Raw genomic sequence first — 72,089 nt, forward strand, 5'->3', positions numbered from 1 at the left:
GATCAAATGATCAATACCTTTCACAAAAATATATATTTCTTAAACAAATTAAACCTTTTCTTGACTTAAAGGAAAAGAGGTATATATAGCTTCTAGAATATTGCTTATTTGGCTTTCATAGTTTCATGACTTGACGAAGACCCACACTCCTTTGTTTACGTGACAGTTTCCTTTTTCTAAACCCCAAACTTATTACGCACTATCGACTTTAATTCTAAAATAAATTAATGTCTACGTAGCCTTAATTTACTCCTCTCTATTTTCCACTCACATTTTTGCTATTATTTTATTATTCGATAGTAACAAAAACCATCTATGTAATGACAAATGTTACACAATGAGCATGTCGTCTTAGGGTCGGTCGAAAAAGCGATTTAGATTATTTTCACGTTAATATGTATAAAAACTAAATAAGATTCAGTTTATTTGCTCCTATAATAAAGAGGAAAACGCCTTAAGGTGATATGTATGTACTACTTTTTATATTCTCCATACACAGATTTGGAGTATCTATTTTTTGTAAACCTAATAATTAAGTTATTGGATAAGATTAGAAGAATGGGGTTCTAGTACTAGTCATTACTAGCATTACAAACACTTTGGGATTAATTTATTGTTTTTTTTTTAATTGACAACTACAAAATAAAATTTGCCCTACAATTCAAAGGTGTCGAACTTGTTAGACATGGATAATTGATTGTGTCAACCGATCCATCTAATATTTAGTAGACATATAAAAAAAATCACTGAAATTTTATTTTGACTAATTAAACTTTAATGTTTACTCTTGTATATTTTACCTCAAGCCATTTTGAGGTAGGGCAAAGTTGTTACATCTAGGAGAACAACCCTTAGAGATCATCATTAGTTAACGAGAAAAATAATAAAACGTCGATCAACATGCCATTAAATAATAAACATCGGTACGTATATATTTATCTATAATACTAATTTCATTAATGATATTATTTAATTTATTTCTCCACGTAAACCACTCGACCATATAGTGCATATTTGTTGCTAGTTTTTCTTGTTTTATGTTTGGATTAACTATTGTAATATTCGATAGTTTCGAGAACCTTTAGATAATATCTTCACATCAACTATGATTATAAAAACAAAATTATGATAATAAAAACATATCAATATGTCATATGACGCAAAAAAGTCAAAAGAGCTCATAATATAATAATAACCAAAGTAATATGGGGTGTTTGTGTACATGTGTCATTTCTATTTTAAAAAACAATAGTATTTTAAATTCCTTTGCTGATTGCTCTCTCTATATATATGACACAAGGTTGTCCAAATAACCCTTGATAATTAAGTCACCATGAAAGATGATCAAATGAAGTTCATTTTCACTAATTTTCCCACAACCATCGTCTTGATTATCACCAATAAATTCAATATTTTTTTCACCATCGTCGTCATCATCACCCTGCTACGAATTCTCAAAACGATCCACCATCATCATCAGTTCCCCATTTACACCGCGAAAAAAACAAGCATGGCCAAAGCCATATATTGTGCGGTGTGTCTTTGCGATGTAGATAGAGGCCAACGATACCGAAAACTGCCACAATGCCACCACTGTTTTCATGTAAATTGTATTGACACGTGGCTTCAGTCGAGATCTACATGTCCTTTATGTAGAAATCAGATTCCTTTTCATCTTCTTCCAAGGAAACAAGAGAAAGAGCCAAGTTTTTTGTATTTGTTTTTTTACTTCTCTATGAAAGCTATTCGAACTAGTATTCAATCCAATTTTAATAAGATGCTACTTTTTGAGGGTGTTGATATATAACAAACGTCTGTATATTTTATTTTCTTTTTTCTATTTAATTGGTACAACTTGCATTTGAACATGGAGATGATTTGCATGTTATTTCATTATTTTTCTAAATTTTTTCAGGAATTCGACCATACTTCTAAACAGTTAATTAAGCCCAAATAATCATGTCATAAATAGAATTCTGAACTTCACTTCAAAAACAAAAATCTTTACCCAATAAACTGACCTCGCATTCACAACTAATCTAATTTTGTTTGTTGTTGTAAGATGAATATGAAACATTTACATCTAAATTCAATAATTTTTAACATTTTGACAAAAATCTTTACGCACTAAGGTGTTTGGATAAATTTTGAAATGATTATTTGATTATTACATTAAAAAAAAATATTTGTATGAAAAACTGATTATTTGATAAACTCAGTTTTGAAGAACATGTATATGTATATTTTTCAAAACGAACGCATAAACTATTTTAAAAACGTAAAAAATTGTTTTGTATCCGTATATCCTTGGGGAAAAGTACCTTCTGTTGCAGTTTTTACCTGTATGCTTCCATTACCTTTTAATCCACTTTGCAAACAGAATTATCATCCTTTATCCGTTCATTGTTATTCTTATTTGTTAATAAAGATAATTCGAAATATCCCTACATTATATAAATCTCACTTCAAAATTTGTTAGTTATTGTCTATGTGGCATGCTTAAAAATGCAAGAAAGCCCAAAAATCATTACAATATTGCTTTTTGGAAGATCTACGGATTATTTATTTTTATAAGAAGTTCAAATTTTCGAAAACGGATTAGTTATGCTTTCAAGAAGTTCAAATTTTCAAAAATTTGAATATGTAACCGTTCGTGTATTGCATTTGGCGGTTACTTCCTTGTATATCTATGTCTATATAAGGCCACTTCCATTCAGTTTTAAGGCATTTCAAAACGTAAACACATAACAGATCAATTTTAGCATGGCTTCACTAAACCATGTTTCAATTAGAAATTTGCGTCCAAATAATAAGCCATGTACGATAACGGTTAGAATTTGCGGCTATGGAAGCAACCTCTATATAGAGATGTTAATAACATAGGTAGTATTGAGATGATCCTGATGGACGAACATGTAAGTATTCATTGTTTGTAAATTTTTTTTTTTTGATTAGATTACTTTTTAACATAACTTTCTTTCGAATTTATAACTAGCTTTTTAACATTCTAATGTATAAACATTTTCATTTTGACAGTTTGATAAGGTGGTTGTTGTTGCAACAATCGGTTTTATTCCAACCGACCAGTTATGGTATTCAATGGAATGTGTGAACTGTTCTCAAGAAGTTAAGTTGACCGATCTCTACATGGATGCAGTCGACATTATTGATGCTTTAAGGGACAACAAAATGTGGATTTGTTGTTCATGTAACAAGGAAGGAGTTCTCATCAATCCTATGTATATATTTATATTTCATATTAACTCTATAATCATTAAGTTGTGTGGTAAAATTGTATCTCTGTTTTTTTTTTGGTAGGTTTAATGTGCAAGTTAGGATTGTAGATGCCACTGGTGCTATTGGAGTTAAAATGAATAATCAACAAATTTCAAATCTTATACAAAGAACAGCCTATCAAATTTGTGATGAAAATTATGAGGTATATTTGATTTATTTTAGTGCTAAATAAGACTTTTCTATGCATTTTAAGTCATTAATTTTTTTTAAAATGGTCATTAGTTGTAATAGGAGTACATTTACTTCGCTACATGCATGCTTGAACGGGTGTTAAAGAAATTATTTAAGGTTATAACGCATCTACATGGGTCTATATATCAAAGTGGGGGAAAATTCATAATACCCATCACATCCAGGTAACCAACATAATCCTTCTTATATGTGCCTACTATGGGCAATCCATTTTATAATTTCTCTTCGGCGTGCAATGTACACGTTTTAAGCCCTCGTGTATCATTAATAAATCTCAATGTATATCTAGCATTCTTCTTCTTTAAATTAATCAACTCATAAGAATATTTTTATTATGTCCAACTCAGTTATATTTATTCATTAAAGTTTAAGAAAAATTATTTAGGGTTGTCCGTGCATCGCACGTGGTCTAAACACTAGTTTATATATATAATTAGGGCCCTCTGGCTTATCTTAAAGAAAAGAAGTGTGACCTTCTAGAATGATGAACACTTGTCTATTACGACTTTGAGAAGACCCACACTCTATCTTTATACTTCAAAAATGGTTTCCTTTTTTCTAACCAAACACTTACTCACTATTGACTTTAAAACACAAAGGTCTACGTAGCCCAAACTTATTCTCTCATGTTTCATAATTAATCATGTCAATTAAAAATGACGAATTACCAACTTGAAAAGATTTTGAATATTGTCGAGAATACCATATAGCTAGTGGGGATATAATAATGAGAAGTGATATCCTTAGTATCCAATTATCCATACAGAATATTTCATTTAGTATTTTCATTATGTACGGTATAATACAATATACACATTTATTGTGAATAGTTAACAGTGTGAGAATATCCTCAATATTTTCTCACAAACGTTCAAGCCTTTCAAGAATGGACATTTTCTACATCATACGTACCCATATTACTCTCTACGTAGCCCAAACACATTGTTTTTAGTACGGCAAGCTTTATTATAAATATAAGGAAAATGATTAATCAACCAAACTCATATGCCTAAAAATCAACCTAAAATCTTAAGAATTTGACTTGTGGATTTCACTAATTCTCTTTCCTAATCTTGCCCCCTGATTTTTTCACATGTCATCATCTTATGATTAGGCATATCTTTAGACACACCAATTAGGTTGATTTATCATTATCCTAAATATAAAGAATCAACTGACAAGGTGCTAAAGATCCAAAGTACAAAACAACACAATCTAGAATACAAAAAATACATATTTAGATCCTTGTTTAATTGTCCTATTTTGACTGGTTAAATCTTTTTCTTCCGACTTTGACTGTAAATATCTTTGTTTGTGTTATATATTAGTTGATAAAAGTTATATCAATAAAAAATACATTTAAAACTCAATTAATTCATATATATAATATCAAGTGTTATATAATACAAACAAAAATATTTACGGTTAAAGTTAAAAGAAAAAGACTCAAAAAGTTAACACTTAATATGTATTACTTTTTCCACAAACATGCTCCACTTAAAGCCATTTCTTCCACAAAAAAATAAAAGATTAAAAATGCCCATGAAAGATTGGTTGCTCCATGAGTCCATGCCAACAGTAGTTAACATAATTGTATCTCTATTTCAGGATTTTTTTTGTATCGATCTCAACGAGATGGAAGTATTGGGCTTCAGATGTCTTTAATACTTTTTGTCAATAGACTTCCTAATTCTATATTCTTTTGTCTACTTTTAGCCCAAGTTGAGATTATATTGGATCATGCACAGTTATCTTGGATGGCCCAAGCCTCAATAGGTCACAGTGTCACATACTCTCACAATTTTCTCTCCCCTTTATTCATTTGGACCGGAGATAAGAAGCTACATATATAGTTCAAATTTTTTTACCTACTAACCGAAGTTGTTAATTTTCATAAGTTAAATAAAAGAGAGAAGTTGGCTTATGTGTTACTTTTTATGGTATCCCAAGTAAAGTACACAATAATAGTTGAATAAAATAGATGTCGAATAAGAAAATGTTGATTACAGATGGGTTAAATCCATATAAATTTAATCTTTATATTCAAAATTATTGATTAAGGAACCTATTTAGGTTTTAACTATTAAAAGGATTTGGTTTTTAGAAAATTTTTGATGAAAATAATATTGTTGGTTTTCATCGTTAATTATCCGTAATATTCCATATAGACATGTCACACACCTTATATGTATATAAGCATGCAATGTCATTAATGTCACTAATGTCACCTACCTTTTATCCCCTTTCACAGTCATTTCTCACTTTACATGTTCGAGCAAAAAACAAATTCAAATACTAACAATGACTCTATCAAGTAGTAATTTGTTCATTTCAAAGCAATAGACAAGAATTTTCATAATTTTACCCTTTCACACTAACTGATTAACAAGTTGTTTTTCACTCTTAAAATTATACTCGTATTTGTATCAAATTCAAATACTAACAATGACTCTATCAAGTATCAATGCAGTAATTTGTTGGTTTTTTAAAGCTACAGACAAAAATTTTCATGATTTCAAATACTATAGTAACACTAACTGTCTAAAAACAAAATGAAAATAAAAACCGTAATAAGTTTGCCTCCCAATTAATATTACGAAAATCTAGGTTCTTAAAGTTCATGCCAATAGTCTCTTCGTGAGCTCTCGTCAATGAGGACTTAATGGCAGCGAATTCGTCGAGGCCTTCGTCGTCATCAGCCATCGACTGGGCGAAGAGAATGGACGAGGAAAGAGAGGGGTCAGGTAAGGTTGTAAGTTGTTTTTCGGAGAGAAAAAATTTGATAAAAAGGTGAGGAAGATGTGTTATTGGTAGTGGTTGTAAAAGACGTATTTTTAAAAAGAAACAAACTCATGTGTGAGTGAGAAAGAGATGAGGAAAAGCTCCATATTAAAAGAGACCTAACTTAAAATATCGTACTACTTCAAAACTTAATATTTAGTGTAAAAAGCAGAGAGAAAAAAATGTATGCACATAACCATCTCCTAAAATTTTATATTTTAATTCAAAGACTTGAAAATCGATGAGTTGAGACTTGAGAGAATATCATTGATTTGCTTCTACAGTGAAACCTCTATAAATTAATAGTGTTGGGACTGAGATATTTTATTAATTGAGCGAGTTATTAATTTATCAAGTGTTGATTTCCACTAATCTTTTAAGTTGAGTCTGGACAAATTATTAATTTTATCGAGATTTTAATTTATAGAGTATTAATTCATAGAGGTTTGACTGTATATCAAACACATGTACTTTTTCCAACTGCATTAATAACTAGACCATGGATTTCCTATTATCACCTTTGTTTCTAAAAAGTTTTTTAATTTTTGTACCACTACTGTATACCCCTTTAATTTACCTTGCAAGTTGGGGATCGGTTAGTCCCCATGTCTCAGCTATTATGTGGAAACTTAATTTTTTTATTCAAAATTCCTGATAAAGGGAACTTATATAGTTGTTGTTTATTATAATGATTTCATTTTCAAAAAATTTTCAAATAAGGTAATATTGTTAATTTTTAATGTCATACTTCTGTTAAATGTCACGTCGTTTGCCACGTCATATAAGCAATATCTGAAAATTAGAATAGAAGCTATAAGATTCCTTTTCATTGTCTCCTTATTCTCGATCACTTCAAGATTGTGGCTAATAAAGAACTAGCGACGACTGAAAGATAAACGAAAACACAAAATCTTAAACAATTTCATCCCATTCCCATATCTCAATTCATCTGCGGTAGTAATTAATTCATGCCACTGTGTCATCTTGTGAGTTTTTAATTGCCATCCAATTTCTTAATTAGTTCATTGGTGGTATTTGAATCAAGCCGCTATTTGATATTCATGGGTGTGTTTAGCAAAACTAGTTGGAAGCTGTTAGCTGAAAGCTGAAAGCTTTTAAATATATTTAAATGTTTGACAGATTAGCTGGAGTTTTTAATAAAATATGTAAAATGACAAAAATAGACATAATTAAAAAATAATGTTTAATACCAAACATAATGTTATTATATACCAGTTATATTTCTTAGTTATATATAAAAAAAAACTGAATTTTATTTTCTTTATATATATAGTGTAAAAAAAATTAACTTGATTCCTACATATACACCCATATATATAAAAAAATATGGATAAAATGTGATATTTAAAAACCAGAGACACCTACGAATTGTGGTTTAATGCTCCCCACTAAACTATACACATGTGTGTGGTTAAGGTTTCTTTCTCCCATCTCGACTTCCTTGTAATTGATGTGAGTTTTTTTTTTTTTTGGTAATCATCGTAGTTCAAGTCCCAAAAAATATCTAGGCCGTGTATTGTCTTTTTTTCAAAAAAAGTTTTTTAGCCACATTCTATTCAATTCTTACTCTTAAATTATACGTGTGTCATATGTGAAACCAAATACTCTCGAAAAATCTATATTAATCCACCACTCAAGGTCAAAAATTTACCAATGAACCAATAACCCCATTATAATTGTAATTGTATTGTTTGTACTCTGGGGTAGCTAGCATTTTGCTAGATGTTTTTTTTTTAATATATAATGCCGGTTTAGAAATAAAAATATTGCGGACCAAAAATAAATAACAAGTAATGAATAATATCTTATCTCTCTATATTACCTACCACCAACCTATCTAATGAATAATATATTTTCATGTTATAAATTACTTGCGAATATTGGAATATGTAATTTACGTTATCTTAACTAGCTTTGTACCCGTGCGAAGCGGCGGGGCATAGGAAAAAAACACTGGTTATTTAGCGGTACCTGCGCGATTACCGGATCACCGTACCTATGGTTATGTGTGTTTTAGACGGTGGAGACGACGACTGTTTTGGGGGCGATGACTATGTGTGTTTTAGGGGGAGGCGGCTTGAGGGGATGTATGTGTGTGTTTTGTTCTAGGGGATGTATGAGTGTGTTTTTTGGTATAATATGTGAGCAACTTCAGAGGAAGGGAAGAGAGACAAATTGGACGTAAGGTTTTCTTAAGTGTATTTTCGATATTTCAGGATTAAAGTGTTTGGTGGTAGTGTAAATTAAAAGGGTAAAATAGGGAATTTAAAAGTAGAGTATTTAATTTGGAAGAGATAGTTTGTTTATATAAGGAGTATAGACTAGATTAAAATTTGAGTGTTTTTTCCCAAATGTATCTCAATTTAAACCCTTTTAATTATCAACAAAATATGTGAAAGACTAAACTCATTCAAATTCATACGGAATAATATCTCTCAAACTAATACTACCTACCACCATTCAATCTAACGAATAAGCATTTATCTCCTTATTCTATACTACCTACCACCATTCAATCTAACGGACAAAGTCGGACATCATCATGAAATTAAATCTTGTGGCCATCTTCTAGTGTAGGACTCAAATCTAACTTTTTCTTATAAATAAACATGCCTAAATATATTAGACAGTTTCATTATGGTTATATACTTAAGCTAAAAGCTTTATTTTCTATTTTGTCAACTGACACTTGATTAAGCTTTTTATTCTGTTACATATATTAATTTTCTAATTTTAAAAGATTATCAGATAAAATCTTAATTAGTACTCAAATTTATTATCATGCTTAACTCAACCATATTGTCTTTTATAGACAATGATCTCTAATCTTTATTTTCTATTTATCTCTTAATCTGTGTGTTACAATAATTTGTCGTCTCATTCTCACCTCTTGAACGACTATAATAATCTCTGAAGTCTGAACATTGTTGTCAAAAACAATTTCTTCCATTTTCGTAAGTATCAAACCAGTAATTAGAGTTAATCTCACAAATCGTCCTTGTGGTTTTACCAAAAAATCACGTTTCATCCTTTAAATTTCAAAATGACACTGGTAGTCCTTTATACGCGGATAATGCTCACGTTTCGTCCTTTATACGGTCATTTAAAGGACGAAACGTGACCATTATCTGTGCATAAAGGACTATCAGTGTCATTTTGAAATTTATAGGGTGAAACGTGATTTTTTTGATAAAACCACAAGGACGATTTGTGAAATTAACTCCAGTAATTATGTCATTTATGTAGATAATTGGAAAAAAGAAAAGGAGGTTGAATTAAACATCATCTCATGTATGCCACAGTTACTGTTATACATAATAATTTTAAGAAGTAAATTACGCTTGATTTACAGTAATTTTATGTCAATTTTAACAGATTAAATATAAGCCACTGTGATACTCTTATGAACTCCAAAATAATACGAGTACTAACATTAGTTAGATTTCTTATTGGTTTTTCATCTTCTTTCATATTGACTCACTTTTTCTACTTTCTAATTGACATACAACTACATCCGAAATTTAGTCAACTAATTGGTTACGATTCTTTGATATAATAGTCATAGTCAATCATGAAAATTTAACAGGAGTATCCGCGTAGTAACCTATATATATGGCCAAATTTTTAGCAAACAAAATGACCAACACGTTAACTCTAATCAAATGTTCCTTTTTTTATGGAAAAAAAAAAGGTACAAAAACAATACCTCTACTAGAAATTTATCAACCTGAATAAGGACAATCTCATCAGATTACTATGTTAAAAGTTAAGATGATGTTTCACATCCAAATTGTTGAAAATTCATTCACATAAAAATTTTTTAATATATTTTTCAAATAGATGAATGATTAATGTTTTTTGTTTTAATTGGATTAAAAATTATATATGAGTGATTTTCAATTCAACAATTGTTATAATTATATAATTAAAGCCAGTTATGTGGTTACATTCTATGCTTGTTATGTTATAAAAATAACATTCAAATGACATACCGACTTACTGATTTTCGAACTAAAATTTTTATCACACATTCCACCCTTCTCATGGTACAAAAATTATTTATTTGTTCAGTACTAGTACAATTTAGACTTTTTGAGTTTTTGATAATCATTACTTCATTTTGGAAATACCAAAATTACCCCCCTTTGTATGTAAAGATTACTAGATTAGAATCTTATATAAAAGCCAATGAGCAGATGCCCTTATCAAGGATAGATAATATAATCATGGTCACCATACATATCTTTTGCTGCTTTTTATATGCACATACATATTCCATGTACAACTAACTGTCCTTTCTCATTTCTATTCATCTGCAAATTTGCTTAAAGGATCTCAACCCTATTATTGCAATAATTTAGAACACTCAGTCTTCAGTTCACTTTGTATCTCCTTTTTCCCATATCATATGTATATTTCTTCATATATATAGTAAGTTTTCTTTTTATCATATATGTATATTTCTTCATATATATAGTAAGTTTTCTTTTTCCCATATCATATGTATATTTCCCATATCATTCTTTTTAATTACTGTATTTATTAGTATTATTATTTTTTATATAAGGTGTAAATTTTGCGGTATTTAAAAATCATATTGTACGTATTTCGTGCTTTCTGTTATTTGGTTACATACTTACTTACATCAATAATCCTATTTTCTAGTAATTTTAAAAACATACATACATGTGCAATTTTTATGATGATATACTACGTACACATGTACGTACTTTATTTAATAAAAAGACGTACTTTATAACGTATTTACGTATTTGGATTGGAGGTGGACCAGGTGGTTTGGTGCATGTATATAATGTACATTAATTGTGATGAATATATAATTGTACTTTTATTATTAAGTTTAAAAGTGAATTTTTAATACATACTATGTATATCAAGAAAAATCCTAAATGTGTAAGGTGCATACAATGGTTAAATAAATGTGTTTGAGGTCCCGAATATATATGGCCAAAGGAAAATGTGAATAATGTGCTGTAGACTACTCGTCTATAGAAGACCACATGATTTTTAACTAGTCGGTCTACAATATCAAGCCACAATTTGACCTGTAACCTTAAAATTAAATTAGTTAAATATGACCAAATATGAAATGTATCTTGGTGTACTTTTTACTCGTGTTTTAATTGTGTTTTGTTAGTTGTCTCTTTTGTATATAGAAACATAACTGATTAAATTATCATCCTAAATAATGTTAGATACATATTTGCTCCAAAACAACTATCATCCAATAACCTAACTACTAAACGCATATTGAAAGCAAAATCCGGCCGAATAGGATTTCTGAAAAATAAAAGCCCTCTAATATACTTATAAATTTAGGAGAATAATAATGACAGCGTCATTAACAACTTATTACATGCTTAAAAACTTGTACATTATATATTAAAAACCGCCCCTTGATTTCCTTAACAGCAAGGTACAAATTTTAATGCATCCAATTATATTTTAGTGTCGGTTGTCACTAACATATCACATAAATTTAAAGGAACTTGTTCATTCGCAGGATGGATAACGGGATCGAGGCAAAGCTTATTCGACATGAAGAAGAGGAAGGTGACCTAAAACAAAGGATATGGGATGAATCCAAAAAGATATGGAGGGTTGCATTGCCCGGTGTGATATCAAGGTTTTGTGCATTCGGAACTCTTGTTGTCACCCAGTCGTTTATGGGACACATCAGTGACGTCGATCTAGCTGGCTACGCACTCGTTCAGACACTTAGCGTCCGATTCATCAATGGAATACTTGTAAGTTCAATTCACTAGACTATATATTTTTTTTGGCACGGTAGCATATTTTTTGTTTCTTATGTCACATCTTACTTCTTATATACATATTATATTTAACCAGTATGTACACTTTGGGATTAATTATAACCTGTGTGGATGTAACCAACTAGAACCAAATGTCTATACTATTAAAACATGTCAACCATGTATAACCCAAATGTAAAATGTGTTCTTAAGATGGATTTGTGTGACAATGGCCATTTAACTATCTGTTAAATTTAGTTTTTGCTATGCATTTATTTGTTTATAATTTGAATGTAACAACAGTTAGGAATGTCAAGTGCAACCGAAACATTATGTGGACAATCATTTGGAGCAGGACAACATCATATGATGGGCATTTACTTGCAACGATCATGGATCGTTGACTTGACTACTTTGACGATTTTTCTCCCAGTCTTTGTTTTCGGAACCCAAATTTACAAACTCCTTGGTCAAGAAGAATCATTAGCAAGGAGTGGTGGATACATATCGTTATGGTTCATTCCATACATCTACAGCTGCGTTTTTAGCTTGACGATACAAATGTATCTACAGGCACAGTTAAAGAACATGATTATTGCATGGCTTTCGGTTTTCCAGTTTGCAATACATTTACCTTTGTCTCTGATTCTTGTGTATAAGCTGAACATGGGGGTTGATGGTGCGATGATTGCACTCTCGATGTCTGCGTGGTTTCTTGTGATTGGCGAGTTCATATTCATTTTTGGTGGACGGTGTCCTAACTCATGGAAAGGATTCACAGTTGCTGCTTTTAGGGATCTTGTTCCTCTTGTGAAGCTCTCATTATCCTCTGGTGTGATGGTTTGGTAGGTTTTCAATATACTTTTCTTAACTTGGCATTAATCCATAAACAATTTGGATAAAACTAATCGAACCAGGGTGAAATATAGCTTTTACTCAAAAAAAAAATAAAAAATTTAATAAAATTATATGAGTAGAACCTTATAAGGTGTCGCGAAACTGGTGGTACTTTTGGCAGGAAAAACTGATTCAGCACTAACTACTGTTTAGGTTCAATGGCGCTATCCTGAACCCCGTAAGGGGATCTCCTTGATGGTTCATTTGCTTCTTTGAGATCCGTATGTTGCCTTCTTTTACATTTTTGAGTTATTAAGGTAAAATTACCTTGGCCTAGTGGTCAAGGGACCAGATTTCCTTGCAATAGGTTTGAATCTCACTAGGTAACATTTTGTGTTGCCACGAAATTGGTTATGAAACGGACACAGGGATACTCTGGTTCGACTGCATACACCTTAGTCAATACATTCGTCGTCCCTAGGTAGAAAAACCTCATTTATTAACGTTTACTTATTAATGTCAAATTAAGTAGTTTCAAAATTTAGAATTGATAGCAGGACCCTTGCAATAAGCATTTCAGATATACAATTATTATAGTTACACTTCAGAAGTTTGATGTGATTGTTATTTATTAGTATATTGTGAGAAACTTGAGAAACCGAAAATTGACTTCAAAAGTCAAAATATGGTCTAACCATTGTCGTTATTTTTTAGTTTGGAGTTATGGTACTATGCCGTGCTAGTCTTACTTGCTGGATACATGGAAAACGCAGAGGTTGCAATATCCGCTTTCTCCATTTGGTATCAACTTGTGTTCATGCTTTCTCACTTGTAGAATTGTTTTATGAAGAAACTAATCAAACTCTCTTTTTGCGTCCTCTTTTACAGCCTCAACCTTGTTGCGTGGGAGTTCATGATAAGCATTGCTTTCTTAGGTGCTGCATGGTAATTAAGTCATCAAGAATTCCTTTAGAATTTTCTAAGAATTCCACGTTCGTATATTTTGAAAAAACGATTCAAGTTCCTTATCTCATAAAAACAAACTTTTGATACATGCTTTTCCATCTGCGTGAACCTAGAGGTCGTGACACTAGATAACTTCTATTGTTCACGGGTAAATGGATATATACAAACGGGTCAAGTGGATAGAAAGTTGCCCAAAGTGTATTCAATTCAAACCGTTAAATTTCTTCCTTATTTCAGTTTTGTAATAAACTTTGTGATAGCTATTCTTTATAAAGCCCATAAACAGACTACAATAATATTTGGAGATTTTCCAAGTCTGTCCAATTCACCCTTTTCATCCCATACTCTAAAGATTTTGCCAAAAACTTAATTTGACCCGTTGACTGACCCACTAAAAGATATATTACAGTTTCTTTGTGTCTGATATATACTTTTGTTTGTATATGTGACTGATATGCCATGAATTATAACTATAACATGTATAAAGTGTTCGGGTGGCGAATGAATTGGGGAGAGGAAACGCGAAAGCAGTAAAGTTTTCAATAAAAGTCTTGTTGGGGACTTCTTTGGCGATAGGTGTTTTCTTCTTTATACTTTGTTTGGCGTTGGGCAAAAAACTTGCATACATGTTTACAGACGACGATAGAGTTGCAGAGTCTGTATCCGATCTTTCCTTACTTCTCTCATTTTCGGTTCTGTTGAACAGCATTTATCCTGTACTCTCAGGTATCTCCTCCCATTTTGTATAGCCTCTGTCTATCCTGCTAAATTTACTACTCGTACTTTTTATTGTATAATTCTCTAAGTTAGCCACAACTTAATTTTTTATAACTTATATATATGGTTTTTAATGAAATTTTAGTCATCATAACAAAATTCTTGTGTCCTCAGGGGTGGCTGTTGGAGCCGGTATGCAGGCAGCAGTAGCGATTGTTAACCTTGTCTGTTATTATGTGATCGGTGTTCCATTGGGAGCTTTGCTCGGATATTTAACATCTCTTGAAGTTAAGGTATACTAAAATCACTATACTTCTAGCAACCAAACTAATCAAACTTTTTTGATGGTCGAGAGTTTGTATGTTAAATCCGTACAACGTGACAGGGTATATGGATCGGAATGATTGGAGGCGTTTTAACGCAAACAATTACGCTCGTATACATGACTTGGAGAACTGATTGGGATGCCCAGGTAAATTCTCATAAAATGAATTTGATCTCACATCTTACTTGTGATTTTCTTATGCTTTTTATACAAATAAATTTTGGAAATGATAAATCCTCGTAAACAATCTTCAGAGACTATTTATTAGCAGAATATATCATTTTTTTCTCTTTTATCTACTTGGTTAATTATTTAATTTGTGTGCCGTAGGTTACGAAGGCTTCAGAACGTCTTGCTCGATTTTACTTGAAGTCGGATGAGGATTCCGAGCAAATTACAAACGTGTCATGATCAAGAAACTTATTCATATAAATTCCATTATATTATTTTTCTATATTCCAATGATTTTGCAAATGTTTTTTTTTTGGCTATCTTTATTATTTTAATTTCTTGTACTGAACACAAGATAAATTTAGTTACTGGCTCATAAGTCATATCATGAAGAATTATATATTGTATGCTCACATTTCTTATAAGGAGTTTTCAACATCATTAAAACAAAAAAATTGAATTGTAACATTTAAAATAAATTAAACAAAAATACACTACCATGTATATAATTTAAATGCTTGCATTAATTTCATGTCATCAAATATAGCTAAGAATATGCGGAATAGCCCATTAAGAGGGATTCCCCTGCCATAAAGTGCTTGGGAACGCCCCCGGGAATGCCCCTCATCGGCCATCGAGGGCGTTCCGGGGTGTTCCAAATGTAACTTTGCCCCTTGCCCGTTCGATTTGAGAAGGCTTGCTCATTTACTATTTTTGTAGGCTTGTGTATATTGGAGAAGGGGCGTTCCCCCCTTTCACCACTCCTCACAGCCAAGGAGTAAGGACCCTCTCAAGTTGATCGTCAAGTTGGATGATCCTGATTCTTTAGGTTAAAAGTAAGGGATTTTTGAATCTTAATTTTGTATTCTAATCTAAATGTTAAAAATTCTCAAACTTACCTTGTCAAATTGGATCAGAGGATTTCAATCTATCAAATACAATAATTATCCAACTTAAATGTACATATATATATATGGTTCATTTCATACATCTACAACTTCGTTTGTAGCTTGACTATACAAATGTATTTATAGGCACACATGCATAAAGAACTAACATGCTTATAGCATGGCTTCGGCTTTTCAGTTTGCAATCCATATATGCTTTTGGTATATAAGTTGAACATAGGGGTTGTGATTGCGATGATTGCACTCTCGATGTCTGCGTGGTTTCTTGTGATTGGCGAGTTCATATATATTTTTGGTGGATGGTGTCCTAACTCATGGAAAGGATTCACTATTGCTGCTTTTATGGATCTTGTTATTCTCGTTCCTGCTTTTATGGGTTGCAATGAAATTTGTTATGATATGAAAATGGGATACTCTGGCCCTATTTACATCTTAGACTAAATACTTGCCATCCCCGGGTAGAAAAACCTTATCCGTTACCGGCCATTTACTTATCGAGGTCAAATTAAACAGTTTTCAAATCACACTGATTATAGTTAAATTTCAGAAGTTTGATGCGGTTATTACTCATAAAATGAGAAACCATTTTTTTGACTTTAAAAGTCAAAATATGGTCTAACCATTTTTTTGACTTCAAAAGTCAAAATATGGAATACTTTTTAGCTTGGAGTTATTATGGTACTATGCGGAGCTAGTCTTACTTGCTGGATATATACCTGGAAGACGCAGAGGTTGCAATATCCGCTTTCTCCGTTTGGTATCATCTTTTGTTCATGCTTTCTCACTTGTATAACTGTTTTATGAAGAAAGTAAATTGACTTTCTCTAAAAGTACGTTTGGTCAGAAAGTCAACCCTTGGTCAACACTTTGACTAATATTCTGTACGGAGTCCAAAATCAGGGATGAAAAGCGTTACTTCATGTAATGAAACCTGTAATTTTTTGACCGAACACATTGGAAGATATAATTTATCTTCAAATAAACTAAGAAAATAGGTTGTCATTAATAACTTATTACATGCTTAAAAACTTGTGTATTATATATTAAAAACCGTCCCCTATTTTCCTAACAGCAAGGTATAAATTTTAATGCACCCAATTAGTTTTTACTGATAACCCTAAGGGTTGTCACTAACAAATCCCAATAAACTAATCATGTAATATTCATGAAGAATTTTTTTTTTCTTGGCAGAAAATTAACCTATATTAATAATGCAAAGAAAAAGATCTAGATGTTGAAAATTTATGTAGAAAATTATTATTCATTATTTTCGGCTTGAATCTATATACTAAATACCTCTATGGCTTTATATTCAACATATAATGTTGTCCACAAATCTGTCTTTTTTGTGGAGCATTAAAAGTTAAAATCCTCATCTATTAAGCTTTCGTCTACACTTTACTTATAAGAGTTGTGTTCACTTCTAAATCTCTAATTTTATAACAAAACAAAATTACATCACTCTAGTAACCAACCATGAACCATCACCAAAACTGTGATACCACCAAATATCCAAGAAACCGTCATAATCTAAATTTCCGTTCATCTCCACTTCTCATAGGAAGAAACTCATCATAAGAGAAAACTCCCCACCTAACATTGAATACCATTTTTTTCTTGTCACATGTGAAACTTAAACACATGACGTCTTAATTATTGAAGATATCGGGTACCTCACTACTTGAGTAGGATCATTGGTATTGTTGTTTTGTCTTCTTTTTTATTATTACTCGTAACATATATCTTTAGATAGATAGACCAGCTCCTATTAGTTAGTTCTTAAAATTATCGACTACTCGGTATTGTCCATCATATCGTTTTGAATTTCCGTTTAAGCCCTGGATAATCGATATCTCAAGATATTAATACAACCTAAAATAGCTTCATCAATGTTAAGAAACTCTTTTGACAAGTTACTTTCATACTACTCGTATAATTCTTAGCAAGAGGACAAGTCATTGTATATCAATAACAATATAATAATAATAGAAAAAATACATACTTACCCCTCCAAGATATATAATTTTAGAAAGTTGATTTTGTTTTCAATTTTAACCTTAATTTATATTTTTTTTTTGTTTTTCATCACAAATTTATACTTTTTAACAAAAAATTCTAATATAATAAATAAAAAATAATAGCTAATATATATCCGATATTCAATAAAATAAATAGTTAATATATATTTAATAAAGTGTTTTGTGGTTATCCATAATATAATATTTAAAACTTTTTATGTTAGTAATTGAATATTATATATTTTGAATGGGCAATATATATGTATATATATATATATATATATATATATATATAGGGAAAAGGGAATATAAAGTTGTCCGACATATAAGCTTAGGTGTGGAACCCCTCATATAATAATATTTTATTATTTATTGTTTAATGAATAAATGTTTGCGCCCCATGATATTTTTGGTTTAAAAAATTAATATATGAGTGTCCGCCACCTAAGCTTAGTTACCTAACAGCCTTATATTCTCATCCCCCAATATGAGAAAGTTAATTAAGAACACTCTTAAAATAATTAAGAACGGTGAGAACACTTAAAAACATCATTTTGATGCATTAAAAGTCCATAAAACTAACATAGTACATAACTAATTATCATTATTTAAATGTTTAATAACACATTGATCCGTCAAAATCGAAAAAATCACGTTTTTTTTTGATGCATCATTTTGATGAATATGCATCCAAAATGGATGCACAAAACAAAAAACATGATTTTCTCAATTTTGACATACTAATGTGTTGTTAAACACTTAAATAATGATAATTAGTTATACACTATGTTAGTTTATAGACTATAAATGCATCAAAATGAAGTTTTTAAGTGTTTTTACCATGTTCTTATTTTAAGACTGTTATTATTTGATTGTCTCATATAAAATTATTAAATGTGATTTCTAAATAATATAATATGTTTTGTGATCAATAAAGATAAAGATATTAAGATTTTGAAAACTTCGATAAACATATATTTTGAAAAATCTCAAAGTTTTCATGCATAAATCAATTTTTTATTATTAAAAGTAGTAATTCAAACTTTTAATTATAATAAATTAATATATAATATAAATAATGTCTTAAACCCGTGTATTAAATACAAAACTAAAATCTAATATAATAATAAAAGAAGAATACCTACTTACCCCTCCAAGATATATGACATTGACATGATTGATAGTGAAAAGAGGACCCAAAATACCCATATCATAAAGAGATTTTAAAACCATGGCCATTATATATAATAGAGTTTTTAATTATAATATGATATACTAAATACTAGGATATCACTATTCCTCTTATTTCCGAACTGGACATACACAAGCTTTTCTCCTCACTTTGTGACTGCTTTCACAAGTCAAATACCTTCATATAGTAAGTTTTCTCTCTTCTCTTTCTCAAATAGTTAGTAATTACTAGTATAACTTATCTACCTAGCTTATTAATTTGTCGGATAGTAATTAAGGCACGTTTTGAGGATTCATAGACTTTTCTAAATATTGTTTTATAATAATCGAGATATTATACTTAATTACAAACAACTTCTAGATAATACTCGTACTCAGATATGTTAGTAACATCTATATACAAGTAATTAAAGGTTTATATGCGAAGTCACTAACCTAAGAAGTGTAGGAAAATTCTTGAGCCTTCAACTTGTTCTCGTGTATGTATAAACATCAAGTTATATATAGTTAATAACTTTATATGTTTTTAACTATACTTTTTGCTCTGATATGGTTTATCACACCTGAATAAATTTAAAAAACACTTAAGCTAATACATAATGTCAAATTTTATATATAAATAAAACTTTTTTTGAACAAGTAACCCATATGTATCGTAAAGTGACATCAGTTTAGAAGAAATTGCTCAGTGTCGTTTTTTGCGGGTTTTGAGTTTCAATACCTCGACGGTGTATGGGGAGGTCTCTACTTAGGTAGAGAGGCCGCTTTCATTTTATACCTATAAGGTAGAAAAGACCCCCAATCTTTGCATGAGATGATGATCAAACCCATAATCTTTGTTCCTAAAAGTGTTGATCACTTATCCAAATCATGTTGCTATCCCTTTTTGAACACTTTGTTATCAGTTTTTGAGCAGAACGTGGGTGGTGAACATGGATAAAAACAAAAGAACAGATATCGACTCTACGGAGTCTCACGCATAACAATGTATGGTATTAGTTTTAACATGTAAGTGGACATAAGATATGTGGCCCATAAATTAGTTATTTAATTGAGTTAATTTTAAATTAAATGGAGAATTCGTAATATATGTTAATCAGTAATATACGATTACAAACACGTTATTACAACAAGTAATAACTAATATTACACATTTTTTTTTAAAATAATTTTTCTAGGATCAGTATAGAGAAACTACCTAGATATATCGAAATTGGTAGGGGACGATACCGTCCTTCTTTCCTCCCAAGATATTTTTGAAGCTTTTATCATTCTTATGTTTATTACTCGATCTCCCGAACGTCACATATTAATTAATTGTTCAATTTTAACTTGTGAAATTTTTCTCTTTTAATTTTGATCATAAAAGTTTTTATTTTTATTATATAAACATCCTTAAATATATGGACGAATTAAGTTTAAAATATATGTTTTATTAATATAACTTTTATCAACTACTATATAATATAAAAAAAAAATTATATAACTAGAGAAACACTTAAGATCTATGTACGCCTTGGTACCGCATAATCAAAATCCTTTTAAAATCCTTTTAACAGTTCTTTTGTGATTGATAATACATGCACTATAATTTATCAAAAAGCCATGATTTTCTGATGGCTAGCGTACATTATACATTCTAGTTTGTTATGACTTATAGGGATGAGCATGTATACCGAAATACCGAAACCGAACCGATATTTTCTGATAGTTTCTGTACCGATCTCATCCCTAATAACATACTAAGACCCTTGAGGTTTTGACGTACAGTATCTAAGCTAAGTTATTTGTGATTGCGTATTTACAACATAGGAAAAGGCGGGTGTACCAGTTATAGCTTTAATTAGTGGGGCAACTAGAATTTAATATTAAAGAGAGTCGGTTATTTAATGGAAAATGAGTAGATTGAGTAGATCACGTTGATTTAACCTTTAAAATGAGAATATAAATAAAAAGTTAAAAAGTTGTGTTAGATGGAAAAGATTAAGCAGCATACTATTGACCTACTAGCTCGTCCTTCAATTTCTCACCTTCCTTCTTAGAAAGACTAGTAACAACCATGGTCGGGTGGTAACACAGGCGGTAAATTAGACAAATGCCTCATTAAAAATTTTTCTTGGTATTGTACGTCTAACCATCGTCTTTCGCCTTGTTATTTCTAGCTTGATCCCTCTGTACCAACCAAATAACTCCTATCACTAAAATGATTCTAGTTTCTTGATTCACAGGATGGATGACGAGATCAAGACAAAGCTTATTCAACATGAAGAAGAGGAGGAAGGTGACTTAAAACAAAGGATATGGGATGAATCCAAAAAGATATGGAGGGTTGCATTGCCAAGTGTGATATCAAGGGTTTGTGCATTCGGAACTCTTGTTGTCACCCAGTCGTTTATGGGACATATCAGTGAAGTCGATCTAGCTGGCTATGCACTCGTTCAGACGCTTAGCGTCCGATTTGTTAATGGAATACTTGTAAGTGATCGAGCCCTATAGCTTTTTCAAATATCATTATTCATAAAAAAAAAAAAAAAAAAAGTTAATTGCTTGGAAAGTGCTCTAATTTTGACACTTTTGTTTTTTTGGCTTCTATTGTAAGGAAAGAAACCAACTAAAACATCTATTGTGGGGCTCCGTACAAATTGTCGGTTGAAAATATTTTTTAAATACATTTTCATTTTTTTAAACTTATTTATTAATTACATAGATATTACACATCATTTATTAATAGTTTCATTATTTCCACATAGATATTCCACCATCTATATAATAATGTATATTTATTTATATTTATATTCTACTTAACCTCTCAACATCTCTGTATCTCTGCTTCGGCTTTCATTCTTTGACCTTTTGCATATCAGATGTAACCAAATGCATACATCCATTCAAACTCTATGTCTTATCTTTTATTTATAATAAGGAAAATGATTGATTAATCTAACAAAACAACCTAATAATCAACTTAACTATATGATGATGACACTTGACATAATCAAAGGAAGAGATTGAGAGAGATAATGAGTGAATTACACATGTCATGTGATAAAAGCTTTAGGTTGATTATTAGGTTGATCTTTAGGTTGATATATATTACTCCTATAATAATGTATAATTCCCTCCACTGCCCCCATTTTTACAATCCAAATCAATAACAATGGTATCACCATGGATAGATTAATCTTTCAATAACATCAATATCACCATTTCCATTCTTAAAAAAAAAATCCTAAAATCAATAAAAGCCTAATAACACCACCACAATCCCAACCCGATTCATGTATGAAGAGAAAAAACAATTGATGCTGCTTATTGTTTTTACAAATCCCACAGCCGCCGACAACAATTAGCGCCGGAGATGATCGTATGGAAGATTCCAGCGAGCTTCATTTCCGACGACGATTTATACATATGTATATGTATGTGTGTATGAATAGGAATATGCATAGATCTATGTATGTGTGTGTATAGATCTATATGTATATGATTTGTTTCTCAATGACCATTGATTAGAGGTTGTTGGCTTGTCGCGGTTTGTCAAATTCGATGGCTAGCTAATTTCGTTGTTACAAATTTTTTGATAATTGGGTTACTTGTTATTATATATGTGTAGATAATTGGGTGATTTTATCAAAATCAGATTTTGTTGTTGCATACATAGTTGATGTTAACTGGGTTAGTTGTTAGTACGAGTATTATATATGTAGCAGATGATTTGTAAATAAAACAAAAAAGAAAATTGCAACCGGTTAAAAACATGTCCACATCAGCAATAGCAGGTAATAATCTCACAATAGATATTTTAATCGGTTTTCTTTTTCATAATAAATTTTTTTTTTGTTGGAGCCCTAGAAAAACAAAAATGTCAAATTAAAGCAGAAAAAACTCTCAAACTACAATTTTTTTAATGGAGTCTAAAAAGGTAGCATCAAGTGACCCAAACTATAGGTGGCATGTAATGACTTATTTTTCGTATTTGTCACACACAATTTGTCATGTGCCTCATCTATGTGCCTCTCCAAGTAACACCTTTTTTTTAGCAATGTGCTTAGACGATGGTATTTTTTGAACAACACCACTTAATAATACAATATCCATGATTGTGCTAGTTTTGTGTAAATTTAAGAAATCTTGTATGATTACTAAATAAAATAAAAAAATAGATTAAAAGCCCAATAATTAAATTGCATTAAAAGTGACCTTTTTTTTTAATTTGAATGAAACAACAGTTAGGGATGTCAAGTGCAACCGAAACACTTTGTGGACAAGCATTTGGAGCCGGACAACACCATATGATGGGCATATACTTGCAACGATCATGGATCGTTGACTTGGTTACTTTGACAATTTTGCTCCCAATCTTTGTTTTTGGAACCCAAATTTTCAAACTTGTTGGTCAAGAGAAATCAATAGCAAACAGTGGCGGTTATATATCATTATGGTTCATTCCTTTTGTCTACAACTATATTTTCAGCTTGACTATACAAATGTTTCTACAAGCACAGTTAAAGAACATGATTATTGCATGGCTTTCAGCTTCACAGTTCGTTATCCATATACTTTTGTCACTGCTTTTTGTCTATACACTAAACATGGGGGTTTCGGGTGCAATGATTGCGCTATCTATGTCATCTTGGTTTCTTGTGATTGGCGAATTTATTTACATTTTTGGAGGATGGTGTCCTAGTTCATGGAAAGGATTCACTATTACTGCTTTTAAGGATCTTGTTCCTATGGTGAAGCTCTCAGTTTCCTCTGGTGTGATGCTCTGGTAAGCGTTTAATATAGTTTGTAACATTCAATGTGTTACTAGAGTATAACATGTTAAACTGTTGCCCAATATGATGGAGCAAGATTATAATTTTACCATATTTGAGAAAATTTGGAAATAGGCAGCATATTATTACCACAAACCGACCATTTTTGTGAAATGTGAATTCTGATGCATTTTGCATAATCAGTCTTTTAGACTATCAGTTTAATACCAGTCTGTTATATTTATATACACCATTTGACATGTTTCGGTCAAACTGAATGCTTTTCAGTTGCAAAATCGACTTTGATTCAACCGCCAAAACATTTTCAAGCTGATTTCATTGAAGGGATTTAAAAGTTAGAATGCGGTCTAACACTCTAACCAATGTTATTTATGTGTAGCTTGGAATTATGGTACTATGCAGTTCTAGTCTTACTTGCTGGATACATGGCAGATGCAGAGGTTGCAATATCTGCTTTCTCGATTTGGTATCAACTCGTGTCCCAATATCTCCCTTTCCAGTTGTTTATATTTTTTGGTAAAGCAAGGTGACTCAAGGAGTTGAAACCCAAACGTTCACCGCTCTGCACCCGTATGGGATCCTTTCAAAGGTTAATCTTGGAAGAAACTAACATATAACTTTTGATATTTGTTTGCACTTTGCAGCCTGAACATTAATTCTTGGGAGTTTATGATAAGCCTCGGTTTCTTAGGAGGTGCCTGGTAAGTAATCTGTTATAAACTGAGATTGGAAACTCTCGGATGAACCTTTGAACTGTGCAGATCCATCTTCTCTAATATACTATTTTGTCCCTACTAAATGCCTTAGAATTTGGAAAATTTTGACTCTAGAGAACAAGTAATTGCGAAATTCTGTATATGTTATTGTGAACAAATTATGTCTCACTTAATCTTATTTTTTCAATTTTCATAGGGTCCTGCTATAAGAACAACCCAATTCGGCATAAATACCCAATATACGGCGAGTATGCTCTTGTAGAGTCTGTATCAATGTATAATTCCCGTATGTTCCCACCATACGAAAACTATATATTGATACTTCCCATATGGTACTTTGACTTTTCTGGTCAAAGCGAGTATACTTCCCGTATAAGAGCATACTCACGTATAGTGGGTGTTTATGCCGAATTGGTTGGTGTGTGTATAGACGTTTGACATATATTATAGGGTTTAGTATCTGGAAGTGTAAGAAACTTTTACACTTTTCCTATTGTATGAATATAACTTAGATTTGGTGCATTGTAGGAAGAAACTTTATAAAATTGTTCAAATAATGTAAAAGTGTATACGTTGCAAATTATATGAGCTAGCACGTGTAATTTTTTGATTGGTGCATGTCAAAATGTTACATTATTTGTACAATTTTACAAAGTTTGTTCCTACAATGCACCAACTGTAAGTTACATTCATACAATAAAAAAAATGTAAAAGTTCGTTACACTTCTAAATTCTAAACCCTATATTATAATCACATGTGTAGAACAATTTGTAGACATAAAATGTAAGATAAGATATCATTTTTGATAAAACTGTTCTTGGATTTGGTCAGCTAAATAACTTGCTCTTTTCAGTTTTTAGCTTCTTTTTTCTTCATATGTGACTGACAAGCTTTTTATTGCAACTTTGAAATGCATAAAGTGTTCGGGTGGCGAACGAATTAGGCAGAGGAAATGCAAAAGCGGTGAAGTTTGCGATAAAAGTCTTATTGTGGACTTCCATTGCCATAGGCGTGTTCTTCTTTGTTCTTTGTTTAGTGTTCAGGAAAAAACTTGTATACTTGTTTACGGATGATGATCGAGTTGCTGAAACAGTATCAGATCTTACTTTACTGCTCTCTTTTTCAGTGTTGTTGAATAGCATTTATCCCGTTCTCTCAGGTAACTCCCCATGTTTGTAAAGTTTGGTTGGTAGCCACGTACTAAGCACTTTCGGTATTGAAAAGTTTTCCTTGTAGTGTTAAGTTCACCATGCTTTTAGGTCTTACAAATATAGAGATACCTACATAAACTCCCTCTGCCTAAAATTAAGTTCACCATTATGCTTTAGGCTATGGACAGTGATCCGTACACCATCAGTTTTTAGCCGTACACAACTAAACATGCTTGAAGTTGTAGTATTGTACAACACCTTAATGTTTGGTGGTGTACAGCTAAAAATCCGGTGATGTACAGATCATCACCTGCTATGGGCAAGGCAATAGGTTTTCTTTATTTTTAAGATCAAAAAAATATACTCGTATAAAGATGGATATATATTTTTGAGACTGGCGTATTTTTTTTCCTTCCATTTATGGGTAGGGGTCATGAGTCTTTTTTTTTTCTAGCTCGTCCTGAACGCTTAATCCCTATGACGGGGTTGAAACCAATGCTTTCTTTAGACCTTAACACTACAACCTCTAGTCGGTTCGTTCTCATTTCAACCTTTGTACATTCCATTTTTTTTTTTATAAAATCTTTTGTCAGGGGTGGCGATTGGAGCTGGTATGCAGGGAACAGTAGCAGTCGTAAACCTTATTTGCTTTTACGTGATCGGTATTCCATTGGGAGCTTTGCTTGGCTACTTTACATCTCTGGAAGTAAAAGTATGAATTTATTATATAGCAACCAAAATCTAGTTGATTCATAGTCAAAGATTAATCATATCGTATGTATTACGGAATATTTTGGCAGGGTATATGGATTGGAATGATAGGGGGTGTTCTAACGCAAACAATTGCAGTTATGTATATGGTTTGGAGAACTGACTGGGATCATGAGGTAAGAAAAATAAAGACAGTTTTTATATCTGTATTAGAGTATTTTTCAGTATTGTGCCTTTTCTGCTTGATATAAATGGGGTTACTTCGCCTAATGTAGGTCAAAAAGGCTTCAGAACGTCTCGCTCAATTTTACTTGACGTCAAATGAAAATCCCAATCGGGGATTACTAACGAATCACGATTGACAAAGCAAGCAACCATCAGTCCTCTTTTTATTTATTTTTTTGGTTTAAATCTTTAAGTTTGAGTTATAGTTCATGAAATTTTATTGAATTTTAAGTTCAGTATACCTAAAATTGGCAATTATCAATTCGGATTAGGAAAATTTAAAACCGTTGTAATGTCATAAATCGAAGCATATATACATATTATGTAAACTAAATTTTGGTTCAAGGAGAAACTCATCTTAAATGAACATAGAGAAATCGAAAAAATTTGGGCTCTTTTAGGATAATGGGCCATGTACATTTTGCTTAACTTGCACAGGTTCGTATCCGGCCCTTCTTACTAAATATAGAACGTCACAGCGTACAGAATACAAAGTCACAAATTTTAATAATTCAAGAAAACATAGACCTTATTTATGAACAACACACGCATACGAACACATGCATCATGTAGCATATAAAAGTAATACGAATTTGCATAATATTTGTCTGTCCCATATCATTAAGTTTATATGTTTAACCGTGCTGTAAAAACAGATTAACCCAAGTACTCTCGATCAAGTAAAAAAAAATAGTAGTTTTTCTAGTTTAGTGATTTGGTGAGAGGAGTAAAGCCATGTTGAAGACTTGCTTGCCAAATTCTATCAATGTCGAACATCTCATTTCCACATTCATTCACATTCCATTTCTCTAAGCCATGCAATATCCCAGCTATTCTCCATGCACTCATCACCCTTCTTGGCAACCAATTCTGTAACACAAATCATCCAAATCACTATATATCCTGTAATCCATTCTAATAAGGGAGTGTTTGGAATTGCATTTTGAATAGATTATCTAATTATTACGTTTGTAAAACAAAACCAATCAGAAAAAGTGATTATTTATGTTTGCTTAGAGGAAACAAAGTTTTTGAAAAAGCAATTAAGGACATGCTCGTATATTTAAAAACGCAATGACAAACACCCCCTAAGTATTTAGATTTATGGCAGATTAACATAATTAACATGCACCACGACGGTCACCTAGCTTGCATGAATTAATTAACAGATTAATACATAATTTAAGTACCAATTACCTCACAAGAGTCAACATTTTCAAGATGTTTAGGAGTTAACATGGCAGGAGTGGTATTGTAAAAGCAATCCTTGTGTGCTTTGTTTGGTGGAAATTGAGAGTAAGGAATGATTAGTGTTCCTTTTGATGCCTTCAACTCTTCTTCTTTGCTTAATCCATCTCCCACCAACCAAACCTTCACAAATTGAACATATGAATATATGATATGCTTATTAATTTCTTAATTATTAACAATTAACTATAGATTAAAAATACTCAAATAAGTGGTTTGTATGTACCTTCTGTGAGTATGTTCTTGAAAGAATCAGCTTGTCTTGATTTTCGATTGATTCCAACTCTGATTTAACCTTTTGATAATCCCCTTGTCTAGCTATTGCAACCTACAACGAGTTTGATCAACATGTTAAGATCGACTTAAGATAGTTATTAGAAATATATGGTTTCATTAGCTATTAACAATGTTACCAAGAAAGTGTTGCCTTTGATACCATAAAGATATATTTACATTTAATATGAAACAAAACTAGTACTATTACTGTAATCAAAGTAAGTTTTATATAGTTTATTTTTAATTATAGAAGGAAAGAGAGATAAAAGACAGAAAAGAAGCTCATAATATCCATTTGAAATTAGTACCTGAATTCCCTTGTGGCATAGAGCTAGGGCAAGGGAGTAAGCAACCTTGTTAAAGTTGCCCCTTATAACAACTTCAGTTGTGCCTTTAGGAATGCTATTCAAAACCACTGCAACTGCTAAGCTACTCCCATCCACCACCTTCACTTTCAATTTTGGATTCCTTCTTATGAATAGCTCGCCGCTTCTGTTTAGCTCATCCGCCTACAATATAAATAAAATGATTTTGGCAAAATTTTCCAACAAGAAATCGTAATCTTGAATACAAACATATGTACAATGTTTGTAAATGAACCATTATATATGTCATGTAACTATAATAAGGAACTGAAAATATTACATTATGTTAAATTCGAATTTAGAAATAGAAAGTCTGAATCCCTACCTGATTGAGTAGACCAAGAGTTAAGACCTCGGCACCTTTCCTATCGGCTTCTAGTATTGCTTCCTCGATCAAGCCGTTGATGGCCTCTCTTTGCCATTCCATGAAATACTAGATCAACAAAATGCAGTAAAACAATCATATTGCAAAACACATAAATATAACACAAAACTATATTTCCCAATAGTTTTTTTCCTACCGGATCGAAAACCGTGGGAAATATTAAGTGCCCATGGGAAAAAATATTTCCCACATCTCTTTTAACGACAGCCACAATCCATGATAAATTTGTAGAAAAACAGTCATTTTCCTACGAATTTCCCACGGATTTGGCCATGAGAAATAGTTGATTTTCTAGTAGTGATAGAATGCAAAGCTAATAAGACTACATACTTGTATTTTGTATTTTGGTATGGCCCAAGTTTGAACAATGAGGTTGTTGAAAATGTTTCTTTCGACCACAAAAGTTTTGCCATAAATCCAAGTGATGATCATAGATGATATCGTCACGGGCCATAGCATCCGCAAGTACCATTTGGGAGCAGTGTAAGGTTTCGAAGCCAAGGAAGCAAAACCAAGCCTTTGATGGTAAATGGATTCGGGTGTTGTTAGATGTGTCAAATGTACCACATTTGGTGATTCTTCTTTTTGTTCAAGTGATCTTTCGTACAATGTGTCGGTAGATTTGTCAAGTGTGCCATAAACATAGTCGTAGAATGGCATGAAGAGTGAATAGTTTGTTCTGAATTGAGTATGGTGGAGAGAGTGATACCTATTCACATTAATTAGAAATTAACTTAATTAATTGAGTATTACCATATTATATACACACAAACTTATATTAAGATGATGAATTGATGATCATCATATAAATATGAAACACCTTTATTAGAGACTAGACATGCACATGTTCAGGCGCAGTTTATAGTATCACTTTAGTAATAAAGGCCCATTTATAAGGCCCATCATTAAGGCCCACTAACGTTAACACAAAGGACCAAACAAGAGCCAGACAATTGTTATGTTGCTCTGACTCTAGTATACGTATGTATAAATCAAATAAACAAAAATGATTTATAATTATACAATAAAATGATTTAAAAATACGAGACATGAGAAAGAGAATGTACACTTACGATGGAGTATACATGATGTACTTGAGAGGAGGGAAAATGGAGAAAGCTATTTTTGGGATTAACTCAAAATTGCAATGGCCCATATTGTTCATGACATCAATGTAGGTCACATAGCCAGCAAATGCAACTATTGACGCTGTCTTTGTTAAGGTTATGGTCAATAATGGTATCGCAAATAGTGTGAAGTAGGCTATGTGTTCTCCAAACGGATGAACGACAGCTGCAACAACAACAACAATAACTATAATTATATACACTTCATATTATATGTAGCAATTAATACTTTTCATATACATACATATACTCGTACATCATAAGTAGTAAGCATTTAAGATGCATAGAAGAAAATTTATCATGGACCACGGCAGTTGTAGATATGTATTTTGAACCATATTGGTCCCGATTTTTACAAGCAAATATCCGGTTGTCTTGCCATATAAAGTCGCATTTATATCTCTAGTACATTTTGATGTAATATTCTTGAAATTTTAGAAAAATTAGGAAAATGACCTTAATGTATATACAAGTAGGGATGGGGATAGAGATTTACATGTGATGGGCTCGGTGACAATCGACGAATGATGATGAGAATGATAGCGACTGTAGAGATAATGGTGGTGGAGCGCTCTATGGAGCCAATAGTAGAGAAATTCGACGACACCGGTATGTAGCAAAGTTACAATGATCACTCCATCTAGCCTCCAAAAAGGTATATGTCTAGCTTCGGCTAACGAATAAAGTCCCACATAGTACAATAGCCCGTTGAATATTATTTGATCATCCCTGTTAAAAATATGTATAATTTAGCTAATAAGTTGAATTCCTTATTCTTTGAGACTAATTAATGACATTAAAAGAATTGGAGAGAACGAACCAATCTCTTTCACGATCAACTTGTTCAAACTCGATAGTCTTGTTGACGATCCTGTTTTTGCCTTTAGCCGTTTTGTAACGAGATAGTGAAATCCATAATTGGTTGTTCAGCATTCGAAATAAGAGAAAGGGGAAAATTAACACTAGTCCATAATCTCGATCATTAGCATCTGCAGTCACAAAGTCGTATGTACTCTTGACGACCCATGGAGCCAGTACCACGTACTGCATCATATCGCAAACATTATTTATAAATTTAGTACAAAATCATTAATTCACATGGACCCGATATTCAAAATAAGTAGTAACGAACATAATGAGAAATAACGGAAGTATTAATTCACATGTTGTAGCGAGAGACGGTACCATGAAAAAATCACAGAGGCGGTAAAATTAAAAAATTCATGAAATATAAATATAAAAGGGGTCAAAATGTTAAAAATCTATAAGAAACGTTTTAAAATCGATGAAAATTTTGAAAATACATGACAAAATCTAAATTTTGAGTGGGGCATTTGCCCCCTTTGCCCCCCATGTAGTACCGCCCCTGGTTGTAGCTTTAGGATTATTTGTTGGAACCACGTTAGTGTGACCGTCACTGATAATCTATCAATATTCCTGATATGATAATTGACGATAACTAAAATCTGTATGTCTAAGTAAATATATGATGGGCGTATTTACTCTTAAAGACGTAGTATTAGGTTTCCCATTAGGTGATTGTAACTAAGAGGACTAATGGTAGACACATTAAACATCAAAGGGGTTGAATGTGTAATTACTTTCATTATAAATAGAGAGTAATTAACCCTAGGTTGAGGTTAATCCCTACACATATTTTATCCTAATTTTTGTGTATTATTCTCTTAGTAAGTCGTGCATAAGTTTCCAGCCGAATTACTCATCCCATTATTAATCAATCACCTTGTTTTGGGAACCTGAAATTAATAGCAATCATGCTTAATACTCTTACAGGTTCCACAGTACGATATGAGATGTTATACCACTTGAATCGAATCATGTTTATTCCAACATTATTATGTTATTTTTTTTACCCCGTTTGAGAACTTTTAAAAGGAACCATATACATGGGGGCTTAGGCATAGGATAAAGTGAATGACCGTACAAGGTCTAATTTTTCAAGCGGCCCAAATTTTAAATTTTATATATACATATATGTAAAAATTATATTTGATTTAACGTCTATACTTTTAACAATTTACTATTATCATCGTGATTAGGTAGTTAAGACGTTAGGTATAAACATATTTTGGGTTTTAGGTCCCAGGCAAAATTCATTGTTCTTAGCTTGGGGGTTTTTTGTTCAAGCTCGTTCTAGACCCAAAATTTCTTAGAGTCGGCCCTGACCATATAGGTCCAATGAGTACCCAACGATCTATGCACATATGTTTAGCCCATGCCTTATCTAAATCACGATATACAGGAGACATAATATCACTATCATTGGATTCTTGAAACCATCTCGTTTCCTTACAATCAACTAACTTTTATTTCAAATTAAATGCAAATATATAGTATCCTTGTTAAATAGTACGACTAATATGTTACTGTAGAACTTCGAAATCTGCCAAACAACGTCTGAATGTGTGAACTTTTTTGATTGTGATTGACGTATGTGATCAAATGATATTCTTGGTGAGGAAGGACTAAAACTTTATTTCATTAATTGTTGTAGAGGTACAACATAACTTTTGAACGCTTGTTTATTACTTTGTCCAAGTTGTATTATAGAGTATCAACTTTTTGATATATTAACCGGGTTAAGGCGTTGGTTGGCGTCGACATATATAATAGGAATATATATGATACATTATGTGTAGGGGTGTTTGGTATTGCGTTTACAAAACAAAATCTTTTTTTTATAAGTAGATTATGCGTTTTGAAAAAGCATGTTGGTACATACTTCTCCAAAACTGCATTTTCATAGCCAATAATCACTTTTTCATACAAACACTTTTTTAGATTATTTGCGTTTTACAAACATAATAATCAGATAATCATTTTATAACGCAATCCCAAACACCATGTTTGCTTTTTTAACTACTATTAAATATTAAATAACTAAATTAATAAAAGTATAAAATAAATTAATACTGATATTTTTTGTTTAACGGGTTTGTTTCTAGCCTTTTGAGGTGGAGGTCCAATATCCAATTCTTACCCCTTCCATTTTATTTTATTTTTAAATTTATATAACTTTTTACTACCTATAACACAATAAAACCTTAGTGGATCATGTATTGGGTCCAACTTTACTCATTAAAAAACTAAGATATATTTGAGGTTTTTATACATATATTTGGTAGTTTTTTGTTTTGTTTTAACCTTGCTGGTTTTTTTAGCATATATTTTGTAACTTTTAGTTTTTTATAACATCTTGTAACACTTTTAGTTTGCATCTATCTTTTTGAAATTTTGTTTACATTTTCCTTCGATATTTTTTTCTTAAAGAAACAAATTCAATGAAGCAACATCTGATACCATAGAGAAGTGGCCATAAACTAGAGAGGCTTGACCAATTTGAAAGATCATTTAGTGTCGTGTGATTTTAAGAGTAAACATGGACATGTTATTGTGATTGTAATATCGTCATTAAAAATAAAAATGTATATCTGAGGCAAAAGAAAACAGGTTCTCTTAGCAACACACGAATGAACCCGCTAGTTATTATTATTATTATTATTATTATTATTATTATTATTATTATTATTATTATTATTATTATTATTATTATTATTATTATTATTATTATTATTATTATTATTATTATTATTATCATCATCATCAAAATACGTTGCACACATTGCTATAAATTTATGATCTTAGTCTGTAAAATTACAGTCAATGTGAAAATTAAATTAGAGACTCTAGAGTCTAGGCACCTCAAGGACCAACGGAAAATACGGATGAAATTTACAATGAAGCCTTGAATTTGCAATCACCCACCATAAATTAATTACACCTTGAAAAAAAAATCTTGCTGGAGCATGCAAAATGTTCTCCGTCTAGCCAATTTTGAATAATAATAATGGTGCCGTATAATTCTTCATATAGATAGTTACAGTTTTTGAAGTTAATATATACTTTCTTGAAAAATTATAAAAATAAGTTCTATATTAGCGCATGCAAAGAAAAATACATATATGTACGTTGTTCTTCATTATTCTTGAAGCATCAAGTATGCATTAAGCTTTTCTTTATATTGTTCTAAACTTAAGTTCTTAATTAATTATTAGAAGATGAATAAATATTAACACAAATTACATTCAACAAAATCCGAAGAGTAATAAACTAGAAATTAAAACTATATGTGCAAACAGTGATTATTTGTTATGAAAACTACTAGCTTCAGAAATATTTGTTGACAAGTGATTGTTATAAATCATTATATACGTTATTTCAAACATTTATGTATATATTTAGCACAAGATGAAAACCAAACAAATAAAACATTAGTTCTATTATTAGATTAATTAATATATTTTGACAATAATTATGAAAATTTTTACCTTAAAGCTGCCAAGTGATTTCCATGGCCAATCAGTGAGAAATCCAGGAGTAGTAGCCATTGGTGGCTAGCTTTTCGGAATGAAAAAGAATAAGATCGAAGGGATTGAGAGATTAATTTAGGTATCTACAATATATCATTTCTGTTATGAGAAAATTATATATATATATATATATATATATTTATAGAGAAATATATATATCACTAGCTTCAAGATCAACTATATATACACGAAATATTGCATTAATTAACTGGTACAATAAGTTCAACTTATGCTGGCACATGTATAGTAGTTGGTTCAAGTTTTATTATTATCTATCTATACGACACTGCTTTTTCTTTTTCAAAAAGCCATAATAGGTGAACGACAATTAATGTATACATGTGAAGCTGCTTTCGTGCATGTACGTATAATTGGCTGTTATGTTTTTATAAAAATATACGTACATTGGAATGTCTTTAAAACCTTATTATACGGAGTAGCTTAGCTTGGTGTCCGCCAATTTTATACGTACGCTATATACGCTAACGTGTACCAATAAGCAGTGTCGGGGGATTTTGACTTGAACATTTTTATTTTATTTTTGAACTAGCTGCTTTTTGACTTGAACGTTAAATAAGATAACCGTACAAGAATGCATTTTCATAGGCTTCTTGTTTCCATAGGACCATATATAACCAACTTTTAACAAGTGTTCGCATGATCGTTGTCCAATAAAAATCTTTGAATTTAATCCACTTTTATTTTCTTCTAAAACACCAAAATATTAGGCATTATTTTTACCAAACTTATGCAATTTCCCACTAATGCCATAAGGAAAATCATAGAAACTATATATTATTAACACGTACGGTGTGGTGGAACATTTGACGTACGGTTTCGAAATGAGAAATTAAGTTTTCTCTCCAACAAACAAAAGCAGCGACACTATGTTCGATTTGATTGTCATTCTTTCTTTTCTCTGGTATAAGAACAGGAACCGGAAGAGCCACATCAAATGGGAATTAAGAATGGCTTCAAAGTCCTCGATCTTCTTTATTGTTCGTTTTGAGATATTAGTTGTAACTAATGTTATTTTAGTTGTTATTAGTTGCGAGCTTTGGATCGTGTCCTCGGGGCTTGTATGAGTCTAGGAAGTGTATATTTGTTTAAATCTAGCCTTCTACTTGCACTTATATGGTACTAGAATTGCTAGTGTCACTTAATTTCTACTATATTTATATATATACTTTCTGCCGTTTTAAAAAAAAAAAAAACTAGATTAGAAAAAAGAAAAATAATAACACTAATCTAGCTATAAACTGCTTATACTTACTTAATTTTCACACTAAGCCAACTTCCTAATTTTATATCTTATATTTTACCATATAATAGTTAATCTTACATATTAATTAATTAATTAGTTTTTTTTGTTCTCGGACGTTGCCCGGAGAGATATTACGTAACATCTACACATGTGGTAAAAATTATATAAAATGAAACTTTTGTGACAAAAGTTAAAACATGAAAAGTTATGTGGTAAAAAGTAATGAAAATGAAACTTTGGTGGCTGAAGTTGAAAATTTTAAAGTTATGTGGTAAAAAGTTACGAATATGAAACTTTGTTGACAAAAAGAAAAAATCCAAAAGTTATGTGATAAAAAATATAAAAAATGAAACTTTCGTGACAAAAATTACAAAATTGAAAGTTATGTAGCGAAAATTCAAACTTATATGGTAAAAAGTAAAGAAAATGAAACTTTGGTGACCGAACTTGAAATACTTAAAACTATGTGGTTAAAAGTTAAGAAAATGAAACTTCGTTGACAAAAGTTAAAAATCCAAAAGTTATGTGGTAAAAAGTAAAAAAAACAAATGAAACATTCGTGTCGAAAATTTGAAAAGAAAAAATATAAAAAATTGAAAGTTATGTGCAAAAATAAAATAAATCGAAGCTTTCGTGACAAAAATCAAAAAATCAAAAGTTATGTGGTAGAATTGTTGACAAAAGTTAGAAAAAAAGTTATATGGTAAAAAGTAAGAGAATGAAACTTTCGTGGCAAAAGTTAAAAAAAAAAGTATAAAAGTAAATAAAACAAAACTTTCGTGTGAAAAGTAGAAGAAACGAAAATGATGTGGCAAAAAGTAAAAAGACAAAAATTTTAGTAAATTTATGTGATAAAAAGTAAAGAGAATGAAACTTTTGTGGCAAAAGTTAAAAAATGAATGTTTAAAAAGTAAATAAAACCAAAAGTAAAATAAATTAAATATGTAGAACAACCACCACCACCATACAACACGATCACTATCCATCTTCGACCATCATCACACGACCACCTTTCTCCTCCATCTTCCTCTTTCCCACACCAACCGATCACCACCACCTCCAAGCAACACCACGACATCCACCACCTTTGAACACCATCACCGTGTTGCTACTTGAACCGCTATTTCTTAACCAACAGAGGTTTTATGAATTAAATAGATTCATGAAAACCGATCTATACATACCATAATCTCTTATTTTTCCTTGGGGACTGTGTATTGGACTCAAAAACAAAAATTTGCGGCCATAACTCAGTTGCAATTTGGCCATTCAAATATGGTTGAAAAATTTTGATGCTAACAAAAACCCAAGGCATGCACACACTGTGTCCAGTAAGACCGAAGCCTCAACAAGGAAAACAAAAAACCAATCTGCACATAATAAGGTTGGATAGTATATTTTTCATGCATCATAGCACGTCTCCACCAAACGATGAGCTGTAATTTGTTTGTTTGAGAGAAAGTTTTTTTGCGCCTAAATCTATTTTTGAAAGTTGTTGTGCGGTTATTTATGACAAGCTGGAAAGAGTCTCACAAGTTAGACATGTGAATTAAATAACTAACTTAAGTATGTGATGATTTCTTCATTTCGTTAAGTTTGGGCGGCAGTTCGTTTTCCGGCAAGTGTTGAATTTGATTTTTTTTTTTTTTTTGGTTAGGATTCGTGTAGAAAATAATTTTGAGAAGTTTGGTAGTGGTTTCGTGGTCTAATTCGAAGAAACGAGTGAGATATCGACATTTTAAGTTTTCCGGCGAATTTTTCGGCCACTATAACCATTTTCCAGCCGGAGAAGATGAAGATTATGACAACAGAAAATTAAACTTCATTTTTCATCCCTGAACATGGTACGTTTTGTACTTTCAGTCCCTCAAGTGTATAGGTGGAAAGACATTAATGCTCTCATGTGTTTTACACGTAAGGACATTAATGGCTGAAACTTAACACCGTTTGGCGAAGAACTTCAATTGCAAATTTTTGCCAAGTTTAAGGTCAAAATTGTACTTTTTTTCACTTAAGGGATCAAAAGTATAAAACGTGTCAACTTTATGGACGAAAAGTGTAATTTACTCTAAATCCTAAAATAACATGTCGTGAGGGGTGTATGTAGTTTCGTTAAAACATCTTGGAGTGAATATCATATATCCGCTCCTTAAATCCTAAAAACATATTTATACCCAACTAAATAATAAATTTAATAGACTAATTCTGTACATTTAAATCCCTATTCCACCCTCTCACAAATCATTTTAATAGAACCAATTTACACTAATTTCGACAATATAATCGATCGATACATTCAACAAAATTGTTCCAGCCCCTCCTCCCATTTATGATTTTGTTTTTAAGTGCAATTTATGGTTTTATATAATCAATGAATATTATAAATATAAATCTTTATATATATACTAAAAGACAACTGACCTAATAGCTTATTAACCAATCATAACTCTTAAACTTCATTAAATTGAAAATTGATGATGTCATTAATTAAAATAAAATACTAATAATATAACATTAATTAACTAATTACATAAATAAATCAACAAATTAGTCTTACGCCTATATCTATTTTTGAGTAGATATATACTAATAATAAAATAAGATAATATACTTTTGGCCTAACTAATTTAACGCCAACATATATATTTATGAAAATATATCTTTATCTATATGGCTACACCTATACGTAATTGTAACATAAAAATCTCATAATCGATATCTTTAATTACCTTTTCTTCTTCCATTCATCACATTAAATAATTTTGGTTTTAAGATAATCTTCAGATATCAATCTATTCCAAACAATAGTATGCACATGGGTAAGTTTAACAATACTTGCAACTTATCATCAAAATAGTTATGAGTCTACATATAATTGCTGTTGTTGACATACAAAAATTTACAAAAGTGCAGCCTTCATGCTCACTCTAACATCTATATTTAGTTTAGTTTTTTTTATGCTACAAAAAGTTACCAGGTTTGATTTATTTAGTTTGATAAAATAATAAGTAATAGTGTATATTCTAGGATTACGGGTCATTATATTCTTTATACTAGAGAGTTTGTAATTTTGTATATTTTTATTTTTGAATTATATATTTAATTGATTATCTTTGTCTTGAAAAATGTGTAAACATCCCGTTTATTATATTTGAATATTATAAAATCATAATAGACATACTTAACGATATTTTAATATTAAAAAATCAAATCAGGTCAGTATCATTTTATTTGTTTCATTGTCACATATACTATATTACGTTTTATTTTTCATAATTAGAAATAATATCAAAATTTACAAAAGTGCAGCCTTCATGCTTACCCTAACATCTATATTTAGTTTAGTTTTTTTTATGCTACAAAAAGTTACCAGGTTTGATTTATTTTGATAAAATAATAAGTAATATTGTATATTCTAGGATTACGGGTCATTATATCCTTTATACTAGAGAGTTTGTAATTTTGTATAATTTTATTTTTGAATTATATATTTAATTGATTATCTTTATTATGAAAAATGTGTAAATATCCCGTTTATTATATTTGAATATTACAAAATCATAATTGACATACTTAACGATATTTAAATATTAAAAAATCAAATCAGGTCAGTATCATTTTATTTGTTTCATTGTCACATATATTATATTACGTTTTATTTTTCATAATTAGAAATAATATCTTACTTTTAGAGAAACATATTCGAAATATTTTGTTATAGGTGTTTTCTATAAAGATGACATTACATGTTTTGTTTTTCTTATATGTGTCATGACAATGACTCAAAAAAAATTCTAAAAAAAAAATAATAGTACAAGTACTTTAAAAATCTTATTTAATTTACATTAAACTTTATTAACTTTTAGTTAATTAATTTGTAGCAACAAATATGTATGAATTAAGATTTACGCTTATGTTCATATATTGCATGATTTTATTTTTAATTACGTTCTTAACATATTTCAAGATTGTTTTTGGCTTTTTATATTTTGAATTAATAAGACTTTTGAACTTGCATATATACTTTTACCGTGATAGTAATAATTTAATCTTTATAACAAAATAAACCCGTGTATTTGATACGAGTCTAAAATCTAGTATTAATACTAATATCCATTAAAGAGTAAGTTTTTCTTTTTTGTAAAATTCTCAATATACATTTGTGTAAAGTCCACCTAACAAGATGTACACAAGATCAAGATATAAAAAGATATAAGGTTAGACAATAATAATCACAAGTTATATCAAGTAACCCGACTGGCAAGTAAATCGAAACTAGATATGACTAGTTAGAATTACGATCCAGATAATGGATAAGAGTAATAAGATATAATTGCTTGAAACTATATAAATTACTAAATATAATTGTGACATCTGTCACCAAAACTGGTAATTTATTATAGTCTCTAACTTACATTCCAAATTTCTTGACTAGTCAATATGCCTATATAGTATAACAAGCATAGAAATGTGGTGATCATTTCCAATATGGGATTTCTATTACTTGAATTTCAATAGTTTAGGATTGAGATATTTGATCTTCCTAAACGTAGATGACTATAATTATCCCCGTAATTTCTAGACTTGTAGTTGTTAGTCATATTTATTTCTAGACATTGATAAATTATTATACGCTATTTAGTGGTGAACGAAATCAATAATTATAAAAGTAATATATAATTAGTATAAGTAGTAGGATGGTAATAGTAATAATAAAATATCATATGTTTAGTAAAAAATTTAGTCATATATATATTACAACAATTTAATGGTGAGCAAGGAATTTTAATTCCATTAGAATTCTTATGATACATTAAGTCTAATCATAAACTAACTAAAACACTTATCTCCATATATATATATATATATATAATAACTATACCCTAAATAATAAAAAAAAACCAAAACCCTTTTTGATTTTGCTTCTCTTTTGCCGATCAACAAACAAACATCACAACATAAAATATTTTTTTTTTTATTATTAATCATCTCATTGTCAAAGCAAACTTTGGTAAGTTTAATTATAATTTTATTGAATCTTGATTTAAATTACAATTAATAATAAAATTCTTAAAGATTATATTTTATTCTTCTTTTCAAGGTATCTAAGAAGAAGATCATCAATCTTGGGGTAAAATCACTTGTCTTCTCTTTTCATATATATTAGTCTTTTTAATTATTAATATATATATATAAGCATATCTTTTTTATTTATTAATTTTTATTTATAAGTAACCTATTTGATGAATATATATTATGGCAAATTTATAATAATGAATGAAAGAGTTTTTTTTAGGGTTAAATTAAAAGCTTGAAGTATAAATCATATTAATGTTAAAAGTTTAAGTATTTAATGAAGCATAATAATTAATGTAATAAAAGAAATCCAATTATGAAGGCATGAAAATCATAATAACAGATTTAATTAGGTGCTGGAAAGATTTGAAAGTTTATATATAAATATTAGTTGTAGTAGTCTTTAAAACAGTAAGTTTGGGTTATTTCAGAATCTGGACAGATTCAGTTTGTTAACTTTGAAAGGTCGTATCTTGGTCATGGGAGATGGTTAAGTCACGTTTTTGGTGTCTAAAATTAAGTTCAGGAAGTCTACTTTCTGGTGGAAGCGGTTTCGTGTCAAAATATGAAGTTTAAGGTTGTCAAACAAATTTTATAACAAAACTGTGCAAAGCTGAGTTTTCTGAACAGATTTTGGTTGAGTTAAAATAGTCATATCTTGGTCGATTTTATGAACTGGACAATTATTTTTCTCCAGAAACGTTTTTGAGATGTTAAGATTGTACAGTAAAAAAATTGGATTTTTTTGAAGCTTCGAAGGCCCTTAACTTTTATAAAACTTTTCTGTGCCCGAACAGTGATTTTTCTGGCTAGTCTGTAATCATTGAATTTTTAAAAATAGTTAACGTGCCAAATAAATTATGTAAAAATTCATGTAAGTATATAACACTCTAAGGTAACAGTAGTTAAGATTTGGAATCTTGAATCATTCGTTTCATCCTAATAAAAAATAGATGAAGTTACCAAAAAAGTTCAGTTAATATGAACTTATAGAATTTAATCTTAAATCAGTAAAACAAATATTATATATTAAGTTATGTGACTTGTAACTTAATAATATATGACAAATCAGTTGTGAATATTTTGAAAGTAGCCATATGTGTATTTCATCAAATACGGGTTACAATGGACGGTTCTTGACCATGTCCATAATTGTAACTTGTTCATATTTATATGTTGTGTAGATTCTAGCGACCTTGTTGGATTTGCATAACTACTTGCTTGTTGAGGTGAGTTTCGTGACCCCTTTTTATATTATTTCTTTGGGGGAAAATGATGCTCAAAACACTTTCCATTTCTTTACTAGCTGTGCCAAAACTTGTTTGTTTTCATGGACAAATACGTGTAATTATGAGATGTGTATGTTAGCTTGCTTGTATTGATTTCTTTGATGCAATAGATATCTTTTGATATCTATTGAAGACTATTGGAAAACTATCGACCAACTTTATACTCCAGCTGGTAGTTGTTGGTATTTAAAGCATGATTGAGTTGTTGGCAGGAGTGATGGGGATTGTGTTGTTGGATAACTATGATGGCATTGATCAGTATTTAGTATGCTACTACATGTTTATATTTACACTATTGTCAAAACTTGATATATCATGCACAACAAACTCATTTGTATTCCTTTAAACCTACGAACTCACCAACATTATGTTGACATTTTCGAGCATTCATTTTCAGGTAATAACAATGTTTAAGAAGATTGAGCTTATGGACTTTAGGAAGACCAATAAAGAGATCCTTCATGGACTCCTAGATTGCATGTGAAACATTGAACGCTATTTGCAAATATTACTTCTTTGCTATTTGAGGCGTGTTGCCTAGACTTTCCGTTTGTGGAATTTACATTTATTTGAATTTCATTTAGTATGACTCTATTATAAAGTCCATGTGTCATTGCTATATCTTTTCATCATATCCTACGATTCCGCCTAAGGTGGGGTGTGACAATAATCAAGTATTATGGCAATGAGTCGAGATGTACTTTTCAATGTATTTTATTTATTGCTTATAAACAAAATACAAGAGTTGTTGCGGAACAAAGATAATCACACTTATGAAAGTATCTAAACAACCCAGAAATACAAATGATCTATGTGACGAGGAATTACTCGTAAGAATACTTAGAATAATATCACACGTTGCAATTGCCAAAGTTCCAAGCAATATTGCAAGTGTGAGAAGTCTTATATTTATAGGCAAACATGTCCTGATGACGTGGCAATATGCTGTACTAAATATGGTTGGATGGATTCGTGGGACAAATCCATAACATGCTTGTTTAAGGTAAAGTATGTAAGTTTCTTGATGTGACTTGACATACTTTATTCCCAACCTTTTTGCTAAAACTTTCTCAATCCTAGGTTGATAGTAATTAACCGGGTAAAGGTAGTTAAAGCTGCAAAAAGACTTTCCTCGTAATCAGTGAAAAAGTGTTGTAAGTACTTTTTCACTGAGCCTCTTCATATTCAACTTCAGGTAAGATCTTCTCTGAGCTCTGCTTCTGAGATGATCTTCTTCTTTAGTCTTCAGTCTTTGACTTCCGTCTGAACGTCTTCAGTGTTGGTTGATTCTGAATCTGAAGTGAAACTTCAGTGAGCTATATTCTGAATGACTTCAGAATCCTGAGCAAGCATTCTTCACTGAGCTTCAACTATTTTGAACAAATTATACTTAGTCGATTTTTGACCTAACAAATTCCCCCTATTTGTTCTAAAATAGTTCATGTATTTTAGACTTCTATCTATACAAGTTTGTAAGTCTAAAAATACAAGTTTTTGTTTAAGTTGTAAAAATATTTCTAAGGACATCTCATAGATCACGATGCCTTAAGAAAAATTTTCTTGTTTGTTTTCTAACTTAAACTATTTTCTAATAATTTGATGTAACTTGCAACTATATAGAAGATACTGAGATGATTGTTCAGTTACAAGTACAGAAATGAAATGAAATGAAAAATATTTACAAGTACAAATATTTACAAAGAGATACACTACTTCTTCGCAGGCCTTGAGCCAGAAGGACCTTCAGTAGCTTTTCTCTTAGGAGAGCTGATCTTTCCAAATAGTCTTTCCTCCATCTCAACCTTGGCCTTCATTTTCTGTTGGATCTTCAGCATCCAGGCGCCATTCAGATGAGACTTCGGTTTTCCCTTCAGCGCATTGATCATCTCCTTATGCTCAGAATACCCAAACTTATGCACCGATACTTGCTCATACTCTTCTTCAGTTCTACCTTCTCTTTTTACAATCAGATTGAACAGCTTCAGACCATCTTCCTTCAGAATTTGCACATCCAGGATCTTTGCAGGATGACACCTGTGTTTCATGTAGTAATCATACTGATCCTTCTCATGTTTATCCTTTACCTGAGCAACTTCTTTGGAAATGGGTATGAATGTAGAGAGGTCAGCATCTCGAGCATTTTTCCTTGAAGTCCTTGGGCCAGTAAGTTTGGGCTTCTGGGGTGGCCTGCAGATTTCTTTTTCAGCTTTCAGAACACTGGACATTATTTCTTTCTTTTTAATCTTCATCTCTTTCTTTCTATTCTTTATCAAATCTTCAATAGATATCTTGAAAGTGAGATGGTCCAGATTCTGTTCTAAGGGAGAATACTTCATCCCATACTCATACTCTGCCATATCCACCAATGCCTTCTGCACTCTTGCGTCATGTTTGATCTTCTGATATCTTTCTTTTATAAGACCAAGAGCTGCAGCATCCACCAAATCAATGGTACCCATTGCCAAGTGTTGGGCCTTATCTCTTTCTTGAGTCTCTCTCCACATTATGAACTGATTGGAGACTTGTCTCTGAAGGGCTTCCAACTTCTTCTGACCAGCTTCTAAGTCTGGCAATGGATAACCATGCTCATCCACATTCTCACCAACCACAAAGCCAGAGTCCTTGGCCCCCTTTTTCTTTGGCTCCTCAACCATCTTAGCTTTGCCTTTATCTTTCCTTGCTTGTTCAGATGGTTGAGGTTCAGATTGTACCCTTAGTTGTTCTCCCTCGGATCCAGATATCCTCTTGGTTGCTTCGATTAATTCTTGAGAGCTGGCCAGCAACCCAATCGGCACATCACTTCCCCCTTTGGGAATCTCCGCAGGCATCCTTGCATATAATTCAATTGCCTTCTGCATGCCCTGCAGAGGTTCCCAATTATGCTGGGAAATACTATCAGAAATTCCCTTCGACATAGTGGCAAACTGAGCTCTTAATCTGAATGTAGAGTTCAGATTCAGCTTCTCATGCTCCAGGACTTCCTTCAGTAACCCTTGTTCTTCATCAGATAGAGCACCAGAGGGAGGAGGAGTAACAACTTTAGGAGTTTTCTTGAGTAGGGCCAGGATTTCATCCAGTTGCTTTGACTGGTTCTGAACTTGTTTATCAAGAGTTGACACAGAGTTTTTCATTTCAGTTACAGCTTTGTCAACCTTGTCATTTGTTGCTTTAGAGACTTCAGAAACCAGCACCCTGACCCTCTCTTCAACTTTGTCAGCCACCGACACTGAAATCTGAGAAATGAGATCTTCAGAAAAAATAGATTTCAGTGTCGCAGAAACTTTTTCACCAACTGAGGCACCAAGAGACTCTGCATCAACATCCGGCTTCTTAACCAACTCACCTACTTCCTTTTCAAGTGCCAAGAAAGAGTTTTGTATCATTAATAACCAGGATTGCAGATTCGCAACTACTGAACTCTGCACATCCCTCTTGGTCAACTTGAAGGCTTCACCAATCACCCTACTTAAACCATTGCAAGATGACACCAATTCATGCAACTTCCCAACCACCAAGCTCTCATTCACTGCAATTCTTGTAAATTCAGTACCCATAACACCCTGGGCATCCTTCAGATCGGCTAGAGACTTGGTGTTGGCAGCCAGAGATTTTGATAAGCCCTCAACCTGAATGAGAAGGTTTTGGACTACAGTTTGCGATTTCTCTAGCTGAGCTTCCATGCTTAGTGGTGCAGCAGTCAAAGTGGAAGCCGAAGCAACAAAAGGAGTAGTCTTGATGCTCGCCAGAGATTTCTCCAGGATTCTTTCTGAAGGACCATCAGACTCGGTCTCAGAATCCAGTTCTTTCTCTTGCTCTCCTGGCAGATCATACGTCCTCCTTGGTGGAACATCATGAATTTGTGGGTGAAGGAATTGAAGAGGTGGTTGAAAGACAGCAGAAGTGACATAGGCCGGAGTTGTGCCTTGTGGAAATAGAGGGTGTTGATGAGAAATTGGTGGTGGTTGATAAGGTGGATCAAGATCGATGATATTTTGGTTGGCTCAGAATCTGAAAGATTCTCCCTCAATAACTCTTCATCAAAAACAAAGTCTTCGAGGTTTCCCTCAGGTAGCTCATCTTCATCCCAGACATTTACATTCTGGTCAGATATGCTCTGGTCTAGATTCCCAGAATCCAAACCAGCACCCAGTTCAGCAGCTGCTTCAGCAGGTGCATCGTTACTGGTCAGAGATGGGACTGCTTCAGACGATACCAGTTGTGCCTAAGTAACTCTTGTGCTGGATCCAAGAGTCTCATCATCGGCCGTAGACTTAGAAACCTCCATTCCTCTAGGTATCACCTGAGAAACATCAAAAGTTTGTGCAAGCAAAGAGTGTAAGATTTGTGAAGTTACAGGGAGTGCATGTGCAGACACAACTTCTAATGTGTGTTGGGCTGACACACCAATATCTTCACCATCTCCTCCTAAAGAAGTTTTGGAGATGGCTGCTTGTAGGTTTCCCATTTGACCTTCTTCTGAAACCTGTTTTGAGGTTTCAGAAGGCTGAGCTTGGGTACTAATATCCTTGGGTTGTAAGGATGGCCTAAAAGGACGCAGTGTTAATAAACCCTTTGGAAATCCTGAGGAGTCTTTTGAGAGATCCTCAGGTTGGTCAGTGGAAGATGAAGGTGGCAGGGTAGAACTTGTTTTGGGTTTAAACAAGTGTAGCGTATTGCCACTAGATCGACTGGTGGGTCTCACATTCTTTTGTGACCCGCCCAGTGATCTTTCTGAGCCAACCGGTCGTGCTGTGTCAGTTTTAATGTTGTTACTAAGTACCTGAAGCATAGCAGGAGACAGTTCAGGTTCGTCCTCAGACTCGGTCATCTTGGAGAGGTCCTTGCAAAATTCGGTCTGAGAGCTCTCCTGAAGAACGTCAGTGTATCCTTCTCCCAGAATTGCCAAAAAACAAATACTTAAAAATCTGGGGAAGGCAATATGGATGCTCCTCTTCCCCTTCAACTTAGTCAACAGCTGAGCAAATAGCATCTCAGCAAAGTCTATCTTCATCCCGTGCCACAAATAGTAGCCCATCTCGACCTGAATCAAAGAGATTTGATCCAGTCCTCCACTATTTCCTCCGAGACACTCTACAATCTGTGTCCAAAAGTATCTCCAGCACCCCTTGAAACCAGCAATGAAGATGTGGCCCGACGTCTTCAAATTGCCATCATCATCAACAATCTGGTTGTGGCCAGTAACCAGCAAAACTTCCCTGAAGTTCACCCCTTTTTGTCTTTTCGTGTAAGGGGTGTTGGGAGGCAAATAGTTCAGCCTGAGCGCCTCCCTGAAACCGTCAAGCGTCAATACGCACTTCACCGTACCCTCCTTCAGCGTGAAGGCTATTGACTTCTCATCTTTGGCAACTTCGGCCGTATACCAAAATTCCAGCAAGTATCGATGGTATAAACGCTCTGGGTCAGCAGTAAGAGCGTATGAAATGGGACAGCGTTGAAGAAACGCGTTTAATCTGCCCATAAGCCCTTCAGATTTGGCATTCAGGGCTGCTTTAACATTGTTCATATTGAAACGAATGGTTTTAGACTCAAAGTCTTTTGGCCATTGAGAGCTGGGTTTAACAGCAGATTTGGGTGGAGAATATTCAAAAGCAATGAGTGTTTTGGGTTCTTTAACGGATGATGAGGAAGCCATTTTAAAAGGAGATAGAATGAAATGAAAGAAAGGAGATGAAAATGTGTTAAGAAACTTTAGGGTTTGAAGTTATGAAAGAAGATGAAATGAATGTTAAATATTTGAGAGAATGAAATGAATGTTTGAGAGAATGTGAGAGAGATATGATTGGGAGTAAATGAAAAAATGAAGTAAATGAAGGAATGATCTTGGAAAAAGATATATATATTTTCAAAGAAATTCAAAGGATTTTTTTTTTTGTTGAAAATAAGTAAAAAGATTTTGGAATTCAAACCCAATAAAATATAATGATATTTTATTGATGGTAATTTTGATCGGGTTTGAAATCCGAAATAATTTTCGGCGACACATCCGCATTAAATGCAACAATGGCCATGACCCCACTTTTTCAAGAAAAATTCAACCATTTTAAATGCAAAAGCAATTATCATTTTCGTTTACGGTGCAAGTAGTATGACACGTCAGCAAAAAGGTATCCTGGAACAGTAAAAATCATGTGTCCACTTGCCAGCTAGGTATCCATTGTGTAATAAAAGGTTTTGATGGACTTCAGATTGAATAATTTAAAATTCTGAGAGAGATTAAGGAAGTGCAATCTGAACCTTCTCATATTCTAGAAATTCTGAAGTCCCTCAGTTCCTGAGACATTTCAGACAGAGTGTTTTCTGACGCAAAAATTCCCCCTCAAAAAAAAAAAATTCTTTTTCTTTGTAAAAACATTTTTGTCTATTCCCCCTGAAATGCTACACAGGATTTAGCATTCCTAACTCACTGATGAGATGTTTAAAAGTTTTGACATCTAAAGGTTTTGTAAACACATCAGCCAGTTGTTTATCAGTGGGAATGAAATGAATTTCATTGTCACCTTTTAAAAAATGATCATGAATGAAATGGTACCTTAGATCAATATGCTTGGTTTTAGAGTGCATGACAGGATTGTGAGATATTGCAATGGCACTTGTGTTATCACAAAATATTGGCGTTCTTGTGTACTTAACACCATAATCAGTTAGTTGATTCTTCATCCATAAGATCTGAGCACAACAACTTGCAGCAGAAATGTACTCAGCCTCAGCAGTTGATAATGATACTGCAGTCTGCTTCTTGCTTGTCCAACTAACTAATTTGCCACAAAGAAAATGACACCCACCTGTGGTACTTTTCCTATCTATCTTACAACCTGCATGATCAGAATCTGAATAGCCCATGAGATCTAGACTTGAGCCTTTGGGATACCAAAGATCTAGTCTGGGGACACCTTTCAGGTATCAAAAAATTCTTTTTACTGCATTTAGGTGTGCTTCTCTGGGATCAGATTGAAATCGTGCACAAAGACATGTTGCAAACATTATGTCTGGTCTACTTGCAGTTAAGTACATTAATGATCCCACCATACCACGATATTTTGTGGGATCGACAGGTTTTCCATTAGGATCTGAATCCAAGGTTAATGGTGCAGAAATTGGAGTATCTTTAGATGAGACTGAATCAAATTGATATTTCTTTAATAAATCTTTGACATATTTTTCTTGATTAATAAAAATACCATCACTGGTTTGTTTTACTTGAAGACCTAGAAAATATGTCAATTCACCCATCATACTCATTTCATACTCAGAGGACATAATTTTTGAAAACTTTTCACACAATTTTTCATTTGTAGACCCAAACACAATATCATCAACATATACTTGTACAAGTAAGATATCACTTGTCTCATGCAAGATGAATAAAGTGTTATCTATAGCACCTCTACGAAAACCATTATCTAAAAGATGTCGAGTTAGAGTATCATACCAGGCTCTAGGTGCTTGCCTCAGACCATACAATGCTTTGTTCAGTCGATACACCCAGTGAGGTTTTTCTTTGCTTTCAAACCCTGGAGGTTGATACACACACACAACTTCTTCTAGCTCTCCATTTAGGAATGCACTTTTAACATCCATTTGGTAGACTTTGAACTCATGATGAGCTGCAAATGCTAAGAAAATTTTGATAGCTTCTAGTCTTGCTACTGGTGCAAAAGTCTCATCAAAATCAATTCCTTCTTCTTGTACGTAACCCTTTGCAACAAGTCTGGCCTTGTTTCTGATTACATGACCATCTTCATCTACCTTGTTTCTAAAGACCCATCTTGTCCCAATTGGTTCTTTCTTCAGATTGGGGGGACATGGAACAAGCTCCCAAACATTGTTCCTTTCAAATTGGTTGAGCTCTTCTTGCATGGCTTCAACCCAACTTGGATCTTTCAAAGCCTCGTCAATCTTCTTCGGTTTTATCAGTGACAAGAAGCTGACGTATAAACATTGATCGCTTGTGGCTCTTCTGGTCTGAACCCCTCTACTTGGATCGCCAATCACTTGATCAATTGGATGTGAGCGAGTCCATTTAGAGTAATAACCAGGATGAACAATGATATCAGTGCAAGAACTCCTCTGTCCTACTTCAGAAGATGGATCAGAATAAACTATTTCAGTTTCATCATCTTCATCATCTTGTAGATCACGATTTGCATCATGAAATTCTTCGTTCTGAGGTATTTCAGGGGAAACTAATATCTGAGGAGTAACACGCACGTCTGATCCAATAGTCAATTCAGTAGGTAGTTTGAATGTGACTGAAGGATAGAATGGAATGTTACTTTGCTGATTTGAAGTTGGTTCTGAGCTGGATTGAACAGAAACATGTTTAGGTGACTGATTTGATTTGTCATTTTGATCAGAATCACCGAAACTGAGAGGACTTTCTGAAGGTGGTTCAGAGACTGGTTTATCAAAGATTGCAGAATTTGATTCATCAAAGGTAACATGAACTGACTCATCAACCTTTTCAAGTCTTTTCTTATAGACTCTAAAGGCCCTGCGAATTGTTGAATAACCTAGGAAGTACCCTTCATCAGCTTTGGCATCAAATTTGCCCAATTTGCTGGAATCATTCAGAATGTATACTGGACATCCAAAAACATGAAAATATCCAATATTAGGCTTTCTATTTCTGAGTACTTCATAGGCAGTCTTCTTATGTCTTTTGACATAAATGGAACGATTCTGAGTGTAGCAAGCAGTTGCAACAGCTTCAGCCCAAAAACATTTTGGAAGACCTGACTCTTTCAACATACTTCTGGCAGCTTCAATCAGTATTCAATTCTTTCTCTTTACAACACCATTTTGCTCTGGAGTATGTGCTGAGGAGAAGTTCTGAGATATGCCAGTGTCAGTGCAGAAGTTTTCCAGAGTGGAATTTCTTAATTCAGTGCCATTGTCACTTCTGAGCTGACGAACTTTTTGCTTGTTCTTGAGTTCAATTTGTTTGATGAGGGCAATAATTTCAGCAGCAGCTTCACTTTTATTTCTGAGGAAGATTACCCAACAGTATCTTGAATATTCATCAACTACAACCAGAGTGTACTTCTTCCCCGTTCTTGTCTGAACATTCACAGGACCAAAGACATCCATGTGTAGCATCTGAAGTGGTTCAGTGATGCTGAAATTTTGCTTGGTCTTGAAAGATGCTTTTTTCTTCTTTCCCATTTCACATCCTGGACATGGCTTGTCTTTATTGAAAGACATGGCTGGTATCCCATCAGCAAGTTGTTTTCTTGACAACTTATTTATATTTTTGAAATTGAGGTGGGATAACCTTTTGTGCCACAACCAATTGGTGTCCTTATCAGCCTTTGTATAGAAACATTGTTCAGAAGTAGCACTGTTCATATCTACTACATAAATGTTTCATTTTCTGGGAGCAATCATTACTAACTTCCAATCTCTGTTGAATATGGTGCCTTGTGAAATATCAAATAAAACCTTAAAGCCATCATCACAAAGTTGGCTGACACTGATCAGGTTATATTTCAAACCATTCACATATGCAACTTTTGTGAATTTGACCTGACCGTTATTCACAATACCATATCCTTCAGTTTGTCCATGATCATCATTACCAAAAGTTATTGAGGGCCCCTCTTGCACCCTATATTCCTCCAGCAGGGATTTGTGACCAGTCATGGTTCTGCCAGCAACACTGTCAAGAAACCAAGTATTCTTTTTGCGGTCACCCTGCACATACACAAAAAATTAGTTCTTTTTGGGAACCCATCTTTTAATGGGTTCACTGGACTTTCCCTGAACAATCTCAGATTTCTTTGGTATGTGGGGAACAGATGGATCAAAGGGAATTTCAGTCATAATTTCTGATGACACAAAAACAATTGGTTTAATGACCTTAGAAATCTTTTTCTTCTCAGATTGTTGCTTTTCTTGTTTAATTTTCTTTGAAAAAGGTTTTGGGTTTTGTTTGGGATTTTGGGGAGTGCTTTCAACATTTTTTAATCGTGCATTACAGCTTTGCACTTGCCTAGCCAAATTTTGAAATTGACTTTCAATCCTTAACAAAATAGATTCTTGATCAGACACCTGAGTTCTACCAGAATCTGAGGTAGAAGGCTCAGCAGGGATGGCATTCTTCTTCTTTTTCTGGTTTTTGGAAACCTGATTTGAAGATTGAGGGGAAGGCTTTTTGGATTTAGTCTTCTTTTCTGAAGCAGTGGTCTGACTTGCTTCAGATTTGCCCTCAGGTTGTTCCTGGGCTTGATCAGTTATCAGTTTTGATTTTCCAAGATCTTTAAAAACAATTTCTGGTCTCATTTCTTTTGGAAGAGCATCAAGATCAGTTATTACAGAGGCAAGATGAAGATCACCAGTGCCATAGGCGATTCTTTGGTTTTCAAAAGTTTTCTTTATGGCAGCTTCTGGAAAAGGTGATTTCATCCAAGATTTTATTATTTTTTGTTCTTTTTCCAAAATGATTTTTAGTTCTTCCTTTTCCAATTCTAATTTTGAAACCATTGATTGATAACTTTTCAAGGTCAACTGAACATCTTTCAGTTCTTTCAATCTGGCCTGACTGGCGTTCAGTTCAGAAGAATTTATTTCAAAATTTGTAATGCTTTCTGAACGCACAGTCTCAACATATGATATGTCGGCCTCAATTCGAACTAAAAGATCCAGTTTTAGTCCTTCATCATTCTCAAAACCAAATTCACTAACCTTTTTCATGATAATATCCACCCAACGACCAGATTCCACATCAGACTTAACAACATGACTTTGATCTTCACGAGCCATGAAACACATATCCCTTACTTCTTTTTCATCGTCAGATGACTCGTCAGAATCCTCCCATTTTTCAGTGTCAGCTACCATGCAGCTATTCTTGTTGGATTCTTCTTGTGCCATCATTGCCATGTGGGCTTTCAGCTTCTTGTACTTAGCTTTGTACCCATCATCTGGCTTCTGAAAGATAGAGTGGTTAGGGGCAGTGTGTGATGAGGAAGGTTGTGATGATCTGCATTCCTTCATAAAATGTCCTTTCTTTCCACATTTAAAACATTCAAGATTGGACTTATCAACAGTGTTGTTTGAAGAAAATTGTTTGCCATTTCTTTTGGTTTTAAATTTAAAGCGATTAAAGGTTTTGGCAATCATAGCAATCAGATCATCATCATCATCCTCATCACATTCATGTGATGCATAATCAGAAATACCAACTTTCATTAGTTCAGCTACTATCTTCTTCACAGAGTCAGACTGATCACTCTCAGAAGATAGTAGGGCAGTATCTTGAGGTTCAGAATAATGAACCAGAGCTGACTTGGTAGATGAATGATTCTTTGCATCTTGCTCAGCCACAACTCTCTCTGCTTTGTTTTCCTCAGTAAATCTAAAAGTACCATACAGAGAGGCCAGAGTGTGGCTGTGAAGGGTATTGCCTTGTCTTAACACCATGATCAAATTTTCCCATTTTGAAGGCAAAATATCACAAAATTTTTCAAGCAAAATTTCTTTGTCTTTTGTGACACCAAGAGCTTTTAATTGATTGACCAAATTTGTAAACCTAAGATATGTTTCAGTTAAAGACTCATTTGGTAATGCAAAAAATGCTTCATATTTTTTATTCAAAGAAACTTTTCTTGTGGTGACAGTTTCCTTTGTTCCTTCAAATTGTGTTAGCAATTCTTCCCACATCAACTTAGAATTATCAAGTAAAACAAGAGTGGGTTTCAAACTTTCTGGGACAACAAAGAGAATCATATTTTGTAATTTAGAGTCTAGGTCAGCCAAACGATGATCTTCTTCTAACCAATGATCTTTCTCTTTGGGTGTTAACCTAGGGGTCCCATCTTGATTAAAGACAACAGTTGATGCATTCATGGGAACATAAGGACCTTTGTGACATCCGTCACCAAAACTGGTAATTTATTATAGTCTCTAACTTACATTCCAAATTTCTTGACTAGTCAATATGCCTATATAGTATAACAAGCATAGAAATGTGGTGATCATTTCCAATATGGGATTTCTATTACTTGAATTTCAAAAGTTTAGGATTGAGATATTTGATCTTCCTAAACATAGATAACTATAACTATCCCCGTAATTTCTAGACTTGTAGTTGTTAGTCATATTTATTTCTAGACATTGATAAATTAGTATACGCTATTTAGTGGTGAACGAAATCAATAATTATGAAAATAATATATAATTAGTATAACTAGTAAGATGATAATAGTAATAGTAAAATATCATATGTTTAGTAAAAAACTTTTAGTCATATATATATTACAACAATTTATGGTGAGCAAGGAATTTTAATTCCATTAGAATTCTTATGTTGCATTAAGTCTAATCATAAACTAACTAAAACACTTATCTCCATATATATATATATATATATAATAACTATACCCTAAATAATAATAAAAAAAAAACCAAAACTTTTTTTTGATTCTTTTCTTCTCTTTGGTCGATCAACACCAAAGCACCACAACATTAAATATTTTTTTTTTATTAATCATCTCATTGTCAAAGCAAACTTTGGTAAGTTTAATTATAATTCTATTGAATCTTGATTTAAATTACAATTAATAATAAAATTCTTAAGATTATATTCTATTCTTTTTTTAAGGTATCTAAGAAGAAGATCATCAATCTTGGGGTAAAATCACTTGTATTCTCTTTTCATATATATTAGTCTTTTTATTTATTAAATATATATATATATATATAAGCATATATTTTTTTTATTAATTTTTATTTATAAGTAACCTATTTGATGAATATATATTATGGCAAATTTATAATAATGAATGAAAGGGTTTTTTTTAAGGTTAAATCAAAAGCTTGAAGTATAAATTATATTAATGTTAAAAGTTTATGTATTTATTGTATTATAATAATTAATGTAATTAGAGAAATTCAATTATGAAGGCATGAAAATCATAATAACAGATGTAAATAGGTGTTGGAAAGATTTGAAGGATTATATATGAATATTAGTTGTAGTAGTCTTTAAAACAGTAAGTTTGAGTTATTTCAGAATCTGGACAGATTCTGTTTGTTAACTTTGAAATGTCGTATCTTGGTCATGGAAGATGGTTAAGTCACGTTTTTGGTGTCTAAAATTAATTTCAGGAAGTCTACTTTCTGGTGGAAGTGGTTTCGTGTCAAAATATGAAGTTTAAGGTTGTCAAACGAATTTTATAACAAAACTGCGCAAAGCTGAGTTTTCAGAACAGATTTAGGACGACTTCAAATAGTCATATCTTGGTCGATTTTATGAACTGGAAGATTATTTTTTTCCATAAACATTTTTAAGATGTTAAGAGTGTACAGTAAAAATTTGGTTTTTTTTTTGAAGCTTCTAAGACCCTTAACTTTTATAAAACTTTTCTGTGCGCAAACAGTGAATTTATTAACTAGACTGTAATTAACGAATTTTTAAAAATAGTTCAAGAACAAAATAAATTCTGTAAAAATTCATTTAAGTATCTAACACATAAAATTTACTGTGGTAAAAATTTAAGGACTTGGTTAGTTCGGGTGATCTAGAATAAAAATTGATAAAGTTACCAAAAATTTCAGCGAATAAGAGCTTGTAGAACTAAATCACAAATCATTAAAACAAATACTCTATATTAAGTTATGTGACTTGTAACTTAATAATAGATGACAAATCAGTTGGGAATATTTTGAAAGTAGCCATATATGTATATATCATCAAATACGGGTTACAATGGATGGTTCTTGACCATGTCCATAATTGTAACTTGTTCATATATATGTTGTGTAGATTCTAGCGACCTTGTTGGACTTTGCATAACTACTTGCTTGTTGAGGTGAGTTTCGTGGCCCCTTTTTATATTATTTCTTTGGGGGAAAATGATGCTCAAAACACTTTTCATTTCTTTACTAGCTGTGCCAAAACTTGTTTGTTTTCATAGACAAATACGTGTAATTATGAAATTGTGTATGCTAGCTTACTTGTATTGATTTCTTTGATGCAATAGATGTCTTTTGATATCTATTGAAGACTATTGGAAAACTATCGACCAACTTTATACTCTAGCTGGTAGTTGTTGGTATTTAAAGCATGATTGAGTTGTGGGCAGGAGTGATGGGGATTGTGTTGTTGGATAACTATGATGGCATTGATCAGTATTTGGATTGCGTACAAGCTGCTACATGTTTATATTTACACTATTGTCCAAACCTCATATATATCATGCACAGCAAATTCATTTGTATTACTTTAAACCTACGAACTCACCAACATTATGTTGACATTTTCGAGCATTCATTTTCAGGTAATAACAATGCTTAAGGAGATTGAGCATAAGGACTTTAGGAAGACTAATAAAGAGATCCTTCATGGACTCCTAGTTGCATTTAATCATTGAACTCTATTTGCTATTTGTTACATCTTTTGATATTTGAGGCGTGTTGCCTAGACTTATCCCGCTTGTGGAAATTACATTTATTTTGATTTCATTTAGTATGACTCTATTATAAAGTCCATGTGCTATTGTTATATCTTTTCGTCATATCCTACGATTCCGCCTTAGGTGGGGTGTGACAGATTGGTATCAGAGCCTTGGTTATAGAGAATTAGGTGGTTTGACCTAGACTATAACCTAAGTTCCCACATATAGCATGCATAATAGGACTATGTGTGCATTATATATATGTCTAATCATTGATGAGTTGTTTCACTTATTTGTGACCAATATGTGTTTTGTTATGTGAACTAGGTGCTTGTATATATTTATGTTACTCATATAATACTAATACGTTCACTATGAACCTATGATCACTAGTAAATCCTGCATTATTAGATCTAGCTTGTTTGGCAATACTTCTATGGGGGTTGTGGTAGTTTTGAGAATTTCTAATATTTAGACCTATAATCACCTTAGTTGTTTAAACTTCTGGTTATAAATAGTGATGTTGGATATTGAAGGTAAACACATCACATAACACGACATTAGGAAACTAGAAGTGGAGCATATATAAGTCTCCATCGTCCTCTTGAGTACAACTTAGAAACCTTCTCTTTTGCTTTCTAAAGTGACACATTATAAACATATAGTGACTTAATGACCTGATGTTCTTAGCGTAGATAACACTCCACACAGGAAAGTATACATATTCGAGAATGGGAAGAACTAGGGTGACCATGCAAAGTAAATTACAATCACGGGTGCACACGTTATTGTAATTTGCAATGCATGCTAATCTTGGGGAATCCCATTGTCTAGGGTCATAGTGATATGGTTTTAGATCTGTATGGTTAAATGTATGGTAGCTCCTCTCCCATACCATTTTTTTTAATCAGTCTAGATTATAGTCTCAAGATATACCTTAAAAATAGAAACTCGTTTCAATAACAACTACAACCATTTCACTTTAAAAGACTATTTCTATTATATGCGAACAATCCTTAATCAAAATCCTTATAATAAATGTTAGATAATGCGGAAAAAAAAAGCACCACTTCAACATATATAATTAGTCATGTGCACGCAAATATATATATATTTGTGTATGTATAAATAATAATACAAATAACACCTAATCCAAAATTTATACCTATCACATATCTCATAATTATTTTTCCTATTTAGTTATTTTATCGATTCTTTAATCATCTCATTTAATTATTAAATTCAAGTATTATATCATTTTGTAACCTATTTATATAATTACCATTTTAAAATCTTATATTATCATCATTATGTGGTAATATAGATCCCAAAATAAGCCTCAAACACCATAGATTTTCATGCTCTATTTAAGAGACCATCATGGTAGGTTATCCTTGACTCGACAAAGTAATGTAGAAAGTGAATGTAACCCTTCGTAAGCATTTTGGAAAGCTAAACCAATCATTGAGCAAGTGTTCAACTGTCACCTAAAGAAAGTGTCTAGAGTATCTTTCTAATAATTATATAATAAAATATTGTTGGGCTAGCACGAGATGAATTCATATCTCTCTCTTATTTTTTTTTGAAAATTTTAGATGATAGATTTTTAACTCTATATCTATTAATCCTTATTTGTACATTTTTTTTTTCTAAACTCATTTGTTCATCTTATTTTTATTATAATAATAAGTTTTAGTTCACTATCTTATACATATTGCTAAATAATTATTTTCATATACGAAAATTTATACTCATTTATAGTAATCATAACAATCTTATTTAGCAAGCTAGTGTAGCTAGCAAGACATATACAACAAATATAAGGCACATAATCAGAAACAACTTAAAGGCCAATAACATCATCAAGTAAACTCAAATGAAATCCAATAATTCCACGCATGAATGTATAATCTCACAATAACCCAAAACATACCAAAGAAACATATAGTCGATATAATAATATCACTTCATTTTTACTACAAAGCAAAATTATATGATGGACGTTTGAATGATGCCCCGTAAGTGGGAGAAAATTTTTATATTACCTCAATTTATTTAGTCAAGTCATTCGCAATCTTATTAAGTGAATCCTCCTTCAACTACATTAAGTTTAACTAAAGAGGTTGTTATATATTAATACTATTACCAAATAATATATTACAGTTGATTAGTCGGGTTGTCCATAACAATAAAATCCCTAGTATTGAGGTCTTGAATTAAGATACGTTGAACACTTAAAAAAAAAATAATAATAATAATAATAATAATAATAACAATATGAGGGCCATTTTTAAGGATAAGTGAAAGAAGGAAGGTGAAATAAGAGGGTGAAGTTGGTGAACAATTATGGGGTGGATGCGAAATGGGTTAAGGTGATGAAAAGATAATGATTATATTCGGCTATGGTTTTGTAGACCTTATTCATTGTTACTACCTTGCTTTATATTACTTTGATTGGTGATATTATGAGTATAGTGGGGTATTAAATTTGAAGGGAATGGTTAAGGGAGAAAAGAAAAAGGGGAAGATGGTGAGAAAATAGAGCTGATGTGAGAGTAAAAAGTGTAGATGAGAATGGTGAACAGTTAATAATGGTCAAAGAAAAGATTTAATTGGTCAAAGCACAAAATATATCAACCCTAACCATGTATCTCAAAAATTCAAAGACGAATACAAAAAAAAAAAAAAAAGATTAAGCTATCTAATCTATAATAAAATGAAAAAAAAATATATATATCCATTGGAAACCTTGTCATTTTTTTTTAAAGCTATATACTTCTTCGGTAATTTATTTTTGCTTAATATACATTTTAAGGTTTTGAATTAAAATACAAATTCTTTTGTAATTTGCTGAATTACAAAATGAAATCTTATAACTTCTTTGTACACATTGGATTTTACAAAGTGAAAAGTTATGCTGATCATTTCGAATATGTCAACATTATTATTGATTCACAGTTAATTGATGCCAGAAATCTTTGACCTCTCGTGTCTAAAATAGACATCTAAGGTGTCTAGTCCATGATCTAGCTTGTTTATACTAATCATCAAAATTGAAATAGTTTTAAAGTTTTGTCTCAAAAAAATCAATTTAACCAAATATAACTCATCACCTACTATTTATATCAATCAATGTGCTTCTTGGTTTATATACATAATACTACAAGTTTAAAATCTAACGGAACCAAAACCATTAACTAAATTGTATGTGTTGGGGGACCTTAACGTAATTGTGACACAAACTCGAAGATTCAACTTTCTTTAAAAAAAAAAAAAAAAAAAAATCAGTTGTGTATTCAGCGATCTTAACACAAGAAACTTTGATATGTTGCAATTCCCTCATAAGATTCCGTCAACGGAATTCTTTAAGTCATATCTATTCATCAATTTGATAGAGTCGAGATTATCTTAACATTTTAAAGTCACCTTGTGTAGACCTTATACAAGTAGTGAGAGATACAAGGACTAGCATAAGCTATTTCTACTAAATAGTTAAGATTGGAAATTTTATGGATTACTTAGAAGAGTAAAGTGGTTAGACTTGAGGTTGTACAAGAAACTACCATGATAATCCTCCCAAGAGAAGGACAAATATAAGCTATGCATGATCCTAAAAAAATAAAAAAAAATAAAAAAAAATAAAAAAAAAAGGCCATTACAAAAATCTTTAAAAAAGTTTGCGTCAACAATATACTGCTACTCGAAGTGTCGCTTTGAGAAATTTTCTTACAACTAGTAAAAGGGAAACTTAGCACAAGTTTGTGAGTCCATTCAAAAATATTATTAAACCAATCGTTCCAGTAGCCTATAATTTAATATTATATCATGAGTTAAACATAATTATGATTCATTTCATGTGACGAATCCTAAGAAATGTCTTGTTGACGAAACTTTACATTTATCACTGGAAGCGAATATTGGATTCAAATACCATAAGTTACATTTGCGTAGAGTAACAGTTTAGATTAGTAATCAAATGATATAGAAACTAAAACATTATAAAACTTATCGTTAATCTTCAATGGAACCATTAACGAGCACTAAACGTACCTTATGAGCAAGGGAATCAAGATATATATAAATATATATATATATATATATATATCAATGTGGATAAGTACTGTGTATGGTTACGGTAGGTATCTGGCACGTCAGTGTGTTGGTAGTGTGGTAGGTTAGCTGCAAATATAAGAATATTAACCGTACAATGGAGGTGGTAAGGAAGAGGGTTGCGAAATAGCATTAGATGAAAAACAAACATCCACAATTATTCAGTCATGGATTTTAACAATAACTCCACTGAATTTCGAGACGAAATTCTCTCAAGTAGGGGAGACTGTGACATCCGTCACCAAAACTGGTAATTTATTATAGTCTCTAACTTACATTCCAAATTTCTTGACTAGTCAATATGCCTATATAGTATAACAAGCATAGAAATGTGGTGATCATTTCCAATATGGGATTTCTATTACTTGAATTTCAAAAGTTTAGGATTGAGATATTTGATCTTCCTAAACATAGATAACTATAACTATCCCCGTAATTTCTAGACTTGTAGTTGTTAGTCATATTTATTTCTAGACATTGATAAATTAGTATACGCTATTTAGTGGTGAACGAAATCAATAATTATGAAAATAATATATAATTAGTATAACTAGTAAGATGATAATAGTAATAGTAAAATATCATATGTTTAGTAAAAAACTTTTAGTCATATATATATTACAACAATTTATGGTGAGCAAGGAATTTTAATTCCATTAGAATTCTTATGTTGCATTAAGTCTAATCATAAACTAACTAAAACACTTATCTCCATATATATATATATATATATATATAATAACTATACCCTAAATAATAATAAAAAAAAAAACCAAAACTTTTTTTTGATTCTTTTCTTCTCTTTGGTCGATCAACACCAAAGCACCACAACATTAAATATTTTTTTTTTATTAATCATCTCATTGTCAAAGCAAACTTTGGTAAGTTTAATTATAATTCTATTGAATCTTGATTTAAATTACAATTAATAATAAAATTCTTAAGATTATATTCTATTCTTTTTTAAGGTATCTAAGAAGAAGATCATCAATCTTGGGGTAAAATCACTTGTATTCTCTTTTCATATATATTAGTCTTTTTATTTATTAAATATATATATATATATATAAGCATATATTTTTTTTTATTAATTTTTATTTATAAGTAACCTATTTGATGAATATATATTATGGCAAATTTATAATAATGAATGAAAGGGTTTTTTTTTAAGGTTAAATCAAAAGCTTGAAGTATAAATTATATTAATGTTAAAAGTTTATGTATTTATTGTATTATAATAATTAATGTAATTAGAGAAATTCAATTATGAAGGCATGAAAATCATAATAACAGATGTAAATAGGTGTTGGAAAGATTTGAAGGATTATATATGAATATTAGTTGTAGTAGTCTTTAAAACAGTAAGTTTGAGTTATTTCAGAATCTGGACAGATTCTGTTTGTTAACTTTGAAATGTCGTATCTTGGTCATGGAAGATGGTTAAGTCACGTTTTTGGTGTCTAAAATTAATTTCAGGAAGTCTACTTTCTGGTGGAAGTGGTTTCGTGTCAAAATATGAAGTTTAAGGTTGTCAAACGAATTTTATAACAAAACTGCGCAAAGCTGAGTTTTCAGAACAGATTTAGGACGACTTCAAATAGTCATATCTTGGTCGATTTTATGAACTGGAAGATTATTTTTTTCCATAAACATTTTTAAGATGTTAAGAGTGTACAGTAAAAATTTGGTTTTTTTTTTGAAGCTTCTAAGACCCTTAACTTTTATAAAACTTTTCTGTGCGCAAACAGTGAATTTATTAACTAGACTGTAATTAACGAATTTTTAAAAATAGTTCAAGAACAAAATAAATTCTGTAAAAATTCATTTAAGTATCTAACACATAAAATTTACTGTGGTAAAAATTTAAGGACTTGGTTAGTTCGGGTGATCTAGAATAAAAATTGATAAAGTTACCAAAAATTTCAGCGAATAAGAGCTTGTAGAACTAAATCACAAATCATTAAAACAAATACTCTATATTAAGTTATGTGACTTGTAACTTAATAATAGATGACAAATCAGTTGGGAATATTTTGAAAGTAGCCATATATGTATATATCATCAAATACGGGTTACAATGGATGGTTCTTGACCATGTCCATAATTGTAACTTGTTCATATATATGTTGTGTAGATTCTAGCGACCTTGTTGGACTTTGCATAACTACTTGCTTGTTGAGGTGAGTTTCGTGGCCCCTTTTTATATTATTTCTTTGGGGAAAATGATGCTCAAAACACTTTTCATTTCTTTACTAGCTGTGCCAAAACTTGTTTGTTTTCATAGACAAATACGTGTAATTATGAAATTGTGTATGCTAGCTTACTTGTATTGATTTCTTTGATGCAATAGATGTCTTTTGATATCTATTGAAGACTATTGGAAAACTATCGACCAACTTTATACTCTAGCTGGTAGTTGTTGGTATTTAAAGCATGATTGAGTTGTGGGCAGGAGTGATGGGGATTGTGTTGTTGGATAACTATGATGGCATTGATCAGTATTTGGATTGCGTACAAGCTGCTACATGTTTATATTTACACTATTGTCCAAACCTCATATATATCATGCACAGCAAATTCATTTGTATTACTTTAAACCTACGAACTCACCAACATTATGTTGACATTTTCGAGCATTCATTTTCAGGTAATAACAATGCTTAAGGAGATTGAGCATAAGGACTTTAGGAAGACTAATAAAGAGATCCTTCATGGACTCCTAGTTGCATTTAATCATTGAACTCTATTTGCTATTTGTTACATCTTTTGATATTTGAGGCGTGTTGCCTAGACTTATCCCGCTTGTGGAAATTACATTTATTTTGATTTCATTTAGTATGACTCTATTATAAAGTCCATGTGCTATTGTTATATCTTTTCGTCATATCCTACGATTCCGCCTAAGGTGGGGTGTGACAACCTTCAACAAGAATGGTGGTTAAGTGTCTTTCAACACCAGCGATGTACTTGAGCATACATGCCTTCCAAGTAATGAATGTGTCACTATTTCCATTAAATTTAGGTACCGGATTGTTTGGAAAGTGAACATAAACACTGGGTTGAGCTGGTGGTGGATTTTGGTTCATATTGAACAAATTATATATTCTGAATGATTTCAGAATCCTGAGCAAGCATTCTTCACTGAGCTTCAACTATTTTGAACAAATTATACTTAGTCGATTTTTGACCTAACAATTTGAATTTATATTCGGATGTATATATTTCTAACATGTGAATGTTACCATTAGATTACGTGATAAACTAATGGGAAGAAAAACTTAAAACAACCGAGCTTGCTGTAACATAGTTAAATACCTCTTATATGAATTTTTAGTCCAAATAAATTAATGTTTAAGAAGAATACAGTTTTATACTTTTATGTTATTTGACCAAATGGTTGTGTTCATGAATTGGAGGATATAATAAGTAAGAATATATTATGCTGAAAAAACCTTTTAAATTGAATATCTCTTCTTCTATATATAGATGGACGTACATGTTATTATAATTTAACTAATTGATAGATGATTTTTTTATTTTTGAACATAATTAATATAGAGATTGATATTATTAATAAGTAATCAGTATTATTTAAGTCATTAATGATTTCTTTTAATTAAACTTGATGAATGAAAAGGGTTAGGTTGTGCCAATTAAGGGCGCACGGAGTCGTGAAGGGTTGGCAGCATGTTGGCCCAGCCCGCCCAAAAATATCGCCGCTGCTAACACGGGCTGGCCAGCGGGTTGAATTCGGAGGGCTTAAAGCCCGTTGCTGGTTGAAGAATCCTTGGTCAATTTTGAACGTTGGAGACCTTTGACTAGTCGTTAGGGGAGCGTGGCTTTGATTAAAAAAAAATTCTGCTTCTTTTTCCTATCTATATATCAACCAAATCAACTTCCATTTTTCAAACAAAAACCCAACAATCACATACACTTTTATCACATAAACCACAAATTAACATGGATCCAAGGAGGGGAAAACAACAACTAGATGTATCGTACTCTCAAAGGGGTCGAGGTCGACATCGGGGTCAAGTTATATATCAACAAAATCAACCACAATTCCAACAACAAAATCAACCACAATACCAACAACAATATCAACAACAATCAAGCTCACAATATTATATTCCCGAACCACCAATTCGAAGGCAATCTTATTCTCAACCGATATACCATCCCCCCCCCCCGACAATGGATCCTCGCCAATATGTTGTACGTCAAACGGCCGAGATGAATCTTGACGATTTTGATCCATTCGACCCAACGACCGAGATGAATCTCGGTGATGAAGAGGTCGTTCCCGACACACAAGAAGCTCCATTAGGTATAATTGTTATATATACATTTATAAAATTGTTACATTATTTATACTTGTTCTATTATACATATTTTACTATTAATACATTATTTATATAATTGTTGTAGAAAACGTGGTTCAAGAAGAGGTTCCAAAAAAGAAATTTGCAAACCGAGCAGATAATAAACCATGGATGCCGGATGAAGAGGTGGCGTTGACTAAAGCTCGGGTTCATATATCAACAGGTAAACAAGTCGGTAATGAACAAGGTCGCGATAAATTTTGGGGGGGAATTTTGGAGCATTTCAAAAAGGAATTGGATGGCACAACTCGATCGAAAGATAGTCTCACCACCAAATGGTCGGCAATGAATACCGCAATCACGACTTTCAACGGATGTTACATCCAAGCGGTATACTTTAACTATGTCTATTATATATACATGTTCTTTAATTATGTCAATTTTACGTATATACTTTAACTATGTCTATTATATATACATATACTTTAATTATGTCAATTTTACGTATATACTTTAACTATGTCTATTATATATACATATACTTTAATTATGTCAATTTTACGTAGATACTTTAACTATGTCTATTATATATACATGTACTTTAATTTTGTCAATTTTACGTATATACTTTAACTGTGTCTATTATATATACATGTACTTTGATTTTGTCAATTTTATATATGTAGAGTGGTTTATGGAATAGTGGATGTGATGATTTGGACGTGATGATTAAAGCGTTGAAGGACTACAAGATAAAGACCGGTAAAGATTTCAAGAGTATTGGGGCGTGGAAGATTGTGATGAATGAAGCAAAATGGAAGGAGACAGTGCAAGCAGGTTCGTCCCATTCGGATAAGCGTAGAAAGTCATCGGAGGGAGACAATTATGAGTCGTCTAGTAATGATGTTGATACTACCGCGTTGCCGGATTTGAACGAGGATAGTACTCCTACTCGCTCAAGGAAAAGCAAGGGGAAAGGAAAGAATGCTTTGGGTGGTTCATCATCAAGGGGGGATGTTTTTCAGGTGGAAGCCGCTGACTACGCGGCAAAGAAAAAAGAATACTTGGAGGAAGCTAATGCGAAGAAGCAAGCACTTTTGGACGCACAACTCGAGCATCAAAGTAAAAAGACCGCCAGGAGTGATTACAAGTTCTTCAACACACCACACGCACACCAAACCGATCCAAAATTTTATCATGGGTGCTCGAACAAAAACGCTCAATTGCGGAGCAGTATGGATGGGAGTTTAACGAGTGATTGCTTTGCTATTTATCTATCTAATTCGTATTGTAATTTGTTTAAGCATGTACCGAACTATGTTTTATTTATTTCTTTAGTTATGTAATGGATGATTTTATTGTTGTTATATAACATGATTCAATTCGTAATATACACGTACCGTGAGATCCAGAGGAACCTGTAAAGGCATTAAACATATTTGCCATTGATTTCGGGTTCCCAAAATAAGATGATTGATTTAGGATGGAGTGATGAATTCGGTTCTAATGAATTCAACAGAGAAGATGGACGAATTTTATGATTTGGGAGGCTGTGAATTTTTTTTGTGATTAACCTTGAATTAGGGTTAATTACTCTCTCTATATATAAGGAGAGTATTTTCATATTAAGTCCCTCTGGTGTTTAATTCGTGCTTCATTAGTCCTCTCAAGTCCAATCACCTAATGGGAAACCCTATAATATGTCTTTAAGAGTAAATACATCCATCGAATATTTACTTAGACATAGGGATTTCATTATCGTCAATTATCATATGAGGAATGACACATGATCAGTGACGGTCACACTAACGTGGTTCCAACATTCTCCCACTTTACCGAGCGATCATTTATCTATGAGTATTCAAATAAGTTCCGGAATAATACTCATTTTGTTTTAAACCGAAATCATAACCAATAAGTACAGTCGTAGAGAAGAACATCAACTCAGGACCCCCACTAGTCAAACTATGACTCAAATTTAAAACTAATAAGCAATGATCAATTGACTAAGACAAGTTTTGTCACAATAATGTCAACACACTAATATGAGTACTCAAAGTGCGATTAATAGACAAACAAAATCTGAATAAGGAGGAAAAATTTTAAACAGTAATACTAATGACCAAATAAGTACAATATGCTATTAAATTAAACTAAGTCTTTAGTAAGCTCCATCTTCGACACGTGTCCTACGAAGACATTAGGAGGAAGACCTTTGGTCATCGGATCCGCTAGCATGTCATTTGTACTTATGTACTCGATACAAAGAACATTTTCCTCAACTCGTTCGCGTACAAACAGATACTTTGTATCGAGATACAGCCCAGCGCCAGTTGAACTGTTACTGTTCGAGAAAGTTACGGTAGCTGAGTTATCACAGTAAAGCTTCAATGGTCTAGAAATGGAGTTGACGACTTTGAGTCCACTGACCAGATTCCTAATTAACATCCCATGGCAAGTAGCATTATAAACGGCAATGTATTCAGCCATCATGGTGGATGTTGCAGTCAGTTTCTGCTTATGACTCCGCCAAGAGATAGGTCCGCCAGCTAACATGAAAAGATACCCAGAAGTAGATTTCTTATCTTCCTTGCTTTTGGCAAAATCAGAATCGGAATAGCCTACTACTTCTAGATTGTCACTTCTTCTATACGTTAGTTTGTAATCTTTGGTCCCTTGCAGATATCGTAGAACTTTCTTAGCCGCTTTCCAGTGTGCTAATCCAGGATTAGATAAGTAACGTCCTAGCATACCGGCGATATAAGCGATATCTGGACGAGTACAGACGTGAGCGTACATAATGCTCCCAACTACTGATGAGTAAGGTATCACCCTCATTTGCTCCTTTTCAATCTCAGTGTTCGGACTTTGGAAAGTGCCGAATACATCTCCTTTAACTACTGGAGCTACAGTGGGTGCGCAATGTTGCATGCTATAGCGTTCTAAAACCCGCTCAATATAGACCCTTTGAGAAAGACCTAAAATACCATTATGCCTATCCCGATATATTTCGATACCTATAACATAAAAGGCATCACCGAGATCTTTCATGTCGAATTTCTGCGAAAGCATCCGCTTCGACTCATGCAACATATCCAAGTTATTACTTGCTAGTAGAATATCGTCTACATACAAAACAAGGATTATAAAATTACTCCCACTGATCTTGAGATAGGTGCATTGATCCACTTGATTCTTTATGAAGTCTTGTTCTTTAATGACTTCATCAAACTTAAGGTACCATTGTCTTGATGCTTGCTTCACCCCATATATGGATTTCTTTAACTTGCAGAGCATATGCTCTTTACCTTTTGGAATGAATCCTTCAGGTTGCCACATGTATACGTCTTCTTCCAAGTCTCCATTTAAGAAAGCTGTTTTGACATCCATCTGATGTAACTCGAGATCAAAGTGAGCTACTAGTGCCATAACGATCCTTAAAGAGTCTTTACGAGACACGGGAGAAAAGGTCTCTTGATAATCGACTCCAGCCTTCTGAGTATAGCCCTTCGCAACCAATCTGGCCTTATATCGTTCGACATTTCCTTTCGGGTCTAATTTGGTTTTGAAGACCCATTTGCAACCAACAGTTTTGGATCCTTCAGGAAGTTCAACCAATTCCCAAACGTCATTATGTTGCATGGAATTAAGCTCTTCAATCATGGCTTCATTCCACTGAGTGGCCTGATCACTATTAATGGCTTCTTTATAGGAGGTAGGATCAATAAGCTTTCCAACATCCTCAACTTCAGTGAGATAAGTAATGAAGTCATCAAAATTGGTGGCCCTACGTGACCTCGATGATCTCCTGAGTTGATTTTCGGGATTTTCGGAAGATCCTTCAGCATTAGTGGTCTCATGATTAACATTAGGAGGAGTTGGATCAGTGACATTCGGAGCAGCGTTCTGTACAAGAGGAATTATCGAAGGAATAATACTAACCGACGAATCGTTTCCCCCCGCTTCTTGTACTTCTTGCAAATCGAAGTTATGATTTGTCGTGCTCCCACTGATCTCTGAGTTCTCTAGGAAAGTGGCATGCTGTGTATCACTGATGCGAGTAGTGTGGGAAGGACAGTAAAACCGATAACCTTTTGAGTTATCCGGATAACCGACAAAGAAACATGTAACAGTCTTAGGATCAAGTTTCTTTAAGTTAGGGTTATAGAATTTAGCTTCGGCAGGACAGCCCCATACTTTCATATATCTAAGACTCGGTTTCTTCCCTGTCCAGATCTCATGAGGAGTTTTAGGGACAGATTTAGAAGGAACAATATTGAGTATATGAACGGCTGTTTTTAAGGCCTCAGTCCAAAGGAAAGTAGGTAAGTTAGTGTTGGCAAGCATATTTCTCACCATGTCCATTAGGGTTCTATTTCTCCTTTCAGCAACACCATTTTGTTGAGGAGAACCAGGCATGGTGTATTGGTTAATTATGTCATGTTCCTTACAAAAGTCATGGAAAGGACCAGCGGCTTGACCAACATCAGTATGGCTACCATAATACTCACCCCCTCTATCTGATCTTACAACTTTTATTTTTCGTTCAAGTTGGTTTTCAACCAAAGTTTTAAAATCAGTAAAAGTTTGTAAGGATTCGGACTTTTCCTTAATCAAATAAAGGTGCATATAACGTGAATAATCATCAATAAATGTAATAAATGAAGTATGTCCTGTAATGGAAGCGGGATAGGGGCCACTAATATCAGTATGAATTATTTCCAACAAGTTGGAACTTCTTGTGGCTCCTTTCTTATTCCCTTTAGCCATTTTGCCTTTGAGACATTGAATACATGTTTCAAAATCACTAAAGTCAAGAGATGGTAAGATTCCATCCTTTACGAGTCGTGTCATGCGATCTCGTGAGATGTGGCCAAGACGTTTATGCCACAACATGGAGGAATTCTCTTGTTGCTTAAGTGATTTTGTCTTTGTCTTAGCTATATCATCAACATTAAAAGACAACAAAGATTGTGAGAAATTATGATCTAGTTCTAATTTATACAGCATTCCATCCAAGAAACCACGACCAAGCAATTCATTATTAAGAGTAATAGTAATCTTGCTGAAACCATGAATTATTACAAAACCTTCAATGTCTACTTTAGAAATAGATACGAGGTTCCGAGTAATTCTCGGTACATATAAGGTATCTAATAGTCTAATACATTTTCCAGTACTCATATGTAAAATATAAGTTCCCATGGCTTCGACATCTAAAAGATCACCACTTCCAACTCTAAGTTTTCTTTGGCCCTTTCGTAGCTTCTGGATTGTATGGAATCCCTGCATTGAGTTAGTCACATGGACCATAGAACCAGAGTCACCCCACCATGTATTAACAGGAACATCAGTAGTAAAAGAATCAAATATTACATAAAGTACGTTACCTTTCTTAGCTAGCCATTCCTTGAACTTAGGACACTCTTTCTGAATGTGCCCTTGAGTACGACAGAACTTACACTTGATGTTCAAGGCATTAGAGCTAGAGGCAACTGCACCAGGACTCATCTTTGAAGCTTTTTTTCCATTCTTGTTACTGTTGTTACCCTTCCTCTTCTTGGAATTAGCAGTGGTAGTAAGGTGAACAGCTTCAGGTTGCTCGAGCTTAAGGCAATCTTCTTCTTGTTGACACATTGCAATCAGTTCACTCATCTTCCATTTGTCCTTCTGAGCATTATAGTTAATCTTGAAGGCATCAAATTGAGCAGGCAATGATGTCATTATGAAATGCACAAGAAAGTTGTCAGAGACTTCCATTTCGAGAGTCTTAAGCTTGTTCGCCATGTCGCTCATTTTCATTATGTGTTCACGGACACCGCTTTTTCCATCGTATTTCAGAGTAAGCATCTTTAGCATTAAGCTGCTTGCATGCGCTTTAGACGATCCCTTGAAGTAATCCTCAACAGATTTGAGGTAATCTTTCACTTTATCAGACTCGGGAATAGCTCCTCGGAGACCAAGAGGAATAGAGTTCTTGACCGTCATAAGTGACAAGCGTTTCGCCTTGTCCCATTTCTCAAATGCCGCTATCTGCTCTGCAGTAGAGGTTGTAGTAATGGCAGCGGGTTCATCATGACGAATGGCGTAGTCCAGGTCATAGTACCCCAGAGTAAGATCTAACTGATCTTTCCATGAATCATAGTTTTCACCGGTAAGTGGCTGAATGCCAATGGGAGGTACTATAGTGGAAATAAGGAGGATATAGATTTAGGATACAAGTAATAGAAGATTAATGACGTAATGCCTAAAACTAAGGGCAATGAGATTATAGTGACATAATTAGCTATCTAAGGCAGACTAAGTAATATCTATAAAACTAATGGAACTAAAGTAATGCCTAAACTTAACTAAGGGCTAACAATAATGTTCCTTACGTAAGAGGCTAAAGTAATGTTCCTGAAGTAATGAGACTAAGACCATTATACTAATGAAGCTAGTGATAGGTAACCTATTGTAAACACCAAAACAATAAGTTAACATAAGGCTCTACTTAGATTTACATCACCTTTGAGCAGAAGTAACTAATATCTAAGTACACATGAGCATTAGGTTCATGCGGCACAACGCTTATCTTTTGACCTTTGGGCACAAAATTAAGAATCGTGTATCTTATGCATGAAAAATGTTCCTTTCAGCACACAAAGTATATTAAATCACCTTTGGGCAGAATCAATATACTTAGTGTTCATTATCTAAAAGGAAAAGAACACACCATGAGAATCACATCTGACCTTTGGGCACAAATGATGAAACCATGTACATTTGTGTGAAGCCCCCATACACTACGGGGGTTTGGGGCAGAGCCCCTGGTTGGGGCCGTGCTGCCAGGTCAGCGCGCCCAAAAATTTTTACCCTTGAAGTGCTATGGTAAAAATGCCTCAGAAAAAATTATTTTCGAATATAAGAGACAAATTTAACCATCGAAATTATAAGGTAAAACTAGTAAGCACGAACATGATAATCAACTAAGTTAATCAGTAATCCATGAAAATAAGCACGGTACGAAGATAGCTAAGTTCGTAATAAGGATTAACTTCGT

General features: G+C 32.5%; 3 protein-coding genes across 5 annotated transcripts; 2 read left to right on the forward strand and 1 right to left on the reverse strand.

Moving 5' to 3' along the window:
• Positions 1-10,526: 10,526 nt before the first annotated feature.
• LOC122595489 (protein DETOXIFICATION 24-like) lies at positions 10,527-15,476 on the forward strand. The gene is made up of 9 exons (XM_043767856.1): positions 10,527-10,722; positions 11,816-12,059; positions 12,369-12,910; positions 13,617-13,703; positions 13,791-13,847; positions 14,356-14,594; positions 14,760-14,878; positions 14,971-15,057; positions 15,241-15,476. The coding sequence occupies exons 2-9, from the start codon at positions 11,817-11,819 to the stop codon at positions 15,319-15,321; spliced, it is 1,455 nt and encodes a 484-aa protein (XP_043623791.1). The 5' UTR covers positions 10,527-10,722; position 11,816; the 3' UTR covers positions 15,322-15,476.
• Positions 15,477-19,278: 3,802 nt separating this feature from the next.
• On the forward strand, positions 19,279-27,125 carry LOC122595066 (protein DETOXIFICATION 24-like). 3 transcript variants are annotated; one of them, XM_043767358.1, is made up of 9 exons: positions 19,279-19,385; positions 21,412-21,673; positions 23,428-23,969; positions 24,356-24,442; positions 24,621-24,677; positions 25,614-25,852; positions 26,438-26,556; positions 26,645-26,731; positions 26,831-27,125. In XM_043767358.1, the coding sequence occupies exons 2-9, from the start codon at positions 21,428-21,430 to the stop codon at positions 26,915-26,917; spliced, it is 1,464 nt and encodes a 487-aa protein (XP_043623293.1). In that variant the 5' UTR covers positions 19,279-19,385; positions 21,412-21,427; the 3' UTR covers positions 26,918-27,125. The 3 variants fall into 3 exon arrangements, with proteins under 3 accessions (XP_043623293.1, XP_043623292.1, XP_043623294.1); XM_043767357.1 differs by having other exon boundaries at positions 21,427-21,673; XM_043767359.1 differs by lacking the exon at positions 19,279-19,385 and adding an exon at positions 21,178-21,317 and having other exon boundaries at positions 21,427-21,673.
• A 31-nt stretch (positions 27,126-27,156) lies between these two features.
• Positions 27,157-34,665, reverse strand: LOC122595065 (very-long-chain aldehyde decarbonylase CER1). The gene is made up of 10 exons (XM_043767355.1): positions 34,531-34,665; positions 31,002-31,225; positions 30,678-30,910; positions 30,128-30,347; positions 29,385-29,763; positions 28,995-29,102; positions 28,613-28,813; positions 28,255-28,356; positions 27,978-28,151; positions 27,157-27,650 (listed from the first exon to the last, which is right to left on the reverse strand). The coding sequence occupies exons 1-10, from the start codon at positions 34,588-34,590 to the stop codon at positions 27,483-27,485; spliced, it is 1,869 nt and encodes a 622-aa protein (XP_043623290.1). The 5' UTR covers positions 34,591-34,665; the 3' UTR covers positions 27,157-27,482.
• Between the last annotated feature and the right edge of the window lie 37,424 nt (positions 34,666-72,089).

This window comes from Erigeron canadensis, chromosome 4, assembly GCF_010389155.1.
Source record: "Erigeron canadensis isolate Cc75 chromosome 4, C_canadensis_v1, whole genome shotgun sequence".
Lineage (NCBI taxonomy): Eukaryota > Viridiplantae > Streptophyta > Magnoliopsida > Asterales > Asteraceae > Erigeron > Erigeron canadensis.

Coding starts and splice junctions, on each gene's coding strand:
- LOC122595066 (XM_043767358.1), top strand. CDS start 21,428: ATGGATGACGAGATCAAGACAAAGCTTATTCAACATGAAGAAGAGGAG. Junction 23,970..24,355: donor TCCTCTGGTGTGATGCTCTG/GTAAGCGTTTAA, acceptor ATTTATGTGTAG/CTTGGAATTATGGTACTATG. Junction 26,557..26,644: donor TTACATCTCTGGAAGTAAAA/GTATGAATTTAT, acceptor ATATTTTGGCAG/GGTATATGGATTGGAATGAT.
- LOC122595489 (XM_043767856.1), top strand. CDS start 11,817: ATGGATAACGGGATCGAGGCAAAGCTTATTCGACATGAAGAAGAGGAA. Junction 12,911..13,616: donor TCCTCTGGTGTGATGGTTTG/GTAGGTTTTCAA, acceptor GTTATTTTTTAG/TTTGGAGTTATGGTACTATG. Junction 13,848..14,355: donor GCTTTCTTAGGTGCTGCATG/GTAATTAAGTCA, acceptor ACATGTATAAAG/TGTTCGGGTGGCGAATGAAT.
- LOC122595065 (XM_043767355.1), bottom strand. CDS start 34,590: ATGGCTACTACTCCTGGATTTCTCACTGATTGGCCATGGAAATCACTT. Junction 31,226..34,530: donor AATCACTTGGCAGCTTTAAG/GTAAAAATTTTC, acceptor GATATGATGCAG/TACGTGGTACTGGCTCCATG. Junction 28,814..28,994: donor CTCTTGGTCTACTCAATCAG/GTAGGGATTCAG, acceptor TTTATATTGTAG/GCGGATGAGCTAAACAGAAG.